The sequence below is a fragment of the Bos indicus x Bos taurus genome, chromosome 18 (genome assembly GCF_003369695.1).
Source record: "Bos indicus x Bos taurus breed Angus x Brahman F1 hybrid chromosome 18, Bos_hybrid_MaternalHap_v2.0, whole genome shotgun sequence".
Classification (NCBI taxonomy): domain Eukaryota; kingdom Metazoa; phylum Chordata; class Mammalia; order Artiodactyla; family Bovidae; genus Bos; species Bos indicus x Bos taurus.
Genome location: NC_040093.1, coordinates 2,443,125 through 2,514,887, shown reverse-complemented (window position 1 = coordinate 2,514,887; position 71,763 = coordinate 2,443,125). Strand labels below are relative to the sequence as shown.

General features: G+C 42.9%; 5 protein-coding genes and 2 pseudogenes across 5 annotated transcripts; all 7 read left to right on the top strand.

Annotated features, from left to right (window-relative positions):
- Nucleotides 1–8,616: 8,616 nt before the first annotated feature.
- On the top strand, nt 8,617–9,525 carry LOC113875734 (vomeronasal type-1 receptor 4-like). The gene has a single exon (XM_027514426.1). It carries the CDS (start codon nt 8,617–8,619, stop codon nt 9,523–9,525), a length of 909 nt encoding a protein of 302 aa, XP_027370227.1.
- A 12,505-nt stretch (nt 9,526–22,030) lies between these two features.
- On the top strand, nt 22,031–22,915 carry LOC113875803 (vomeronasal type-1 receptor 1-like). The gene has a single exon (XM_027514477.1). It carries the CDS (start codon nt 22,052–22,054, stop codon nt 22,913–22,915), a length of 864 nt encoding a protein of 287 aa, XP_027370278.1. The 5' UTR covers nt 22,031–22,051.
- Nucleotides 22,916–30,342: 7,427 nt separating this feature from the next.
- On the top strand, nt 30,343–31,282 carry LOC113876662 (vomeronasal type-1 receptor 4-like). Its single transcript, XM_027516130.1, has one exon. The coding sequence runs from the start codon at nt 30,343–30,345 to the stop codon at nt 31,249–31,251; it is 909 nt and encodes a 302-aa protein (XP_027371931.1). The 3' UTR covers nt 31,252–31,282.
- Nucleotides 31,283–42,051: 10,769 nt separating this feature from the next.
- On the top strand, nt 42,052–42,997 carry LOC113875732 (annotated as a pseudogene).
- A 2,948-nt stretch (nt 42,998–45,945) lies between these two features.
- On the top strand, nt 45,946–46,854 carry LOC113875738 (vomeronasal type-1 receptor 4-like). Its single transcript, XM_027514429.1, has one exon. The coding sequence runs from the start codon at nt 45,946–45,948 to the stop codon at nt 46,852–46,854; it is 909 nt and encodes a 302-aa protein (XP_027370230.1).
- Nucleotides 46,855–58,031: 11,177 nt separating this feature from the next.
- On the top strand, nt 58,032–58,916 carry LOC113875802 (vomeronasal type-1 receptor 1-like). The gene has a single exon (XM_027514475.1). The coding sequence runs from the start codon at nt 58,053–58,055 to the stop codon at nt 58,914–58,916; it is 864 nt and encodes a 287-aa protein (XP_027370276.1). The 5' UTR covers nt 58,032–58,052.
- Nucleotides 58,917–69,501: 10,585 nt separating this feature from the next.
- On the top strand, nt 69,502–70,556 carry LOC113876572 (annotated as a pseudogene).
- The last annotated feature ends 1,207 nt before the right edge of the window (nt 70,557–71,763 follow it).

Sequence of the window (71,763 nt, the reverse complement as noted above, 5' to 3'; positions counted from 1 at the left end):
TGGAATAATAACGGAAATTATTCTGTGATTACTCAGTGCCAAGTGTTTAAATCGGGTTATAACTCGTATGTAATATTACATTAGTTTTAGTTTTACGACACAACGAATGGGTTTTACGACATAACGAGTGGGTTTTACGACATAACGAATGGGTTTTACGACATAACGAACAGGTACTTGAATGTGTTGCAAAATGGTCCCTGCAATCCTCCTTACTATCTGTGTACCCCCACACACATATTGTACAGATTCTTTCTTGTGATGGGAACTTGAAGTTTCAATCCCTCAGCATTTTCTGAAAATGCAACAGTGTAGTCAACAATAGCACTATGTTGGACATCCCATCCCCATGACTTATTTATCTTGTAACTGGCTGTTGATACCGTTTGACATTTGTACTCAACACCATTTTTTAGTAAAACCCCATGAACACAAAAGGTCAGCTTATTGCAGGTGCTGCTTTGGGAGATCTGAAAGTCAATCCATGAAACTACCAGCTCAGAGAAGACACAGCTTCCATCTTGGCATTGTTGCTTGCATATTTAGTTTTCATCACTGCAGAATGGAAATTTGGCATTTGTTTTCTGTTTGTCCTGTTTCTTTCTAATTTTTAAAATTTTGCCTTTACTTTGGACAGTGTGGTGTTTTTATATTCCATTAAAATATTATACTCTAATGGTATAACTATTTTTTATTGGTGGTTGTAGCTGTTATGTCAGATCACATCAGATCAGATCAGTCGCTCAGTCGTGTCCGACTCTTTGCGACCCCATGAATTGCAGCACGCCAGGCCTCCCTGTCCATCACCAACTCCCAGAGTTCACTCAAACTCATGTCCATCGAGTCAGTGATGCCATCCAGCCATCTCATCCTCTGTTGTCCCCTTCTCCTTCTGCCCCCAATCCCTCCCAGCATCAGAGTCTTTTCCAATGAGTCAACTCTTCACATGAGGTGGCCAAAGTACTGGAGTTTCAGCTTTAGCATCATTCCTTCCAAAGAAATCCCAGGGCTGATCTCCTTCACAATGGACTGGTTGGATCTCCTTGCAGTCCAAGGGACTCTCAAGAGTCTTCTCCAACACCACAGTTCAAAAGCATCAATTCTTCGGCGCTCAGCCTTCTTCACAGTCCAACTCTCACATCCATACATGACCACAGGAAAAACCATAGCCTTGACTAGATGGACCTTTGTTGGCAAAGTAATGTCTCTGCTTTTGAATATGCTGGATCCCAAATAGTGTGTCTATATATTTGTTGCTCATAATTAATGCTATGCTCTTTGCTGTCATGGACTACTTTTGTCTATGCAAAATAAAAAACAAAGAGAAAGGGAAGTTTATCCATGTATCAATATGGCTGCCATTTCTATTGTCTTTAGCATCTTTTTTGTATAAATGGTTTCCACTTTGGTAGAATTTTTCCTCTGAAGAAATTCGTTTACCCTTTAAGGAATTAGATTTATAATGAGTGAGTTGTTTCAATGTTTACGTGTCTAAAAATAATTTTATGTGCTTTTTTTCCATATTAAAGTGTATAAAAATGTAATACAATGTGATCATAAGTAACAGATAACCTTGTTTTAAACACTAAGGAATTAAATGCCTTTGTGTTATTTTTAGCTTTTAAATAATTGATTAAAATAATTTCAGGAATAATATATTTTCTTCCTCACTTAAATACTACTCCAATTATTAACACTTTAATACATTTCATTTATCAACTACTGTCTCTATATTTGATCCTTTTATCACTAGATTTTTATCCAGCCACTTCAGAGCACTGTGGGAAAATGGTGAATTCCACCCTTAGCTGACTAGCATGGTTTTCCCTAAACAAAGACACCCTCCTACATGACCAGCACACCGATGTTTGATTCAGAAAACCAACGTGGATACAGCACTACTACCCACAGGTCCTGTTCAGAGTTTCCAACTGATCCCAAATAGCTCCTCTTCTTTCCTGGTTGAGATTCCCAACAAGACTTGGTGTTGCATTTAGTTGTCACACCCTTTCCTTCTCCCCCAGTCTCAGTCTTTCTCCGTCTTTCCTTTTTTAATCCTATCTTTGACCTACTTCCCTCTATAGGATGACCCTGCTCTTGGTGTTTCTTGGTGTCATGACTCCTCATGACAGGATAAGTTTATATTTCCTATTCTAGTTCTATGGAAAATGCCATTGGCGATTTGAAATGGATTGCATTGAATCTGTAGATTGCCTTGTATAGTGTTGATACAGAGCAGGACCCTGTGGTCTTTGCTGAGTCCTCACAATGTCCTCTACCTGCCTTTCATCTGTAGAATGACTTTAGCCAAAGAATAAGTTTAATAGGGGAAGTTAAAACATGCAAAAACGAAGGAAAACAGTTAAACGAGTCCAAACAATAATAATGTAGCTATTAAGCAAAGTCGAGGACTTTTAGTTTCTTTTCAAAGGCTACAGATAATATTCTGAGCCATATCTTGTGAGCTGTCTTGCAGATAATGAAACCTCCCACTAGGTGGAAGACGTTAACTACATCATGACCATACTGTAGCCTCACAAAAGGTGCCGCAACTCCAAGAACTGGCCTTAAAGAAATGGGAACAAACACGGAACTGAACACTCACTGCGCCTAAAACAAGACGACGCTGGTCAGACCACCAATGACCAACTTCAAGATGACTGTCAGAGCTGACTGTGCTGTTTCTGCATGTAGCCCCTCGCCTCTGTCTGTAAAACCTCTTACCCGCTGATTGTCAGTAGAGGGCCTTGGCCATTGGACAGACGTCACCCCTCCCCCCGTATCACCTGCATCTAAAATAAAGCAAATGTTCTCTCCACCAACCTGGCCTGTAACGGCTTTTGAGTGGCGAGCAGCTGGACCCCATTTTCGGTAACAGTATCATCATCTTAACAGCATTGATTCTTCCATCTGAGAGCAGAATATATCTGTCCCTCCTTTGTGTCACTTTAGTTTCTTTCATCAGCATCTCAGACTTTTCGAGTATAGTTCTTTTATCTCCTACAGTAGGTTTATTCAGAGATATTTTATTCTTGATGCAATGGTAAATGAACTGTTTCCTTAATTTCTTTTTCTAACAGCTTGTTGTTCTAATGTAAATGTGAGAGATTTCTGTGTATTAATTTTGTCTCCTGCAGTGTTCCTGAATTCATAAGTGAGCTCTGGTAGTTTTCTGATACATCTTTAGAATTATTTATATATAATATTCAGAGAAGTCAATGGTACCCCAATCCAGTACTCTTGCCTGGAAAATCCCATGGATGGAGGAGTCTGGTAGGCTGTAGTCCATGGGGTCGCTAAGAGTCGGACACGACTGAGCGACTTCACTTTCACTTTTCACTTTCCTGCATTGGAGAAAGAAATGGCAACCCACTCCAGTGTTCTTGCTTAGAGAATCCCAGGGACGGGGGAGCCTGGTGGGCTGCCATCTATGGGATCGCACAGAGTTGGACACAACTGAAGTGACTTAGCAATATATAATATTGCATCATCTGCAAACAGTGACAGTTTTACTATTTCCTTTCAAATGTGGATTCCTTTTATTTCTTTTTCTTCTCTGATTACTATGGCTAGAACTTTCAAAATTAGGTTGAATAAAAGTGGTGAGATCTGGTTGGTTTAACATGTTTCTTGATTTATTTTCTGTCTGGATGATCTGTCCATTGACATAATTGGGGTGGTGAAGACCCCACTACGATGGTGTTACCATGGATTTTTCTTTTTAGATCTGTTAATATTTCTCTTGTATATCGAGGTGCTCCTCTGTTGGGTGCATATGAATTTGCAGTTGTTATATCTTCTTTTTAAATTTAACCTTTGATCATTAGTAGTGTCCTTTTGGACTTCCCTGGTAGCTCAGTCGGTAAAGCGTTTGTCTACAATGCAGGAGACCTGGGTTCGATCCCTGGGTAGGGAAGATTCCCTGGAGAAGGAAACGGCAACCCACTCCAGTACTCTTGCCTAGAAAATCCCACTGACGGAGGAGCATGGTGCAGGCTACTGTCCATGGGGTCGCAAAGAGTCGGGCATGACTGAGCGACTTCACTTCACTTGTCTCTTGAAACGGTCTCCATTTTAAAGACTACTTTGTCTCCTTCCCAGTCCAAATGACCCAGCACTCGGATATGCGCTGGTGGTCCAAGGAGAGACCCAAGGAAAAGGATCCATGGTGATTTAGGGCAAATTATAGTTTCCGTGCAGAGTATGTGGAAGTGAGGGACATCTGACATTTCTAAGGACAGATACTGCCTTCAGAGTTGTGTTTTCAGATAAAATAGACCTGAGGCTATAATGAGGAAAGATAGTGGAACTTAAGCTCAGGGGAAGACCAGCCTCCAGATCACGTGCTGAGGATCAGTGTGAACACAATTTGGAACAGTTTGGAAAAGTGAGACCATGAGGGAAAATGCCCAACGGGACACAGTGAAGGGAGCCCTGGTGCTCTGTGAGTGTCCCTCCCCCAGCTATGACTTTCACTGTAAACTTGGGCTCTCCCACAGGGAACTCAGAAAACTCTCCCTGCCCTCTGCTCAGGTGCTCACGGGGACCTTCTCAGTAATTGCCAGGAGTTGTCAGTAGTCCCCAGGCGTGGGTGAGGGTGACGAGCAATGGGGGTAAGATCTGCCCCCCACTGGAGACGCCCCAGACTCTCCATGCAGACAGTGTCACCTCCGCTCCAGATGACATGATAATGGCTCCTCTGTGGGGACAGCGGGCCCAGGGACCCTGTCCCTATAACTGGGGCCCATCCTGACTGACACTTCCCTGCACAGAGTGTGGCGCCAAGTGCAGGCAGGTGAGTGCTCCCTTGTGTTCAGTCTCAAGGCAGGAAACAGGAGAGCCGGCTCTCAGCAGGAGAGGGGCTCAGAACTGTGTTGTCAGCATCTTGGGCAGGACAGGTGCTCCCCTGCCTTGTCCTGAGCTGCCCCGTCCATGCCCTGGATGGCAGGTGGAAGCGGGGAATGTACTGGGGTGTGTATCTGAGTGGGACCAGAGCTGTGAGTTCACTGAAGACCCGTGTGTCCTGGTGTCCCTGACAATGAGGGCAAGAGGGAGGGGTTCACTGTGGAATCTCTGCCAAGTCCTGTATGACCAGAGCTGAGGGCTTCTCAATATTGCATAAAAGTGTCTACTGACCGAGGACCTAATTGATTAGGGCTGGGTGTGAATATCATGGAATAGGTTGATGTGCAAGAGTTTGGGTTAGAACCTGAAAGTCCTGAAATAAGATCCAGTGACAGACACACACACATACAAACAGAAATACAGAGAAAAAGGATGCCCTGTAACAATACTGACATTCTCCTTCACTGGATGAAGTCTCTGTATTTTCTGCCATGATTTGCCTTTCATGACTCTCTCTGTGTTTTATGTTATGTGTGTCAGTGTGGCTCATGTCTTCTCCTCTCTAACTGAATGTCAAAATCTCCTCAGCCTTATTACCACGAGCAGCAGGGAAAAGAAAAACGAATTTGTATTGAAATGGAATTCAGTTAACTTTCCAACCTGACATAGTAGTGTAAATGTTAGAAAACAAGCATCGTTAGATTTTTGAAAGATTGGAATTAGGAATTGAAGGAGTACCCTCTGTGATAATTCAATGTTTTATATTCAGAAATACAATGAAATGTACCTTGGGCCATGCCAAAAATTGATGTTTGTGTCCCACAAATATTCATATGCTGAAATCCTATATCTTAAAGACAAGGGTGTTAGGAGAAGAGCCTTTGGAGGTGCTTATATTAAGTGGGAGGCCCTTTGTGAATAGGATTCCCACCTTGTCCGAATTAGGCTTCTCTGGTGACTCAGATGGTAAAGAAACTACCCGCAAAGCAGGAGACCCAGATTCCATCCCTGGGTCAAGAAAATCCTCTGGAGAAGGAAATAGCTGCCCTCTCTAGAATTCTTGCCTGGAGAATGCCATGGACAGAGGACCCTGGAGGGCTACAGTTCATGGGGTCGCCAAGAGTCAGACATAACTTTTTATCACTCCCTGTCCAAATTCATGGACACTTTCATGCCCAGGCTGGTCCACCCACACCTATGGGTCCAGAGAGGCCCCTGGGGGTGGCAGGCACTGGAATGTGTGTCCCTGTCTCATCACAAGGGCCCCTTCTGTGGGTTCATTTCTGACTCTAGCTGTGGTGGTGAGCCCCCGTGTGTGACTGTTTGAGGCTGGTGCTCATGGGTCGGGTGGGGGCAGGTGTGCCCTGCAATTCTGGGTGATAAATGTTGGTTTCAGGGAGGCACTTGCCATGTGGGGTGATCTTTGTGTGTGTTCCACACAATGGACAAACAGTAGCTATGACCACATCACTCACCCCAGCAAATACTCAGCCCAAGAGGAAAGAGGTGATGGACCATAATTGATTACTGAAATTGCAGTGGATCTAAAATGTACATCATGATGTAATACATGTACACCTTCTGAAGGAGCCCACAGTTGACTGAACTTATGCATACATCACCTCACATATTAGGTGTCCTCACCTGTGGGCACCAGGTTCTACATTAGCCCTCAGACCTTGTTCACCTTATAGCTGAAAGACTGTATCCCTTTACCATCTTTTCCCATTTCCCCCAACCCCAGTTCCCAGGCAACCACCATTCGACTCTGTTTCTATGAGACTGATTTTTTTTTTTTTATAATTCTACCTATCATTGACAGAAATGGAGAAGGGAATGGCAAATATCTATGTCTGGATATTTCACACACCGAAGTGTCCTCGAGATTTATCCATGCTGTTGCAAAAGGAAGGATTTCCACCTTTGAAAAACTGAGTTATATTCCACTGTATAATGCACCTCAGCTCCCTAACCGACTCATCTGTCAGTGGGTGCTTGGGTTGTTTCCGTGTCTTGGCTCTTGTGGTAACAAGGCAGCAATGAACACAGGGGTCCAGACATTATTCTGAGATCCTGATTTCACCCCCTTGTATACACACTAGAAGCAGGACTGCTGGTCACATGGCACATCTGGTTCTAGTTTCTCAGGAATTTTAACGTTTTCTGCAGAGGCTGTACCTGTTCATGTTCCCACCAACAGTGCATAAGTGTGCCTTTTTCTCAACATCCCTGCCAATTTGCTCCCTCTTGTCTTTTGGGGAAGAGACACGAACAGGTGAGAGACGCTATCACATTGGGATTTTGATCTGATGACTAGAGATCCTGAGCACCTGGCCATGAACCTTTTTAGCCCTCGGTTTGCTGTTTTTGGACAAATGTCTACTGGAGTCCTTTGTACATTTTAAGCTGGGTTTTGGGTTTTCCAGAAATTCCTTTTACATTTTGGATGTTCACTCATTACTGGGTGTGTGGATTGCTAATATTGTCTCCTGTTGCATAGCTGCCTCTTCATGCTTTCCTTTGCTCTGCAGAGGTCTTATGTGATACACTCCCATTCGTTTACCTTTGCTTTTCTTGTTAAATTCAAGCCGTCATGACCAAGACCGATGTCAAGGAGCTCACTTCTTTCCTCTCAGAGTTTCATGGTTTCAGCTCTTACATTCCAGTCTTAGCCCAGTTGAGACCATTTTTGTGTGCGATGTAAGATAGTCTGCAGCTTTTCTTGTAGTTTTTAAAATTGGGACATAACTGACATAACATTATATGAGTTTCATGTGTACAAAATAATGATTCCGTGTTTGTCTATGTTGCCAGGTGGTTACAGTAAGTCTAATCTATTAACACCTATTATACATGCATTACATTTTTCTCGTTCAGTCAGAATTTGGTAGGTTTGTGACTACCAGTGTCAGTCTTTAGATGTGGATGTTCAGTTTTCCAAATAGCACTTGTTGAAGAAACTATCCTTTTTCTATTATATATTCTTAGTGTCTCTGTCAAAACTTAATTGACCACTGGAGCTTGGGTTTGTTTGTGCCTCTTTATTCTGTTCCATTGATCTGTCTGTTTAAATGCCCATATGTGTTTCTGTTACTATAAATCTGACATACAATTTGAAATATAGAAGTTTCATGCTTTGTTGTTCTTCCTCAAGATTCTTTCACCGTGTGGGTATTTTTTGAATGACTACAAATTTGGGTCTTTTTTTTTTTTTTTCTGTTTCTGAGAATAATGACATTGAAAATGGTTGAACTAAGCCAACGATGTTGCTGAAGAAGGCAGACATGTTTCCAAAGTTGATAGACAGACCTTACATGGAGGTAGGCAATCAGGATATAAAGCAAATAGAAAGCTGTTGTATAACACGGGGAGCTCAGCTCGGTGCCCTCTCATGACCTCGAGGGGCACAACTGGGAGATGGGGGAGGCTCAAGAGGCAGGGGAGATATACATATATGTATGTATACTTATATCTGATTCACGTTGTTCTACAGCAGAAACTATCAAAACGTTGTAACGCAATTAGCGCTTTATTTAAAAATTTTAAATAAAAGTAAAATTTAAAATATAAAATAATAATGGTGGATGCTTAACTGGTATCAGGAATATGTTATCCTGTTAAAGTCACTTCTCTGGACTATGACAGTGTCTTCTCTTTTCAGGAGAAATAAAATGTGGGAATCCTTGTCCACTGTTAGTTGCATAAGAAGACTGCTGGTGTCTCTGTCTGCAGGGTCTCCTGTCTGCTCCAGGCCACTCCAAAGTCCTGTCCATGTCTTTTCACAGAGATGCCCTGAGAACCATAAGCCAGGCAGCCCTGAAAACCACGTATCTGACACAGATAGGAGTTGGGTCTCTGGCCAATGTCATCCTTTTGTTCCACAACATCTCTCCAGTCTTGCTGGGCCACAACCAGAGACCTCCACACACCATTCTCAGCCACATGGCCCTGTCCAACCTTTTGTTTCTTCTGTCCTCTGGGGTTCCCTACACAATGGCTGCTTTTGTTTTGAGGAAGCCCCTGTCAGGTCTTGGGTGTAAGTTTGTGTATTACGTACAGAGGGTGGCTCTCAGCACCACCCTGTGTTCCACCTGCGTCCTGAGCACCTATCAGTCCTTCACTCTCACCCCCAGGAGAGCGCAATGGGTTATGCTCAGAGGAAGGGCCCCCAAAGTCATTGGTCCTTCCTGCTTCACCTGCTGGATGTTCAGTCTCTTAATGTACATCTACCTTCCTGTGAAAATCACTGGTCCTCCAGACACACACAACTATACTGATTCCCAAGACAATTGGTTCTGCTCAGTTTCAGGTAATATCATAGGCTTAGGTTACTTGTGGTTCATCTCTAATGCCGTGTTTATTGGCCTCATGGTCTGGTCCAGTGGCTCCATGGTGCTTCTCTTGCACAGACACCACCAGAGGGTGCAGTATATCCTCACCCCCACTGGACACCACAGATGCCCCCCAGAGACCAGAGCCGCCCACACCATCCTGATGCTGATGGTCACCTTCGTTGTCTTCTACCTGCTGAATTACAGTTTTGTTTTCCATATCAGTGCCTCTTCAGATTTTCGCCTGTGGTTGCTCCAGGTCTCGCATGTCTTGGCTTCTTGTTTCCCCACTATTTCCCCACTCCTGCTGCTCCTGAGGGATGCTAGAACTCTAAGGTTCTGCTCTTGAGTTGTTAAAATGAATGGATAAAGTGCTAAATATCTAGTAGACACCTTCAATAATAATTGTAACTATTCTGTAAGTCCTTAGTATCATTCCCTGTTAATCGATGTACAATTATATTAATTTCAGATAGATGACACAATGAATGGATATTTGTATCCAAAATGATCACAGTAAGTCTAGTTGCCATCCCTCCACCTTCACAGATGATATGAATTATTATCTTGTGATCAGAATTTTGCCACATTTATTTAGTTAGTTGCCGGGAGCCAGCGTGAGGAACTCTGCCTGCGGCAAAGGTCATGAGGAAGGAGGCTCAGGATATGCAAGGCGGGATCGACCCTCAGGAGTCCCCCTGGAAGTTCTCCAGCATCTATCCCCAAAACCAGAGCCTGCCTACTTTACTGCTTTGTGCTCTCACTTACACCTCTGACTTTACGGGGGGCTGTCTCCCACCACCTCTCTCAGAGAAGGAGTTAACTTAGAGCTCCACTTAATAAAAATTCCTGGGCGTGACAAGAGTGTTTCAACCTACAAACTCCTCTAAAGGTTCTCTAGCCTGCCTGACAGGCTTGTCCAGCCACATGTGATTGTTCACAGCCTCCCAACCGTGAGAGGCACGAGATGCTCTAAACTTTCTAAAAACAGATTCTTTTGGGAAGTCAGAAAACTATTAGTATAGTATTAGTAGGCTAGTTAGGAATTATTCCTGTGGAGGGTTTCATTGTTGAGCCAATATTTGCTGCTACATCTCCATATCCCTTGCCCCTTATGCACATTAATGAATATAACTAACATATAAGAGAAATAAGTATTAACCTTGATATTAATCACGTTGGACCCTAGGCTAAGTAAATTCTTTTCTTGATTATAGCCCACTGCACCTTTGCCCTGTAGGAATGCAAATTTATCTGGTGCCTTCAGAGGTGGTGCCTGACTTAAGAAAAGTCACCTTTGGCGAAAATGAGTTTTCTGGTTGACTAATCATCATCAGAAAGGGACATAAAATGTTAGCAGGCCTCTTGGCCAGAAGATGATGTAAATCACCTGAGAACTTTGTATATCGGAAGGAATGCAGAAAAAAAGGGTGGTTTCAATAAGGATCAGGACTGCTAACCCCGTGTGACTTTGTATTTTCCATTTATCTCTGTGTATAACTCAATGTATAAAAGCGGACCTGGAAAATAAAAAAACGGATCAGTTCCTGGAAAGACTGGCCTCCTCATGTCGTTCTTTCTCTCACCTTCTGGCTGAATTCCCATCTGGAGCGTGGAGTCTCGTCAAGCCTACTAATTTTGCCTGGGCTTCTAAGATCTGACGGGGAGGCCTTAGTGTATCCTCTCCTTCGGGAGAACGGGAGGATGCCTGCAGCCTACATAGGTGACGCAATTTCCTTGTCATGGAATTTTATTGGCTTTCCACGTTAACCAAGTTATTCAGCCTCTTTTCTCTGCTGAATTTTCCTTCTGAGCTATCCTTATTTAACCACTCTTTATATCTTTCATTAATGCTTAGTTTATCTATTGTTTCCTGGTCACCGACACCGTCCCCACTTCAAGTTCCCTGGATCCACTGGGGCTGGACCCCGGCAGTTAGTTTTTGTTTATTATTTGGCTGTGCAACATGTGGGATCTTTGTTCTCAGACCAGGGATTGAACCTGTACCCGTGCAGCGGAAGCTTGAAGTTTTAACCACTGGACTGCCAGGGAAGTCCCCATCAGAAGAACTTTGAAGGTCAAGTCTCTTAGCATTTTTCAAGTATGCAATGAATATAATTGACCATATTCACCATGAGGTACACTACACTCCCTTGACTTGTTTATTCTATAACTAGAAGTTGATACCTTTTGATGTTTCCACTCAATATCCTGGACAAGGAAATGGCAACCCACTCCAGTATTCTTGCCTGAAAAATCCCATGGACTGTACCTTACCAGGCTCTTCTGCCCATGGGAGTGCAAAGAGTTGGACACGCATGAGCAGCTGAGCACTCAATACCACATAAACTCCATTGAATTGAGAAGGTTCACTGGATGCCAGCAGTGCCTTAGGAGAGCTGAAAATCCATGCATGAAATTATCTGCTCGAAAAACCTACCAACCACTATTGAGGAAACTATTTCCCTTTTGACCAATGCAGCTGTCTGAAAGAATCCTCCTTTCTCAGGATCATTTCAAGAGTTTCCACAAACTTTCTCTCCATGTGTTGTGGCTGATACCTGGCACAGTGGCACACAAGCCAATATAGCTCTCCGTAAATATCAGTCTTGCGTGGGTGGAGATTGGACTTCTGAGATGAAGATAACACACATGAAAATAGAGAATGTGTTCTTCTATATTACCTGTAACTTTATTTCACTGTTGATTCTCCAGTATGCTGTAGTGTTACCCAGAAAATGCATGTTGTTCAATGGCTTGCTTCTCCTTTAAACCTGGATTGTTTACATGGTGGAGCCTCAATAAACTTAATTGATTGGATGAATCATGTAATCTGAAGGACAGACCAGAAGTTGCTTTTTTAAAAAAATCTGTTCCTTGAATATATCGTTTTCTTGATTGCATTTTGCGACCTGAGGTTTGTTTCTATTTGTCCAATCTATTTTTTCTGCCCTTTTTTTTTTTTTTTGCCGTCCTTTTAGAGTGTAATTATTTAAGTCCCATTTTAAAAATTTAAGGTATAGCTATTTTTCAGTGATGTTTCAGCCATCATGTATGGATTCGCAAGTAGTGTATCTATTTCAAACCCACCTGCCAATGCAAGAGATGTAAGATATGCAGGTTCGATCGCTGGGTGGGGAAGATCTCCTGGAGGAGGGCACAACAGCCCATTCCAGTATTCTTGCCTGGAGAATCCCATGGTCGACTGCAGTTCAGTAGGTCACAAAGAGTTGGACACGACTGAAGCAACTTAGCATGCAGGCATACGTAATTATTGACAATTAATGCTATGAGTTTTCTGTCATGAACTGGTTGTATCTTATACCAAAAAAGCAATTAGGAGGTATAGTTTATGATTATATATCTATATGATTATGCTTTCCAATGGTCGTAGTTCTTTTTTTTTTTAAAGTTTTTTCCTCTTTGGTGTAACTTACCTTTTGTGTGAAGAATTTCCTTTAACTTTTATGGAATTTGTTTTAATATGAGTGAATTATTTCAATGTTTATCTAAAAGTACCATTATTTTACTTACCGTTTTTCCTATTAAAGTGTATGAAAAGGTAATAAAATGTGACCAATAATAAAAGTATACTTAGTGATAGATAATCTCCTTTTAAACATGAATGAGTTAAATGCCTCTGACTTATATTTATTTTTAATATAATTCATTGGAAGCAATTTCAAATCTACTTCATTTTTCACACTGCTGTATTCAAGTAGATAACTAATAAGGACCTACTGTATAAATAGTGCAGAGCTGGCGGTAGTACTGTACTGTACTGTACTCCCCACCGAGTACAGTAAGATAGGGATTCCCGAACGTGAGTCAGTTGAACTGAGGTGGATGAACCTAGAGCCTGTTGTACAGAATGAAGTAAGTCAGAAAGAGAGAAGGAAACATCGTGTATTAACACATATTCATGGAATCTTGAAACATGGTACAGATGAGCCTGTTTCAGGGCAGGAATAGAGTGGCAGACGTAGAGAGCAGACTTGTGGGCAAGTAGGGGACGGGGAAGGTGGGCGGACTGAGAGAGCGGCACTGACATCTGTGCACGCCCATGTGTCAGATGGCTAAAGCTGCTGTACAGTGCAGGGAGCTCAGCTTGGTGCTCTTCGATGACCCGGAGCAGCGAGGTTGGGGAGGGGGAGGAGGGAAGGAGGCTCACGAGGGAGGGACACACATACCTATGTCTGACTCACACTGCTGTACAGCAGAAACCAACACAACACTATGAAGCACTTATCCTTCAATGGCCAAGGAAGCAACCTAGATGTCCAGCGGCAGATGAATGGATGAGAAAGCTGTGGTACATATACACAATGGGATATTCAGTTCAGTTCAGTTCACTTCAGTCACTCAGTCGTGTCTGACTCTTTGCAACCCCATGAATTGCAGCACACCAGGCCTCCCTGTCCATCACCAACTCCTGGAGTCCACCCAAACTCACGTCCATCGAGTCGGTGATGCCATCCAGCCATCTCATCCTCTGTTGTCCCCTTCTCCTCCTGCCCCCAATCCCTCCCAGCATCAGGGTCTTTTCCAATACATCAAGTCTTCGCATGAGGTGGCCAAAGTACTGGAGTTTCAGCTTCAGCATCAGTCCTTCCAATAAACACCCAGGACTGACCTCCTTTAGGATGAACTGGCTGGATCTCCTTGCAGTCCAAGGGACTCTCAAGAGTCTTCTCCAACACCACAGTTCAAAAGCATCAATTCTTCGGTGCTCAGCCTTCTTCACAGTCCAACTCTCACATTCATACATGACCACAGGAAAAACCATAGCCTTGACTAGACGGACCTTTGTTGGCAAAGTAATGTCTCTGCTTTTCAATATGCTATCTAGGTTGGTCATAACTTTCCTTTCAAGGAGTAAGCGTCTTTTAATTTCATGGCTGCAGTCACCATCTGCCATGATTTTGGAGCCCCCCAAAATAAAGTCTGATCCTGTTTCCACTGTTTCCCCATCTATTTGCTGTGAATTGATGGGACCAGATGCCATGATCTTAGTTTTCTGAATGTTGAGTTTTAAGCCAACTTTTTCACTCTCCTCTTTCACCAAGAGGTTTTTTAGTTCTCTTCACTTTCTTCCATAAGGGTGGTGTCATCTGCATATTGGAGGTATTGATATTTCTCCCGACAATCTTGATTCCAGCTTGTGCTTCTTCCAGCCCAGCGTTTCTCATGATGTACTCTGCATATAAGTTAAATAAGCAGGGTGACAATATCCAGCCTTGACGTACTCCTTTTCCTATTTGGAACCAGTCTGTTCCATGTCCAGTTCTAACTGTTGCTTCCTGACCTGCATACAGATTTCTCAAGAGGCAAATCAGCTGGTCTGGTATTCCCATCTCTTTCAGAATTTCCCACAGTTTATTGTTGCTGCTGCCACTGCTGCTAAATCACTTCAGTTGTGTCCGACTCTGTGTGACCCAATAGATGGCAGCCCATCATGCTCTCCCATCCCTGGGATTCTCCAGGCAAGAACACTGGAGTGGGTTGCCATTTCCGCTACTAAAAATGCATTTGAATCAGTTCTAATCAGGTGGATGAAACTGGAGCCTGTTATACAGCGTGAAGTCATTCAGAAAGAAAAACACCAATACAGTATATTAAAACATATATACGGAATTTAGAAAGATGTTAATGATGACCCTATATGCAAGACAGCAAAAGAGACACAGATGTAAAGAACAGACTTTTGGACTCTGTGGGAGAAGGCAAGGGTGGGGTGATTTGAGAGAACAGCATTGAAACATGTATATTACTATATGTGAAACAGAACACCAGTCCAGGTTCAATGCATGAGACAGGGTGCTCGGGGCTGGTGCACTGGGATGACCCTGAGGGATGGGATGGGGAGGGAGGTGGGATGAGGATTCAGGATGGGGGACACATGTACACCCATGGCTGATTCATGTTAATGTGTAGCAAAACCAGTACAATATTGTAATTAGCCTCCAATTAAAATAAATACATTAATTAAAGAAAAATAGATGGGGGCTGAAGGGGAAGGTCAGGCTAGGAAGTCTGGTCTACAGGAAGACGTGCACCACTGCCGCCTTCACACACATCAGCTTGGAACACAAGGGTGCTCTGGCTGAGCTGGTGGAAGCTGTCAGGATCAATTACAGTGACACATACTGCATCACTGGGGAGGCCGTGTCCTGGGTCCAAAATCAGTGGCTCCCACTGCCAGGCTGGAGAAGGCGAGGGTCACAAACAGGGCACCAAACTGGGCTGAATGTGCACTATTGAATTTTCCATACATGGGAGTGATAAATACTTCTTTTGCCCCACCCCCAACCAAGAAACTTTTTTTTGGCTGTGTGACATATGGAATCTTAGCTCTCCAACCAGGGATGGAAATTAGGCCCCCTGCACTGGAAGCTCAGAGTCCTAACACTGGATTGCCAGGGAAGTCCCTCAGAACTTTGTAAGTAAAGTCATAGGCACACTACACCTAGGATCCAGCGGTGATGCTCATCATTGTGGAGACATGAAAATGCGTTGCGTGTTATGCGGCAGCCTGGATGGGAGGGGAGTTGAGGGACAATTGATGAATGCAGTAGGTGTGCCTGCATCCCTGTGCTGTCCACCTGAAACTGTCACAGCACTGTTAACTGGCTACACTTCAATACAAAATAAACAGTTTAATAAAACATCTGAAACAAACAAGCAAAAAAATGGATATGGGCTTTCTTTTCACATTGATGAAAATTTCCTATAACTGAGTGCAGCAGAGACCACAACGGGCTTCCCTGGTGGCTCAATGGTAAGATTCTGCCTGCAGTGCAAGAGGTGTGGGTTCGATCTCTGGGTTGGGAAGGACCCCTGGAGGAGGAAATGGCAACCCACTCCAGTATTCTTGCCTGGGAAGTCCCGTGGAGAGGAGCCTGGCGGGCTAGAGTCCATGGAGTCTCAAAGAGTCGAACATGCCTTAGCCACTAAACAGCAACAACAGAGACCACAGCTCTGAATAAACTAAGATCATTGATGGCATACTTTAAATGGATAAGGTATATGGGATGCGAATTAAATCTCAAAGAACTGTTGCCAAAATAAAATTTATTAAAGCCTGACAAAGAACAAATATATATAATGCTTTGAGGAATAACCCCAATTACAAGTACAGTTTAAAAAAGTTATTGATGCACCTTAAAGTGTCCCTATAATACCCAATGACAACTTTGATTCTGAATTCCCTTTTCCCACAAGGAATACAGAAAAGTTTTCTGCCAGATATTTGGCTTCCCATCTGGTCTTTTCACTGATCGCCAAAAGTTGTCCTTAATCACCCAAGAAGAAGGATGATTTACACTGGGGATAACATTTGCTCCTCGCTGGAAATGCTCCAGACTCCCCATGCAGTCAGTCACCCTCACAGCAGGTGACATGATAATGGAATCTCTGTGGAGAGACCAAGGCTACAAACACCGTCCCTATAACCGTGACCTCAGGTGCTCGGCGCTCATCCTGAGTGACACGTCCCTGCACAGAGCTCTGAAGCAAAGGCCAGCCAGGTGAGTGCTTCCTTCTGTTCAATCTCAGGGCAAAGACTGGGAGAGATGTTGCCTCCAGCAGGAGAGGGACTTAAGACTTAACTCAGACTGGGCAGGACAGGGGCAACACGGCCTCACTTGAGCATCCACATCCATGTTCTGCCGGGTGGAGCATGGCTGTGAGCCCAGGAGTGTCTCAGGCTGGGAGCACAGCCGAATGGTTCACTGCAGATCCCTGTGCCCTGGAGTCTCTAAAGATGAGAGGAGGGATGGGGTCTCTGGAATGTGTGCCAAGTCTTGGATGATCTAGTCACTGAGCTCCTCCCTGTTGTTAATAAAGACTCTGGTCATTGTAGCAGACCTCACAGATCTATGCTTGCAGGGGAAGGAGTCCCCCTGCCCCCTTTCTCAGATCATCTCCACCCGGGACCTTAATCAGGCTTCTTTAGTCCCGTTGCCCACAGCTCATGATGATGCCTCTAAGCAGCTCATTCTGGACTCTCCCTCACCCCAGGGCTACACACCAGCTCTGACTTCAGGGCTCACCTGTGATGAGTTACACACTCCTCTGTCAACACAACAGAATTAACTCCTGGTGCTTCCACTGTATTGTAAGCATTTTTCTTCACAGAAGTAAAAAAAGGAAAGAAAACCAAGACAGTACAAGGAAACCAGTGTAGCAAGGAGTGCTCAGGAGCAAAAGAGAGACACAACTGCCTTTAAAATATGTTTTGTGAAAGCAGAGCTCTGTCATCAGAAAAGGGGCTGAAAAATAGGGCTTCAGCGTTCTCTGCTTTTTTTCTAAGAAAGGTTGCTTCCAGCTGGTCCTGTTACATGGAGAGAGTGACCTTCCCAGTCGAGTCCCCACGCACCTGTGGGTGCAGAGGCTCCTGAGGTGATTCTGAGCTAGTGGAGCCAGGAGGCTGAGCCTGGAGTTAATTCACTGGGGCGGTGGGAAGAGGGGCTCCAGGAACACAGGCGACTAGGAGTTGGGAGGTGAGGCCAGAACACTTTTCCTGCTTTGAGGGGAAGGAATGCCGCCACTCTGGTGGGAAAAGGAGTGAGGGCAGCCATGGGGTTAGAAACACCTTAGGTGCCTGAAGTCACTGTTTCCTCCTCACGTTGCTGCTGGTGCTCAGTGACAAGGTGAATGTTCATCTTTCCAAACGCCAGCTCGTGGTTTCCTTGGTCTTTTCTATTGTTTTTCTCTTTAATCTTTTTTAAATAATGTATTTATTTTAATTGAAGGCTAATTGCTTTACAATATTGTGGTGGTTTTTGCCATACATTGACATGAATCAGCCATGGGTGTATTGCTTTTCTGGCCCTTATTTCTTTTATTTCCACTCCGTTCTTTCTTATTTCCTTGTAGTTGCTAACTTTTGCCTTAGTTTGGGTTTTGTCTTGTTTGGTTCCTTGTGGTAAAAAGTTGGCTTGATTATTAGAATCTCCTTTTCCTTAATCTAGGCATTTGTTGTGAACACATCTCTCTTAGAGAAGCTTGTGTTGAATCCCAGAAATTTGTTTGTGTGCTTCCATTCATGGTTGTCCAAAAATGTCTTTGGATTTTTCTTTGACCACAGTTTGCTCTGGAGTGGTTGTTCATCTCCACCTATCTGTGAATGTTCCAGCTCTCCTGCTGTTATTGGCGACTTGTTTCATATCACTGTGTTTGGAAAAGATACTTTATGTGATTTCAGTCTTAAATCTGGTAAAGACTTGTCTGGGGGACTTCCCTGATGGTCCACTAGAGGGTTCAGGATGGGGAACACAGGTATACCTGTGGCAGATTCATTTCGATATTTGGCAAAACTAATACAATATTGTAAAGTTTAAAAAAAAAAAAAAGACTTCACCTTCCAATGCAGGGGATGCAGGTTTGACCCCCAATCGAGGAGTTACGATTCCCCATGCCTCTCAGCCGCCCCCCCCCCAAAAAAAACGTAAAAAAAAGAAGCAATATTATAAGAAATTCAATAAAGGCTTTTTTAAAAAGACCTGTTTGGGTTTGAACACATGCTCTGATCTGGTGAATGTTCTGTGCTCTTGAGAAGAATGTGTATTTTGCTGCTCATAGGTAGATGGGTCAGGTTATAAGTTTCAACTGTTCTAATGTGTAGCTTGGTCCAACATTTTCATGTTTTCATTTTCTGTCTGATGAAAGTGGAGGTATTGCAGTGCCCACGGTGACCGTGTTTCTCACTTTTGGGCTGGTAGTGTTTGCTTTATCATTTAGGTGCTCTGAGGTTGAGTGAGAACTTATATAGGAGGCTTGTCCATGCACCAAGATGGTGACTGCAATCTCAAATATAAGCTTTATGTGCACTGGGAGACCAAAAATGTGTACAATCCACTTTTTCATGACATTGACTTTATTGCTGTGGTCTGGAACCAAATTCACAACGCCTCTCTATTATGCCAATATTTCTGCTGTGAACCTCATATTTTCTTTCCTTTGGGCTGAATTCATGGTTTTTTTATACTTCCTTGAGGCATAAGGCTATTCTGTTTATTTGAGACCTTTCTTCCTTGTTCATATAGACATTCATCACTATCAGTTCAGCTCTTAAACTGCTTTCCGTAAGTTTTGTTATCTTGTATTTGCACTTTGATTTCTCTGAAAACTTTTTCCTTTTTGATTTTTCATTTCATCCATGAAGTGTAATCTCCACATGTTAGTGATTTATCCTATTTCCATCTAACAATTGTTTTGAAGTTTCATATCAGTGTGGTTGGAAAAGATGCCTAACATGAGCTCAGTCTTCTCAAATATGTTACGACTCGCACGGAGAATGGTCCACGTACACTTGAGAAGACTATTTTCTGCTGCTGTTGGATGGTTAAGTACATCTGGTCTCATATGTAGTTTAAATCCAATGATTCTTTATAGACTTTCTATACGATTGTTCTATTGCTGAGAGTTTGGGATTGATGTCCATATCACTGTTGTATGATTGTCTGTTTCCCCTTGATTTCTGTTAACAGGTGCTTAATATATTGAAGTGCTCCCAGTTTGGGCTTACAGACATTTACAGTGTTCTATTTCCTTGATGAATTGATAAGTTTGTGGTTATGGAATGGCTGCCTTTGTCTCTTGTTACATGTTTTGGCTTACAGTCTATTTTATCTGAGACGACTACAGTTACTCCTACATTCTTTTCCATTTCCTTGAACTGTCTTTTCCATCCCTGCTCTTTAGATCTATGTGTGACCAGTGAAAACTGATTTTTTTGTATTACATAGTCCTGTGGGACTCCAGTAGGCTGAGTACCCTTGATTGTTGGGGCGAGGTGATTGGAGGGTCCACCCTTTGGGGGTCAGCCACAAAGGTTGGGGCCTAAGATGTGTGGATAGGCCCTTTCCAGGCAGATGCTGGAGGCTTGATTTTATGTTTGGATCAAGCCAGAGGGAGACTGTGGAAACAGTGTCCACTTGCTCCTTCAGTCCCCCAAGAGCATCCCAGTCAGCCGCTGGATGCAGGGTTAGAGGCCAGAGCTCCAGGCAGCACTGGATAGAGTGTGCCGTCCAGCTCAGATGAGGTGCTGGGTGTCCCAGCCCATTCCTGCTGCACTGAGCCTGGGATGAGGCCATGGCGAGTGCCAGTAGGTCCATTTCACCACTGCTCTTTTATTTTCTTGGTCCTGTGGAGCTCAGCAATGCCCATCCGCATTGGCTACCAGAACTAAGTGATCTGAGGGCCTCTTCCTCTGATGCCAGCCTTAAAGTTAAAGTGCTCAACATCACTCATTATCAGAGAAATGCAAATGAAAACCACAATGAAGTACCATCTCATGCCGGTCAATGGCTGCTATCAAAAAGTCTACAAACAATAAATGCTGGAGAGGGTGTGGAGAAAAGGGAACCCTCTTACACTGTTGGTGGGAATGCAAACTAGTACAGCTACTATGGAGAACAGTGTGGTGATTCATTAAAAAACTGGAAATAGAACTGCCATACAACCCAGAAATGCCACTGCTGGGTATACACACTGAGGAAACCAGAATTGAAAGAGACACGTGTACCCCAGTGTTCATTGCAGCACTGTTTACAATAGGGAGGACATGGAAGCAACCTAGATGTCCATCGGCAGATGAATGGATAAGAAAGCTGTGGTACATACACAGAATGGAATATTACTCAGCTATTAAAAATAATGCATTTGAATCAATAAGGTGGATGAAACTGGAGCCTGTTATACAGAATGAAGTAAGTCAGAAAGAAAAACACCAATACAGTATAGTAACACATATATATGGAATTTAGAAAGATGGTAACAACAACCCTGTATGCAAGAAAGCAAAAGAGACACAGATGTAAAGAACAGACTTTTGGACTCTGGGGGAGAAGGCAAGGGTGGGATGATTTGAGAGAATAGCATTGAAACATGGATATTACCATATGTGAAAGACATGAGCAGTCCAAGTTCGATGCATGAAACAGGGCACTCAAAGCCGGTGCACTGGGACAGCCCTGAGGGGAGGGGTGGTTCAGGATGGGACCACGTGTACACCCCTGGCTGATTCATGTCAGTGCATACAAAAAACCACCACAATATTGTAAAGTAATTAGCCTCCAATGAAAATAAATTAATAAAAAAAAAGTTAGGGTGCTGGTATGAGGTTCAGATCCTTGACAGAGAAGCAAGGCATTGGGGGTTTCATTGTGGTTGGGAGGCTCTGTGCTGGGGGTGGGGTTCATGGTGAGCAGGTGTCCCAGAATTTCCCACCCATTTTGACGTGGGGTGATTTCTAAGTCATCCGATGTGTACAAGTCATTCTGCATTTCTCTCAAAGGAATTGATCCATGCGTAAGTGTTTTTGCTGTGTCCGTGGGAGGAAGGAGCCTCCTGTGTTGCCATGTTGGTGGCATCACCCGATACATTCTTGTAATAAGCAAGATGACCATAGAGGGGTCATCTTGCTAAAGCGGACATCTTTCTAAAGGGGTAGAGTTTGTCTTTATCTCCTGTCACTTATTCATATACTTGCTATATATTTTAAAAGTTATTATGGCTCAACAATGTTGTTGAGCGAGACAGACATGGTCCCTATGTTCACGGACCTTGCTCACACACGTGTGGAGAACAGGAATACATGAGTCAATAGGAGTAATAAAAGTTTGTGATGGTGAAAGATATGACTAATGTCAAATGTATGTTCTCCAGGTGAAACCATTTCTCTGGAATTTGACAGCATATTTTTTTTTTAAGAGAGTTGCCGGTTGAGACCCCCTTTCCTAGTTGGTTCCGTAAGAAGACTGCTGATGTCATCACCGCACAGCCTCTCCTCTGCTCCAGGCCACTCTGACAGCCACTCCATGTCTTTTGAGAAAGATGTCCATGTGACTGCAAGCCAGGCAGCTCTGAAAACCATGTATCTTTTACAGATGGGAGTTGGGTCTCTGGCCAATGTCCTTCTTTTTTTCTACCACATCTCTCCTATCTTGTTTGGACACAAGAAGAGACCCACAGACATGATTCTCACCCACATAGCTGTGGCCAACCTTTTGGTTCTTCTCTCCTCGGGGATCCCCCACATAATGGCAGCTTTCATTTCAAGGAAGCCCCTGTCTCCTCTTGGGTGTAAATGTGTGTACTATTTACAGAAAGTGGCTCACAGCACCGCCCTGTGCTCCACCTGCATCCTGAGCACCTATCAGTCCTTCATTCTCACCCCTGGGAGAGAAGGGAGGTCACTGCTCAGGGGAAAAGCCCCCAGGCTCACAGGTTCTTTCTGCTGCACCTGTTGGATATTCAGTATTTTAATGTACATTTATGTTCCTGTGAAAATCACTGCTTCACCGAACAGACACAATTATACTGATGCTCAGGCCAATTGGTTCTGCTCATCCTCAAGTCCCAGTGCAGGGATTGTCGTCCTGTGGTCCAGCTCAGATGCCGTGTTTATTGGCCTCATGGTCTGGTCCAGTGGCTCCATGGTGCTTCTCCTGCACAGACACCACCAGAGGGTGCAGTATATCCACACCCCCACTGAGCACCACAGACGCCCGCCGGAGACCAGAGCCGCCCACACCACCCTGAGGCTGCTGGTCACCTTTGTTGTCTTCTATGTGGTGACTTCTATTCTTGCTTTTTATATTACTGCCTTTTTTGATTTTCGACAATGGTTGATACAAACCTCTGATGTCTTGGTTTCCTGTTTTCCCACCATTTCTCCCTTCCTGCTGCTCCTCAGGGATCCTAGAACTGCTAGGATCTGCTCTTTGAGTTGTTAGCAGGTATGACTCAAGTTCTCACCTTAAATTTATCATATTTAGGAGACAGCTTAAATTTTAACAGAAATTATCCTGTAGCTAATCAGTACCAAGTTTTTTAATTGAGGCATAATGAATAAGTAATGTTACAGTAGTCATAATAAATAAGTAATATTACACCATATGGATATTTGTATGTGTTGCAAAATGATCACCACAATTCTCCTTTACCATCTGTGCATCACTCCCTACACATGGTACAAATGCTTTCTTCTGATGAGAACTTAAAGTTTGAATCCTTTAGCACTTTCCAACAATGCAATGCAGTATGATCAACTGTAGTCACCATGCTGGACATCCCATTCCCATGACTTATTTATTTTGTAACAAGCTGTAGATGCCTGTTGACATTTGTATGTAAAATCCAATGAACAAAGAAGGTTAATTTAATGCAGGTGCTAACTTGGGGGATCTGAAAGTCAATCCATGAAATTATCTGCTCAGAAAAGACACAGGTCATTATTGAGGAAGCCATTCACCCTTGACCATGGCAGCTTTCTGAAAGAATACTCCTTTCTTGTGGATCATTTCAAGAGTTTCCACAAACTTTATCTCCATTAGTTGTGGGTAATACCTGGCATACATTATCCCATAATTCAGTTATTCGTCTCATTAAATATTAATCCATGATGCATGGAGATGTTATTTCCTAGTGAAGATAAGAAATCTGAAAAGTGAAGAAGGTCTTTTTCTATATTACCTTCTGCTTTAAACCTGGATTTTCTTTACATATTCGACCGTCATTAAATTTTATTGTTTAGGCCGACACAATAATTGGAAGGACAGACTAGAGGCTTTCCTCTCCATGTTTGTCCCTTGAATATTTCATTCTCATCCTTGCAAACAGCAACTTGGGATTTATTTTCGGTTTGCCCTATCATACTATTCTTGTGTTTTATTTTGTCTTTTCTTTGGACATCATGGTATTTGGTCTGTTCATATTTTCTATTTCTTCCTGGTTCAGTCTTGGAAAGTTGTACCTTTCTGAGGATTTGTCCATTTCTTCCATGTTTTCCATTTTATAGGCCCAAGTGGTCTCTTAAGATTTTCTGTACTTATGGGGTGTTGGTTGTACTTTCTAATCTTTCTTTTTGGATTTTATTGATTGAGATCTCCTCCTTTTTTTTCTTAATGAGTCTGGCTAAAGTCTAATCCATTTTGTTTATCGTTCCAAGGAACCAGCATTTACTTTCACTGATGTCCTCTATCACTTATTTTTCTCTCCATTTTATTTATTTCTGCAGTGAGCTTTATGATTTCTTTCTTTTTAACTTTGGGTTTTGCTGTCCTTCTTTCTCAAGTTCTTTTAGGTGTAATATTAGGTTGTTTAGCAGAGTTTTTTTTTTTTTTTTTTTCTACTTTTGGGCTTGTATCTGTATAAACTTTCCTCTTAGAACTGTTTTTGCTGCATCCCACAGGTTTTGAGTCATCATGCTTTCATTTTCATTGTCTCTAGGATTTTTAATTTCCTCCTTGATTTCTTCAGCAAACCACTGGGTTTTCACTAGCATGTTGTTTAGTCTCCACATGTTTGTGTTTTTTTTTTCTTCAGGTTTTTCCTTGTAGTTGATTCTCGTCTCAAAGCATTGCAATTGGAAAAGACTTTTGAGATCATTTCCATTTCCTTAACTTTACTGAGGCTTGCTTTATGACCCAGCCTGTGAACCTCCTGTAGAACAACCTACATGCCATTGAAGACATTGTGTAATCTGCTGCTTTTGTATGGATGCTCAATATCTACCAACTACAGACTCTAAGGTCTAATGTGTTATTTTCAGTGTGTGCTTCCTTCTCCATTTTCTGCCTGGGTGATCTATTTACTGATGTAAGTGGAAAGTTGAAATCCCCTCCTATGATTGTGTTTCTGTTGATTTCTCCTTTTATGTCTATCAATATTTGACTTATACTTTGAGGTGCTCCTGTGAAGAATCGATGCTCGAATTCTGGTGCTGGAGAAGACTCTTGAGAGTCTCTTTGACAGCAGGGAGTGCAAACCAGTCCATCCTAAAGGAAATGAACCCTGAATATTCATCAGAAGGACTGATGCTGAAGCTGAAGGTACAATACTTTGTCCTCCTGATGGGAAGAGCCAACTCAATGGAAAAGACCCTGATGCTGCAAAAGATTGAGGGTAGGAGGAGAAGGGGACAACAGAGGATGAGATGGTTGGATGACATCACCAACTCAATGGACATGAACTTGACCAAACTCTGGGAGATATCAAAGGACAAGGAAGCCTTGATGTGCTGTAGTTCATAGGGTCGCAAAGAGTCAAACACTACTTAGCAACAGAACAACAACAAATGTTGGTGCATATATATTTAAAATTATTTTATCTTTTTCTTCAATAGATCACTTGTCCCTTGTTCATTATGTAGTGTTCTTCTTTGTCTCTTCACAAAGTCTATTTTATCTCCTATCCAATTCAAATGGCTCAGAACCTAGAGACAGGCTGGTGGTCCAGTGAGAATCTCTAGGAGGGGGATCGATGGGTGACTTAGAACAAATTATAATCTGCTTATAGAGTCATGTGGACACGAGGGAGACCTGAGGGCTGTGAGGAGGGGGAACACCAGCTTCAAAGAGATTATTTTCCAGATTAAACAGTCCGAGATCATATATAGAAAGTGTTGTGAGACTTAAACTCAGGAGAAAGGCCAGCCTCCAGATCCCATGCTGATGATCAGTGAGAATACACGTTGGAACAGTTTGGAAAAGTGAGACCATGAGGGAAAATGCCCAACAGGAGACACAGTGAAGGGAGCCCCGGTGCTCTGTGAGTGTCCCGGCCCCAGCTATGACTTTCACTGTAAACTTGGGTTCTCCCACAGGGAACTCAGAAACCTCTCCCTGCCCTCTGCTCAGCTGCTCACAGGGACCTTCTCAGTAATTGCCAGGAATTGTCACTAGTCCCCAGGCATGGGTGAGGGTGATGAGTACTGGGGGTAAGATCTGCCCCTCACTGGAGACGTCCCAGACTCTCCATGCAGACAGTGTCATCTCCGCTCCAGATGACATGATAATGGCTCCTCTGTGGGGAGAGTGGCCCCAGGGACCCTGTCCCTATAACTGGGGCCCATCCTGACTGACACTTCCCTGCACAGAGTGTGGAGCCAAGTGAAGGCAGGTGAGTGCTCCCTTGTGTTCAGTCTCAGGGCAGGAAACAGGAGAGCTGGCTCTCAGCAGGAGAGGAGCTCAGAGCTGTGTGGTCAGCGCCTTGGGCAGGATAGGTGCTCCCCTGCCTTATCCTCAGCTGCCCTGTCCATGCCCTGGCTGGCAAGTGGAAGGTGGGAATGTGCTTTGGTGTGTATCTGAGGGGGACCAGAGCTGTGAGTTCACTGCAAATCCCTGTGTCCTGGGGTCCCTGACAATGAGGGGAAGAGGGAGGGGGTCACTGTGGAATCTGTGCCAAACCCTGTATGAGCAGAGCCCTGGGCTTCTCAATCTTGTATAAAAGGTTCTAGTGACGTCCTCGAACCTAATTGGTTAGTGCTGGATGTGAGTAAGCTGAGATAAATTGATGTGCAGGGTTTGGGTTAGAACCTGAAAGTCCTGAAACAAGATCCAGTGACAGACACATACACACACAAACAGAAACACAGAGAGAAAGGCTGCCCTGTAACAACCTTCACATGTTCCTTCACGGGCTGCAGTTGGCTCAGGCATTTCTGCCATGGTATTCCATTTCGATTCTGCATTTGTGTTATGTATGTCGATGTGGCTCATGTCTTCCCCTCTGCAACTGAGTGGCAAAATGCCCTCAGCCTTTTTAACTTGAGCAGCTGCTATTACTGTGCAGTCGCTCAGTTGTGTCTGACTGTTTGTGACCCCATGGACTGCAGCCCGCCACGTTCCTCCATCCACGGGATTTCCCAGGCAAAAATACTGTAGTGGGTTGCCATTTCCTTCTCCAACCCCTATGTATAAAATGACAATGAGAAGCTACTGTGTAGCACAGGGAACTCGACTCAGTGCTTTGTGGTGACCTAAATGGGAGGGAAATCTAATAAGGAGTGGATAAGTACATATATATACCTGATTCACTTTGCTGTACAGTAGAATGTAATGCAACATTGTAAAGCAACAACACTTCAATAAAAAAATACTCCACTGTATAACGCACCACAGCTTCCTTATCTATTCTCCTATCAGTGGACCCTTGGGGTGTTTCCACGCCTTGGCTGTCGTAACAATGTACCAGTGAACACGGAGTGCAGGTATCTTTTCCTGATCGTGGTTTCTTTTCCTTCGATCTATCCTAGAAGTGTGACTGCTGGCTGGTATGGGAGTTCTGGTTTTAACTTCTGAGGAACTGCCATAACGTTTTTCACGAGGATGTACCAGTTTACATTCCCAACAGTATATAAAGCGTTTTTTTCTCTCAACCTCCTTGCCAGTGTGTTGCCCTTTGGTTTTTGGAGAACAGACAGACTAACAGGTGAGAGATGTTATCTCATTGTAATTTTGATCTGACGACTAGAGATATTAAACTCCTGTCCATGTACCTTTTAACTTTTTGCATGTCTTCTTTGGAAAAATGTCTGTTCAGGTCCTTTGCCCGTTTTTTTTGGGGGGGGAGCTGGTGAATAGAGGAATTTTAATACTTTTGTGTTGACATTTGTACAATAATAATATATTCTATAATTTAAAAATTTATTTTAAAAAACTAACATATATTTCCCACCCTTGCCCCAGCTATATTTCTTATGCCTGCCATCTCAGTGGTTGATGCCACCATCTTCCTAGCATGGAAATCTGGACCCCGACTTTGACTCTGCATCCTCCCATCCAGTCTCCATGTCCTGCCCTTTCCACTTTCTGAAGCCACTCCTAGTCCATTTTTTTATACTGAGGTATACCTGATATATAACATGTCTAAAGTATACAACATAATAATTCAATATTTGTATGCATTATGAAATCATCACTACATAAGCCTAGTTAATATCCATCACCATATACAATTACAAAAAATTTTTTTCTTGTGATGAGGATTTTAAAATCTACCTTCTCCACAACTTTCAAATATGCAAAACAGTATTATTAACTAGTCATCCTGCTGTATATTACATCCCCCAGATTTAGTCCATCCTTTATCCCCATGTCTCTGCCATTGCTCTGGTAAAGACCACAGGTACCTCTTGCCTCATGGTTGCAGCATCTTCCCAGGTATCTCTGCCTCCCCACTCACGATCCACATAGTCCAAAGTTCATGCTTTTCAATGTTCTATCTGATTGTGGCACTCCCCATGCCAGTAGAATTAAATTCCAGTCCTCAGAGCTCTTCATAGGCTGCTCTTGGTGACTTCTTAAAATTCTCACTCTCTTTCAGCCATCAACCAGACCCCTTTACATTTCCTTTATACCCTTCAAAAATATCTCCCAAAAAGAAAAGAAAAAAGATATAAAAATATCTTCCAACACCTGACTTGAAAAAAAGAAAAAAAAGGTAGGTGGAAAGCTCTAAGTTGAATCTGAGATACTGTTAAAAAACAAAAAAGTCCAGTTCTTAAAAGCATGTTTGAAGGCCTTGCTGTTAAAAAAAAAAAAATCCATCCTATTTAGCTGAGGTATATAATTGAGGAAAAACCTAATTTATGGGCTTCATCAAATGGGAAAGTCCACATAAGAGAATGGGTGTCAGTGGTTTGAAGTATAATCCTGGGGACAATAATGGAGCCCTTTGTAATTTTTAAAAATATTTGTTTATTCCTTTATTTATTTTCGGCTTCATGGGTCTTCCTTGCGTGAGGCGGGCTGTCTCTCCTTGAGAGTATAGGCTACTCTCTAACTGTAATGCACAGGCTTCTCACTGCGGTGGCTTCTCTTGTTGTGGAGCTCGGGCTCTAGGGTGTGCGGGCTTCGGTAGTTCAGGCTCCCAGCTCTAGAGAGTGGGCTCAGAGTTGTGGCACTCGGGCTTAGTTGCCCCCAAGTCATGTGGGATCCTCCTGAACCACGGATCAAACTCATGTCCTCTGCCTTGTCAGGCAGATTCTTAACCACTAGACCACCAAGGAAGTTCCACGGAGCACTCTTAAGGCCATGTCACAAATGATCCCATGCGGCTCCTCTGTCCATGGAATTTTTTCCAGGCAAGAGTACTGGAGTGGGTTGCCCTTTTCTCCTCCAGGGGATCTTCCTGCACCAGGGATTGAAACGGCGTCTCCTGCAGCTCCTGCACTGCAGGCGAATTCTTTGCTGGTGAGCCATTAAGTGACTACCGAGTGTAAACTCTGAGCCTTTGACCCTCCTTTGCCCGTTTCAAACTGGATTATTTGGGGATCTGCCCAAATTGATATTCACTCATTACTGGGTGTGTGGTGTGCTAATATTGTCTCCTGTTGCATAGCTGCATTTTCATGATTTCCTTTGCTCTGAGGAGGCTCTTACGTGCTGCACCACTCACTTACCTTTGCTTTTGTTGTCAAATCCAAACCATTATGACCAAGACTAACCTCAGGGAGCTTACTTCTTTCCTCTGGGAATCTCATGGTTTCATATCTCACATCCAAATCTTAATCCAGTTCAGATCATTTATGTGTGTGTTGTAAAATAGCGCCCAGCTTCTTTTTCAGTTTTTGAAATTGAGATATAATTGACATAACATTATGTCAGTTTTATGGGTACAAAATAACGGTTCACTGTTTGCATATATTGCAGTTGATCACAGTGTGCTAATTAAAATCTATGATATACATAGTCACAATTTTTTTCTTCTGGTCAGAATCGTAAGGTCTAGTCTCTAAGTTTTTATCTTTAGATGTGGATTTCCAACTTTCCAAATACCATTTATTAAAGAAACTATCCTTTTACAATTATGTATCCTTAGTGCCTTTGTGACTGATTAGCCAAAGGAGCATACATTTAGTTCTGTGCTCTCTATTCTGTCCCACTGATCTGTTTTATGCCTATACCATACTGTTTCTGTTACCATAGATTTGACATATATTTAGAAATGAGGAAGCTCGATGTTTTGTTCTTCTCTCACAAGATGTTTAGAGTATTTGGGAGTATTTTATGGTTGCATACAATTTGGGGATTTTTTTTTCTATTTCTGTGAATAATGACAAAAATTGGTGAACTAGACCAACAATGCTGTTGAACAAAATAGATATAACCATCACTTTGTAGACCCTGCATGGAGAGCGAACATCAGGATGTAAAGGTAAATACAAAGCAAAACCAAATAAATAATGGTGAATGCTTTAACTGGTGTCTGGATTATGTTATCCTAGAAAGTCATTCTCTAGACTGTAAGACTTTTTTTTTTTTTTCAGGACAAATAAAATGTGGGAATCCTTGTCCAGTGTTGGTTCTCTAAGAAGACAGCTGATGTCACCACCACCACAGCCTTCTTTCTGCTCCAGGACACTCTTGACGACCTCTCCATGTTTTTTCACAAAGATGCCCTGAGAACCACAAGTCAGGCTGCTCTCCAAATCACATATCTTATACAGATGGTGATAGGGTCCCTGGTCAATGTCATCCTTTTCTTCCACAGCATCTCTCCAGTCTTGATTGGCCAAAGCCAGAGACCCACAGACATGATTCATACCCACATGGCTGTGGCCAATCTCTTGGTTCTTCTGTCCCCTGGCGTTCCCCACACAATGGCAGCTTTTATTCCGAGGAATCCTCTGTCCAGTCTTGGGTGTAAGTTTGTGTATTACTTACGGAGAGTGGCTCACAGCACCACCCTGTGCTCCACCGGCATCCTGAGCACCTATCAGTCTTTCACTCTCACCCCCAGGAGAGCAGAGTGGGTGATGCTCAGAGGAAGGGCCCCCAAGGTCATTGGTCCTTCCTGCTGCACCTGCTGGATGCTCAGTTTCTTGATGTACATCCGTGTTCCTCTCAAACTCACTGGTCCACAGAACATGCACAACTATACTGATACCAAAGGCACGTGGTTCTGTTCATCCTCACCTACTGAAATAGGTATGAGTTATTTGTGGTCCATCTCTGATGCCATGTTTATTGGCCTCATGGTCTGGTCCAGTGGCTCCATGGTGCTTCTCCTGCTTAGACACCGCCAGAGGGTACAGTATATTCACACCCCCACTGGGCACCACAGATGCCCCCCGGAGACCAGAGCCGCCCACACCATCCTGATGCTGGTGGTCACTTTCATCACCTTCTACTTCCTAAATTCTGTTCTGTTTTTTTATATTGCAGCCTTCTTTGATATTCGTCTATGGTTGATACAGACCTCTAATGTACTGGGTTCCTGTTTTCCCACCATTTCCCCTTTCCTGCTGCTTCTTAGATATCCTAGAACTCCTAGGTTCTGCTCTTGACTTGTCAGAATGTATGGGTAAAGTGCTAAATATCTAGTAGTCATTTTTTTTAATTATAATGTTTTATTTTGTTCAATGAATATTTATTATTTGAGCACTTATATAAAAGGCAAATGTTTTTGATACTTAGGATACATAGTTTAAAAACAGACTTAGACCCCTCTCCTAATTAACATTCATGAAAAAGAGACAAGCAATCAACATTGTTCATCCAAAAATAAGCAAGTTCCATAATTAATCATTACATATTGCAATTTGGGTGGACCTGTATATGTCACAAGACTTAAAAATAATATGTATATCATAGTTATTTTGTAACTATTAAAGGGTTACATATATAACATTATTATTATGAATTGCCATATCCACAAATCTAGTAGTCACTTTTAAATACCGTAATTATTCTGTAAGCACTCAGTATCCATTTTTTTGAGGTACGATTCACACATAACCTTGCATTAGTTCAGATAGACAACACAAAGAATGGGCATTTATTTATGTTTCAGAATGATCATCATAAGTCTAGTACGATCCCCGCACCTTCACAGATGATACGACTTTCTTTCTTGTGATATGAACTTTACCATGTTTATTGATTTTATTTAGTTAGTTGTTTTATTATTTAGCTGTGGGGCACATGGGATCTTCGTTCCAAAACCAAGGATCAAATCAGCACCCCCTGCAGTGGAAGATCCAAGTCTTAACCACCAGGGAAGTCCCTGTGATGAGAACTTTGAAGGTTGACTCTCTTGTTGTTGTTCTTCACTCATTAAGTTGTATCCAACTCTTTGCAACCCCATGGACTGCAGCACACCAGGCTCCCCTGTCCTTCACCATCTCCGGAGTTTGCTCAAAATTCAAGTCCACTGAGTGTGATGCTATTAAACCGTTGCATCCTCTGTCACTCCCTTCTCCTTTTGCCTTCAGTGTTTCCCAGCATCAAGGTCTTTACCAATGATTCGGCTCCTTGCATCAGGTGCCAAAGTATTGGAGTTTCAGCTTCAGTATCAATCCTCCTAATGAATACTCAGGGTTGATTTCCTTTAGGATTGACTAATTAGATCTCCTTGCAGTTCAAGGGACTCTCAAGTCCCAACACCACAGTTCAAAAGCATCAATTCTTCATTGCTCAGCCTTTTTTTGGTCTAGCTCTCACATCCATACATGACTACTGGAAAAACCATAGCTTTGACGATCTGAACTGTTGTCAGCAAAGTGATGTCTCTGCTTTTTAATATACTGTCAAGGCTTATCATAGCTTTTCATCCAGTCTTTTCATTTCATGGCTTCAGTCACCATACCCAGTGATTCTGGAGCCCAAGAAAATAAAATCTGTCACTGTCCACTTTCCCCCTTCTATTTGCCATGAAGTGATGGGACCAGATGCCATGTTCTTAGCTTTTTTGTAGTGTTTGACTCTCACACAGGCTGGGCTTCCCAGGTGGTGCTACAGGTAAAGAACCCATCTGCCAGGGCAGAAGACGTGGGGTCAGTCCCTGGGTCAGGAAGATCCCCTGGAGGAGGGTACAGAAATCTAGTCCAGTATTCTTGCCTGAGAATTAGAAGGACAGAGGAGCCTGGCAGGCTATGGTCCATAGGGTCACAAAGAAAGAGTCGGACATGACTGAAGCGACATATGCAATGAAATATAATTGATTATATTCACCATGTGGTTCATCACATCCCTTGACTTGCTTATTTTATAACTAGAAGTTGATACCTTTTGATGTCCGTACTCAACACCAAATTTCTACATAATTTCCAATGACCTGAGAAGGTTCATTTAATTCCAGAGATGCCTTAGGAGATCTGAAAGTCAATCCATGAATTATCAGCTTGAGAAGTGTACAAACCATTACTAAGAAACCATTTCACCTTGACCAATGCAGCTGTCTGAAGAAGATCTCCTTTCTTTAGGAACATTTCAAGAGTTTCACCAAATTTTATCCTTGTGTGTTGTGGCTAATGCTGGATACACACTGGCATAATCCAGTATTGATCTCCATGAATATTATTCTTATGTGGGTGGAGATTTAATTTCTGAGATAAAGGTAATACACATGAAAATGGAGAATATGTTTTTCTATACTGTGTTTTTATATTGTGTAACTTTATTTCACTTCTATTTCTCCAAAATGCTGTAGTGTTACATGGAAAATCAGTGCTGTTCAATGGCTTGCTTGTCCTTTAAACCTGGATTGTTTACATGGTATTCTCTCAATAAATGTAGTCGATTAGATGGATGGTGTGAGCTGAAGGAAAGAGTAGTAGCTGCCTTCTCTTTTATTTGTCACTTGCATATATAGTTTTCATCATTACATTTTGTAAATTTGAGATTTGTTTCTATTTGTCTAATTTCTTTTTTTTCTGTTTTTTTGCCTTCCTTTTAGTGTGTTATTTATAAAGTCCTATTTTTAAATTTAAGGTGTTAATGTATAAATATCTTTCAGTGATCTTTTGGTCATCATGTAAGGATCCCCCAGTAGTGTATCTATATACATTATTACTGACAACTAATGCTATGGTTTTAGCTGTCATGAGATAGTTGTACCTTATACAAAATAAGAAATGAAGAGAAAGTAGAGTTTATGCAAGTGTCAATGTGATTGCCTTTTCCAATGCTTGTACTTCTTTTTTGTAAATGTTGTTTTCTTTGCTACAATTGTCTTCTGAGTGAAGAAGTCCCTTTAACTTTTCAGGAGTTAGTTCTACTATGAGTGGATTGTTTCAATATCTATATATCTAAAAATATCATAATTTTACTTCCTGTTTTTCCTATTAAAGTGTATTAAAGCTAATAAAATGTGATCAATAGTAGAAATATATTTAGTGATAGACAACCTCCTCTTAAACAATAAGAAATTAACTGCCTATGAATTATTTTTATCTTTAAAATAATTGAATAGAAGTAATTTCAACCCTACTTCATTTTTCACACTACTAGATATAAACAAGATAACCTACTGTGTGGCCCAGAACTGGCAGCCCTCCTGCTCATCGGGCACAGTAAGAATGGGGCTCTCTAATGTGAGTCAGATGAACTGAGGTGGATGAACCTAGAGCCTGTTATACAGAGTGAAGTAAATCAGAGAGAGAACAACAAATACCATATATTAATGCACACATACAGAATCTAGAAAAATGGCATATGAACCTATTTGCCAGGCAGGCATAGAGACGCAGAGGTAGAGAACAGACTTGTAGACACAGCGGGGGGAAGGCGAGCATGGAATGAATAGAAAGGGTGGCATTGAAATATACACAACACCATGTGTAAATAGATAGCTAGCAGAAAGCTGCTGCAGAACACAGGCAGGTTAACTCAGTGCTGTTTGAGGACATAGAGGGGTGGGATGGGGTGGGCAGGGAGGCTCTGGACAGAGGGGATGTATATATACTTATAGCTGATTCATGTTGTCATATGGCAGAAACCAACACAACATTTTTAAGCAATTATCCTCCAATTAAAAATTTTTTTAAATATTAAAAAAAAAAAAAAAAAGGCGGTCCAAGGAAGGCCAGGCCAGGGCGTCTAGTGCACAAGAAGACCTGTACTACCGTTGCCTTTACACAAGTCAGCTTGGAGGACAAGGCCGCTTCGGCTGAGCTGGTGGAAGCTGTCAGCACCTGTTACAACGACAGATATCATGAGATCCACCATCACTGGGGAGGCCGTGTCCTGGGTCCCAAATCAGTGGCTCTCGGTGCCAAGGTAGAAAAGGTGAGGGTCAAAGAACAGGCCACCAAACTGGGCTAAATGTACACTATTGAGCTTTCTGTTCGAGAGAGTAATAAATACTTCGTAGACCAGAAAAAAATTTTTTTTGGCTGTTTGACATGTAGGAACTTGATTCCCCAACCAGGGATCAAAACTGCACCCTCTGCATTGGAAGTTTGGAGTCCTAACCACTGGACTTCCAAGGAGATCACCCAAAATTTCTTATAGAAAGTCATAGGAATACTAGACTCGGGATCCAGTGATGATGCTCATTATTTTGGAGACATGAAAATGCATTGAGTGTTACATGGGGGGCTGAATGGGAGGGCAGTTCGGAGGAGAATGGATACATGTATATATATAGCTGAGCTCCTTTGCTGTCCACCTGAAACAGTCACAACATGGTTAATTGGCTATACTCCAATATAAAATATATAGTTTAATTGTAAAAATCTGAAAAACAAAACAAAACAAAAAAAGGATCTGGGCTTTTGTCCCAGGTTGATGAACATTTCCTAAAATGAGTGTGGTAAAGACCACAACAAGGCTTCCCTGGTGGCACAGTGGTAAAGAATCCACCGGCTAAACTAGGAGACATGGATTTTACTCCTGGGTGGGGAAGATCCCCTGGAGAAGGAAATGGCAACCCCCTCCAGTATTCTTCTCTGGGAAATCCCATGGACAGAAGGGCCTGGAGGGTTACAGCCAGTTGGGTCGCAAAGAGTCCGACAAGACTTAGAGACCAAACAACAGCCAAGACCGCTCTCTGAATAAAGTAAGACCACTGAGTGGTGTACTTTAGATGGGTGAGTTATATGTTATGTGAATTAAAGCTTCTCAAAGACACTGTTACCAAAACCGAATTGGTAAACACCTGCCTATATATAAAGAAAATACCTGGAGGAATAAGACCAGTTGGAAGTGTGGTAAAAGAAAAAAAACTTTGATGCACCTTCAAGCGATCCTATAGTACCCGATGACAACTGTGATTCTGAACTACCATTTTCCACAGGGAATTCAGAAAAAAGTTTTCTGCCAGCTATTTGACTGCCCATTCAGATCTTTTCATTGATTCCCAAAAGCTGTCCTTAATCTCCCAAGAAGGAAGATGATGATTTACACTGGGGATAACATTTGCTCCTCACTGGAAACGCCCCAGACTCCCCATGCCGTCAGCCCCACCCACACAGCAGGTGGCGTGATAATGGAATCTCTGTGGAGAGACCAAGGCTACAAACACCGTCCCTATAACCATGACCTCAGGTGCTCGGCGCTCATCCTGAATGACACGTCCCTGCACAGAGCTCTGAAGCAAAGACCAGCCATGTGAGTGCTTCCTTCTGTTCAATCTCAGGGCAAAGACTTGGAGAGACGTTGCCTCCAGCAGGAGAGGGACTTAAGACTTAACTCAGACTGGGCAGGACAGGGGCAACATGGCCTCACTTGAGCACTCACATCCATGCTCTGCTGGGTGGAGGGTGGCTGTGAGCCCAGGAGTGTCTTAGGCTGGGAGCAGAGCTGGGTGGTCCACTGTAGATCCCTGTGCCTTGGAGTTTCTAAAGATGGGAGGAGGGATGTGGTCTCTCTGGAATGTGTGCTAAGCCTTGGATGATCCTGTCACCGAGCTCCTCCCTGTTGTTAACAAGGACTCTGCTCACTGTGAGCTTCCCTGGTAGCTCAGCTGGTACAGAATCTGCCTGCAATGCTGGAGACCTGGATTCGATCCCTAGGTTGGGAAGATCCGCTGGCAGAAGGGAAAGGTTACCCACTCCAGTACTCTGGCCTGTAGAATTTCACGGGCTGTATAGTCCATGGGGTCGAAGAGAGCTGGACATGACTGAGCTACTTCCACTTTCACTGCTCACTGTAGCAGACCTCACCCATCTATGCTTGCAGGGGAAGGAGTCCCCCTCCCCCCTTTGTCAGTGTGTCTCAACCTGATCCTACTCAGGCTCCTTGAGTCCCGTTGCCCACAGCTCCTGACGATGCCTCTAAGCAGCTCATTCTCAGCTCTCCCTCAGCACTGGGCTACACACCAGCTCTGATTTCAGGGCTCACCTGTGATGAGTTACCTACTCCTCTGTTAGTGCAACAGAATTAATTCCTGCTGCTTCCACTGTATTGTAAGCATTTTTACTCACAGAAGTTAAAAAAAAAAAAAAAAACCCTAAACTGTATGAGAAAGTTAGGGTAGCAAAAGTGCTCAGGAGCAAAAGAGACAGAACTGCCTTTAATGGTGTTTCCTGAAAGAAGAGCCCTGTCAGCACCTGCTGTGAGTTAGTTTCTGACTCTGGCTGTGGTGGCATCCCCCGTGTGTGACCGTGTGGGGCTGGGGGTCATGGACTGTATGGGGGCAGGTGTGTCCTTCTGATTGTGACTGTTAGTGTCAGGGAGGCACCTCACCTGTGGGGTTGATTTCTGTGTCTCTCAGGATATGTACATCCGGTGGATTTGACCACACCTCTCACCCCAGGAATACCCAGCCTCACAGGAAGGTCGTGGGCCATGTGTGTGGGAGGAGAGGTGCAAGAGGATGAAAGGACAGGCATGAACAGGAGTCTCTGGGAGCTGTGATGTAGGGAGACACGAGGGGGCTTCCTGAGGATCCTATAAAGAGTTACTGTGCATTGACATTCATGTCAGGGCTTCTACTGATACAGTTCCATCGGACTCATGGAGCAGCCGCATTAGGAAGGCCAGGCTCAGGGCACCCCCAGGATGGGCCAGAGCAGCCTGAAATAGGCTGGACAGGACGCAATGTAGGTAGAAGTTGCCGTACAGCCTTGCAGGGCAGGACCCACAGTCCACTCACCTGTCTGGGACCTTTCCTCGGGGGCTGCCGGGAGATCAGGGGTACATGTCCATCTTCGAGCCCCAGGAGCTACAGCGAGATCAGAGGTACCTGAACAGGCCTGTGCCTCAGGAACTGTCACAAGAGCAGGAGCATATGTCCAAGTCCTCTTTCCAGGAGCTGTCGCGAGAGCAGGGGTAAGAGTCTAGGAACTGTCACGAGAGCAGGATAAGTGTTTAGGTCCTCGTCCTAGTAAACTCTAGTAAAACCGGAAGTGGTGCCTGCACACAGCAGCTCCAGCACGAGCCACAGCTGAGGGAGAGGCTGGCCGGGAGCCATGGTGCTTGTCAGGCGACCGCTGCATCTGCCGGGGCAGTATTTCTTGTTTCTGTGAGATCTCAATTTATCAGGGAGAGAGAGCGGAGAGGAGCAAACGAACAAAAAGGTATGAAGCTCATCTTGAGGTGAAGAGAGCGAGTCAGTCATACTGACTGAGGGGGCTCCTGAGGTGACTCTGAGAAGGTGGAGCCAGGAGGCTGAGCCTGAAGGACCAGACCGTTGAAGTGGCGGGAAGAGGGGCGACTAGGAGCTGGGAGGGGAGGCCAGGACGCGCTTCCTGCTTTGAGCGGAAGCAATACCGCAGCTGTGGTGGGAAAAGGAGCGAGGGCGGCCGTGTGGTTAGAAACCGCCTTAGGTGCCCGAAGTCACTGTTTCCTTCTCACGTTGCTGCAGGTGCTCAGTGACAAGGCGAATGTTCATCTTTCCAAACGCCAGCTCATGGTTTCCTTGGTCTTTTCTATTGTTTTTCTGATCTCTATTTCATTTATTTCCATCCGTTCTTTTTTATTTCCTTGTATCCATTAACTTTTCCTTAGTTTGGGGTTTGGTTTTGGGGGACCGAGGAGGGGGTGTTGGTGATATTTTGGTGGTTTTTGGTTGCTTTGATCCTTGTGGTAAAAAGTTACCTTGGTTACTAGAATCTTTTTTCTTTATGTAGGCATCTGTTGTGAAAACGTCCCTCTTAGAACAACTTGTGCTGAATCCCATAACCTTCTGTTTGCTATGTTTCCACTCACTCTTGTCTCAAGGTCTTTTATTTCCTCTTGGATTTTTCTTTGACCACTGTTTGCTCTAGAGGTGGTTGTTCATCTCCACGTATCTGTGAATTTTCCGACTTTCCTGCTGTTGTTGGCATCTAGTTCCATATCAGGGGGTTAGAAAAGACACGTCATGGGATTTCAGTCTCAATATGTTGAGACTTGTTTGGGGGACCTTGCTGGTGATCCAGTTCAGATCATTTTTGTATAAGATAGTGTCCAACTTTTGTTTTTGCAGTTTTTAAAATTGGAATACAACTGATATATTGTTATGTTGGTTTCACGGGTAAAATAATGATTCAGTACTTGTGAGTAATACTATTAATTTGACATGTATACATTATGATGTGTAAAATAGATAACTAATGAGAACCTACTGTATAGCACAGGGAACTCTACTCAATGCTCAGTGGTGACCTAAAGGTGAAGAAAAGAGGGGATAAGTATACATATAAGTGAATCACTTTGCTGTACAGGAGAAACTAAATAGTATTGTAAAGCACACAATGCAACACAGCCATACTCCAATAAAAACATATGTTACAACATTGTAACACAACTATCCTCCAATGAAAAACATCCCATTGTATAATACACCACAGCTTCTTTATCTATTTATTTATCAGTGGGCACTTAGATTATTTCCAGGTCTTAGATGTTTTAATAATTCAACAACAATGTATCTGAGTGGGACCAAGGCACTGAGTTCATTGCAAATCCCTGTGCCCTGGGTTCTCTGACAATGAGGAAAAAAGAGAGGGGGTCACTGTGGAATCTGTCAAGTCTGCATGACCAGAGCCACTGAGCTTCTCAACCATGTGTAAAGACGTCTACTGACTTCTCAGGACCTAACAAGTTAGACTGTAGGTTATAATTTCTGCTAAGACATTCTGTCAGAGTTCTGGAGGTTTTTAAGTTGTGTGTAGAGATGTTACTCATATTTTTGTCTCTCTGATTGAATGGGGAAATGCTCCCCTCCTATTTTATTCTGGAGCAGGAGGAGAAAGAAAAAAGACTTTGTAATGAGATGAAATCTAATGAATTTTCAACTGTGAAAACAGTGCAAATGCTAGAAAATAAGCAATGTATGCCCTTTTTAAAGAATTGGAACTACTAAAATGGAAACCCAACAAATGACCTACTATATAGCACAGGGAACTCTGCTCAATTGGATCTGGCAGCCAGGATGGGAGGGGAGTTTGGTGGAGAATGGATACCTGTACATGTATGGCTGAGGCCCTTCACTGTTCACCTGAAAGTATCATAGCATTGTCAATCAGCTACACCTCAGTACAAAATAAAATTTAAAAAAAATGGTAATAGGATTAGAATAATACTGTTTGTGGTAATTCAATGCTGAATTTAATATTTTCAAATACAGTGGACTGTACCTTGAACCATGGAATTGTCTGAGTATTTCTGTCCCAAAATTTATATATTGATATCATAATCCCAAACATGATGGTGTCAGGATGTGGGCCTTTGGCCAGGTGGAGACCTCATGAACTATGTAAGTGCCCTTATAAAAGAGACCTCGAGAGCTCCATGACTCTTCCCATCACCTGAGGGCACGGCAAGAGGCACCAGTCATGAATCAAGAAGGCAGCTCTCCCCAGACAGGAATCATGCTGCAGCCTTGATCTTGGACTTCTAACCTCCAGAACTGTGAGCAATAAATTTCTGTTTTTATAATCCTCTCGAGTGGGTGATGTTTTGTTGTAGCAGTTCAGACATTCTAAGGCCAGTATTGACAAGGACCCCAGGTGGTTGTCATGGCTAAGGCTGAGCGCCATCAGAGGCAATCTCTGAGAAAAGGCTTAGTGATTCTGCACTGGACGCGGCCTGCTCTGCCCTCCACAGCTCCCCCCGCTGTCCCTCTGCCCAGAGCCGAGTTCCTGACTCCTCTGTCCATGGTCCTGGGCACATGAGGAGCTCTCTCAGCAGGGCTTCTCCCTCTCTTAGGAGGCCCGCACAGACGAGCTCTGACTTCTGTGCTGACCTGGGATGAGGTGAGTTACACACTTCTCTGCTGATTCAGCATCACATTAATTATTATTGCTTCTACTGGCTTGTGTGCATGTTTAGTCACAGCAGATACACAACTCCAAATGATCTGGTGGATTTCTCTGATATTAACTGAGGGAAATATCACCAGACTCACAGAACTGTGGGATGAGTGGTCCTCCTGGAGATTCTATCAGACTCCTCCACACTGAGTCCCCATCAGTCCATTGATTATGACGCAGGATTTCCTATCCAGGACTTGTTCCAGAGGGATTTCTGCTCATGAATCTTTGCTCCAGTATAATCTTGGTTCCTTCTCTTCACCTGCTGTCCCTTCCCTTGTGGAGGCAGGGATGTCCCCTGTCTCTCACCTCTCTTACTGATTCGAGAATTTTCAGTCTATTTGGTATTTTCCTTGTTAGGACAGAGACGTGACTCCCAAGCTCCTTACCTGAGGAACTAGAAAGTGCAGATCCACAAATGAATTTTTAAGTTATGCTGTGTGTGGTAATTCTGATGAAATATGAGTTTCAAGTGTGGATAACTGACTCTATTGAAACTGTATTAAAATCAGCTGGACAATCGTAGAAGTTCAATACTTTCATAATTTGCGATTTTTTTCTTAATGCATTCTTACAATAGGCAGGAATGTCTCTAAGAGGTTTAGTGTATCTGCTTTTCTGTCTCCTGTCACATAGTCATATACTCAGTACATATTTGTAACATCTATTATGCATCGACCATGTTGGTAAACAAGATAAATGTGGTCCTTTTAAAAAAATATGTATTTATTTATTTGGCTGCCTTGGATCTTAGGTGCAGCATGTAGGCTTACTTGCTCCTCGGCACATGGAACCTTGGTTCCCCGATAAGTGTTTGATCCTCTGTCTTTGGGTTGCAAGCCGGTTTCTTAACCCCTGGACCCCAGGGAAGTCCGGATGTAGTTCTTAACTTCATGGAACTTACATGCTGGTGGAGAATAAGGATATGCAAAATAGTAGAAATTAATATACTAATAGTGGAAAGTATAACTGATGTCATGCATGTGTCTTACAGGTTGAACCCCACATGTGGACTATGACAGTCTCTCCCTTCTCAGGAGAGGAAAAGATCCAGAATTCTTTCCCAGTGTTGACCCTGTCATCATCTTCACAGCTTCCTTTCACCTTCAGGACACTGACATCCTCTCCATGTCTATTCACAGAGATGCCCTGAGAAACCCAGGGGAGGCGGCTGTGACAACCATCTTTCTGTTCCAGGTGGTGGTTGGGGCTCTGGGTAATGTCATCCTTTTTATCCACAGCATCTCTCCAATCTTATTTGGCCAGAAAAAGAGAGGCACGGACGTGATTCTCACACACTCAGTGCTGGCCAATCTCCTGATTATTCTCTTCTCTGGGATTCCCCGTATAATGGCAGTTTTTGTTTTGAGAAAGCCCCTGAACAGTCTCTTGTGTAAGTTTGTCTATTACATACAGAGAATGGCTCGGAGCACTGCCCTGTGCTCCACCTATGTCCTGAGCACCTATCAGTCCTTCACTCTCACCCCCAGGAGAGCGAAGTGGGTGATGCTCAGAGGAAGGGCCCCCAAGTTCATTGGTCCTTCCCATTGCACCTGCTGGATGCTCAGTTTAATGAGCTCAGATGTTAATGAATCTGGATGCTCAGATATTAATGAATATCTGCATTCCCTTGATGATTACTAGTCCAGAGAACACAAGAAATGATACTGACAATCAAGAGAAGTGGTTCTGCTCACCCACAGCTCCTTAGGCAGCTTTTATGTACTTTTGGTCCATCTCTGATGCCGTGTTTCTTACCCTCATGGTCTGGTCCAGTGGCTCCATGGTGCTTCTCCTGCTCAGACACCGCCAGAGGGTGCAGCATATTCACTCTGCCACTGGACACCACAGATGCCCCCTGGAGACCAGAGCCGCCCACAACATCCTGATGCTGGTGGTCACCTTCGTCATCTTCTACCTGCTGAATTCTATTTTTTCTTTTCATATCAGTGCCTTTTTAGATTCTTGTCTATGGTTGATACAGACCTCTAGTGTCTTGGCTTCGTGTTTTCCCACAGTTTCCACCTTCCAGTCACTCCTGAGGGATCCTAAAACTCCTAGGTTCTGCTCTTGAAGAAAAATGGTTAAATAGCTAAATATGTAGTACATCCATGTTCAATCTCTCAGTCATGTCTGACTCTTTGCAACCCCAGGCTCCTCTGTCCATGGAATTTTCTAGGCAAGATATTGGAGCAGGTTGCCATTTCCTCCTCCGGGGGATTTCCCTAAACCAGGGCTCAACCTGTGTCTCCTGCATCTCCTGCATTGGCAGGCAGGCTCTACCACTGTGCCCCCTGGGAAGCCCCTTAGATACATAGTAGACAGCTTCAATAATAGCCAATTTCTTTCTTCTGCAATGATTTATATATTTATTTTATACCCTCTTTTACTGAAGCATAAATAACATGACACAGTATCACTTCAGATCTTACAACATTATGATTGAATATTTGCATATGTTGCAGACAATCAGTCAAATAAGTCTAGTTGATATCTATCTACCTCCATATTGTTTTCAGTGTTGTCTTGTCTGATTCTTCATGATCATGTGCACTGCAGCACACCAGGCCTCCCTGTACTTCACCACCTCCCAGAGTTTCCTCAAACATATGTCCATTGAGTCGGTGATGCCATCCAACCATCTCATCCTCTGTTGCCCTCTTGCCCCTCCTGCCCTCAGTCTCTCTCAGTCAGGGTCTTTTCCAGTGAGTCAGATCTTCACATCAGGTGGATGTGAAGTATCTGAGCTTCAGCATCAGTCCTTCCAATGAATATTCAGGGTTGATTTCCTTTAGGATGGACTGGTTTCATCTCCCTGCTGTTGAAAGGACTCTCAAGAGGCTTCTCCAGCACCACAGTTTGAAGGCATCAGTTCTTCAGTGCTCAGCCTTCTTTATGGTCCAACTCTCACATCCATACATGAATACTGGAAAAACATAGCTTTGACTTTATGGACCTTTGTTGACAAAGTGATGTTCTCTGCTTTTTAATACACTGTCTAGATTTGTCATTACTTTTCATCCAAGGAGCAAGCGTATTTTAATTTCCTGGCTGCAGTCACCATCCACAGTGACTTTGGAGCCCCCAAAATATAATCTGTCACCATTTCCACCTCTGTACGTACTACAAAAAGTTTCTTGTGACAAGAAGTTTGAAGATCGACTCTCTTACCACTTTTCATTATTTAATCCAGTATATTCTTGCCTCCTTTGTCAAAGATAAGATGTCCATATGTATGTGGATTTATCTCTGGGCTTTCTATTTTGTTCCATTGATCTATATATGAAGCCACCATCACCCTAATACCAAAACCTGACAAAGATGCCACAAAAAAGGAAAACTAGAGGCCAATATCACTGATGAACATAGATGCAAAAATCCTTAACAAAATTCTAGCAATCAGAATCCAACAACACATTAAAAAGATCATACACCATGACCAAGTGGGCTTTATCCCAGGGATGCAAGGATTCTTCAATATCCACAAATCAATCTATGTAATACACCACATTAACAAATTGGAAAATAAAAACCATATGATTATCTCAATAGATGCAGAGAAAGCCTTTGACAAAATTCAACATCCACTTATGATAAAATCTCTCCAGAAAGCAGGAATAGGAGGAACATACCTCAACATAATAAAAGCTATATACGACAAACCCACAGCAAACATTATCCTCAATGGTGAAAAACTGAAAGCATTTCCTCTAAAGTTAGGAACAAGACAAGGGTGCCCACTTTCACCATTACTATTCAACATAGTTTTGGAAGTTCTGGCCACAGCAATCAGAGCAGAAAAAGAAATAAAAGGAATCCAAATTGGAAAAGAAGAAGTAAAACTCTCACTGTTTGCAGATGACATGATCCTCTACAGAGAAAACCCTAAAGACTCCACCAGAAAACTACTAGAAGTAATAAATGAATATAGTAAAGTTGCAGGATATAAAACCAACACACAGAAATCCCTTGCATTCCTATACACTAATAATGAGAAAACAGAAAGAGACATTAAGGAAACAATTCCATTCACCATTGCAATGAAAAGAATAAAATACTTAGGAATGTATCTACCTAAAAAACTAAAGACCTATATATAGCAAACTATAAAACACTGGTAAAACAAATCAAAGCGGACACTAATAGATGGAGAAATATACTACGTTCATGGATTGCAAGAATCAATACAGTGAAAATGAGTATACTACCCAAAGCAATTTATAGATTCAATGCAATCCCTATCAAGCTACCAATGGTTTTCTTCACAGAACTAAAACAAATAATTTAACAATTTGTATGGAAATACAAAAAACCTCGAATAGCCAAAGCTATCTTGAGAAAGAAGAATGGAACTGGAGAAATCAAGCTGCCTGACTTCAGGCTCTACTACAAAGCCACAGTCATGAAGATAGTATGGTACTGTTTGGGTATTTTTTGATTGACTACAAATTTGGGTGGACTTTTTTTTCTGTTTCTGAGAATAATGACATTGAACATGGTTGAACTAAGCCAACAATGTTGCTAAAGAAGGAAGACATGTTTCCAAAGTTGATAGACAGACCTTACATGGAGATAGGAGATCAGGATATAAAGGCAAATAGAAAGCTGTTGTATAACACGGGGAGCTCAGCTTGGTGCTCTGTCGTGACCTTGAGGGGCACACCTGGGAGATGGGGGAGGCTCAAGAGGGAGGGGAGATATATATATATATGTATACTTATATCTGATTCACATTGTTCTACAGCAGAAACTATGAAAACGTTGTAAAGCAATTAGCCCTCAATTTAAAAAATTTAAATAAAAGTAAATTAAAAAATATAAAATAATAATGGTGGAGGCTTAACTGGTATCAGGAACATGTTATCCCGTTAAAGTCACTTCTCTGGACTATGACAGTGTCTTCTCTTTTCAGGAGAAATAAAATGTGGGAATCCTTGTCCATTGTTAGTTGCGTAAGAAGACTGCTCGTGTCTCTGTCTGCAGAGTCTCCTGTCTGCTCCAGACCACTCCGAAGTCCTCTCCATGTCTTTTCACAGAGATGCCCTGAGAACCATAATCCAGGCAGCCCTGAAAACCACGTATCTGACACAGATAGGAGTTGGGTCTCTGGCCAATGTCATCCTTTTGTTCCACAACATCTCTCCAGTCTTGCTGGGCCACAACCAGAGACCTCCACACACCATTCTCAGCCACATGGCCCTGTCCAACCTTTTGTTTCTTCTGTCCTCTGGGGTTGCCTACACAATGGCTGCTTTTGTTTTGAGGAAGCCCCTGTCAGGTCTCGGGTGTAAGTTTGTGTTTTATGTACAGAGGGTGGCTCTCGGCACCACCCTGTGCTCCACTTGTGTCCTGAGCACCTATCAGTCCTTCACTCTCACCCCCAGGAGAGCGCAGTGGGTGGTGCTCAGAGGAAGGGTCCCCAAGGTCACTGGTCCTTCATGCTGCACCTGCTGGATGTTCAGTCTCTTAATGTACATCTACCTTCCTGTGAAAATCACTGGTCCTCAGGACACACATAACTATACTGATTCCCAAGACAATTGGTTCTGCTCAGTCTCAGGTAATGTCATAGGCTTAGGTTACTTGTGGTCCTTCTCAGATGCCATGTTTATTACCCTCATGGTCTGGTCCAGTGGCTCCATGGTGCTTCTCCTGCACAGACACCACCAGAGGGTGCAGTATATCCACACCCCCACTGGACACCACAGATGCCCCCCAGAGACCAGAGCCACCCACACCATCCTGATGCTGATGGTCACCTTCGTTGTCTTCTACCTGCTGAATTACAGTTTTGTTTTCCATATCAGTGCCTCTTTAGATTTTCGCCTGTGGTTGCTCCAGGTCTCGCATGTCTTGTCTTCTTGTTTCCCCACTATTTCCCCACTCCTGCTGCTTCTGAGGGATGCTAGAACTCCAAGGTTCTGCTCTTGAGTTGTTAGAATGAACGGATAAAGTGTTAAATATCTAGTAGACACCTTCCATAATAATTGTAACTATTCTCTAAGTCCTCAGTGTTATAATCTGTTAATTGATGTACAATTATATTAATTTCATATAGAGGACATAATGAATGATATTTGTATCCAAAATGATCACAGGAAGTCTAGTTACCATCTCTCCACCTTCACAGATGATACAAATTATTTTCTTGTCATCTGAATTTTGCCACATTTATTTAGTTAGTTTTTGGTTATTACTTGGCTGGGCAACATGTGGGATCTTAGTTCCCAGACCAGGGATTGAACCTGTACCCCTGCGTGGAAGCCTGAAGTCTTAACCACTGGACTGCTAGGGAAGTCCCCATCAGAAGAACTTGGAAGGTCAAGTCTCTTAGAATTTTTCAAGTATGCAATGAATATAACTGACTATATTCACCATGAGGTACACTACACTCCCTTGACTTGTTTATTCTATATCTAGAAGTTGATACCTTTTGATGTTTCCACTCAATACCTTGGAGAAGGAAATGGCAATGCACTCCAGTATTCTTGCCTGAAAAATCCCATGGACTGTAGCCTACCAGGCTCCTCTGTCCGTGGGAGTGCAAAGAGTCGGACACGCATGAGCAGCTGAGCACTCAATACCACATTTCTACATAAACTCCATTGAATTGAGAACGTTCACTGGATGCCAGCAATGCCTTAGGAGAGCTGAAAATCCATCCATGAAATTATCTGCTCGAAAAACCTACCAACCATTATTGAGGAAACGATTTCCGTCTTGACCAATGCAGCCATCTGAAAGAAACCTCCTTTCTCAGGATCATTTCAAGAGTTTCCACAAACTTTCTCTCCATGTGTTGTGGCTGATACCTGACACAGTGGCACACAAGCCAATATAGGTCTCCGTAAATATCAGTCTTGCGTGGGTGGAGGTTGGACTTCTCAGATGAAGATAACACACATGAAAATAGAGAATGTGTTCTTCCATATTACCTGTAACTTTATTTCACTGTTGATTCTCCAGTATGCTGTAGTGTTACCCAGAAAATCCATGTTGTTCAATGGCTTGCTTCTCCTTTAAACCTGGATTGTTTACATGATGGAGCCTCAATAAACTTAATTGATTGGATGAATCATGTAATCTGAAGGACAGACCAGAAGTTGCTTTTTTTTAAAAACTCTGTTCCTTGAATATATAGTTTTCTTGATTGCATTTTGCGACCTGAGGTTTGTTTCTATTTGTCCAATCTATTTTTTCTGCCTTTTTTTTTTTTTTTTTTTGCCGTCCTTTTAGAGTGTAATTATTTAAGTCCCATTTTAAAAATTTAAGGTATAGCTATTTTTCAGTGATGTTTCAGCCATCATGTATGGATTCCCAAGTAGTGTATCTATTTCAAAACCACCTGCCAATGCAAGAGATGTAAGAGATGCAGGTTCGATCGCTGGGTGGGGAAGATCTCCTGGAGGAGGGCACAACAGCCCATTCCAGTATTCTTGCCTGGAGAATCCCATGGTGGGCTGCAGTTCAGTAGGTCACAAAGAGTTGGACATGACTGAAGCAACGTAGCATGCAGGCATATGTTGTTATTGACAATTAATGCTATGAGTTTTCTGTCATGAACTGGTTGTGTCTTATACCAAAAAAGCAATGAGGAGGTATAGTTTATGATTATATATCTATATGATTATGCTTTCGAATGCTCCTAGTTCTTTTTTTTTTTTTTTAAGTTTTTTCCTCTTTGGTGTAACTTACCTTTTGTGTGAAGAATTTCCTTTAACTTTTATGGAATTTGTTTTAATATGAGTGAATTATTTCAATGTTTATCTAAAAGTACCATTATTTTACTTACCGTTTTTCCTATTAAAGTGTATGAAAAGGTAATAAAATGTGACCAATAATAAAAGTATACTTAGTGATAGATAATCTCCTTTTAAACATTAATGAGTTAAATGCCTCTGACTTATATTTATTTTTAATATAATTCATTGGAAGCAATTTCAAATCGACTTCATTTTTCACACTGCTGTATTCAAGTAGATAACTAATAAGGACCTACTGTATAAATAGTGCAGAGCTGGCGGTAGCCCTCCCCACCAAGTACAGTAAGATAGGGATTCCCGAACGTGAGTCAGCTGAACTGAGGTGGACGAACCTAGAGCCTGTTGTACAGAGTGAAGTAAGTCAGAAAGAGAGAAGGAAACATCGTGTATTAACACATATACATGGAATCTTGAAACATGGTACAGATGAGCCTGTTTCAGGGCAGGAATAGAGTGGCAGACGTAGAGAGCAGACTTGTGGGCGAGCAGGGGATGGGGAAGGTGGGCGGACTGAGAGAGTGGCACAGACATCTGTGCATGCCCATGTGTCAGATGGCTAAAGCTGCTGTACAGCGCAGGGAGCTCAGCTTGGTGCTCTGCGATGACCCGGAGCAGCGGGGTTGGGGAGGGGGAGGAGGGAAGGAGGCTCACGAGGGAGGGACACACATACCTATGTCTGACTCACACTGCTGTACAGCAGAAACCAACACAACACTATGAAGCACTTATCCTTCAGTGGCCAAGGAAGCAACCTAGATGTCCAGCGGCAGATGAATGGATGAGAAAGCTGTGGTACATATACACAATGGGATATTCAGTTCAGTTCAGTTCACTTCAGTCACTCAGTCGTGTCTGACTCTTTGCAACCCCATGAACTGCAGCACGCCAGGCCTCCCTGTCCATCACCAACTCCTGGAGTCCACCCAAACTCAAGTCCATCGAGTCGGTGATGCCATCCAGCCATCTCATCCTCTGTTGTCCCCTTCTCCTCCTGCCCCCAATCCCTCCCAGCATCAGGGTCTTTTCCAATACATCAACTCTTCGCATGAGTTGGCCAAATTACTTGAGTTTCAGCTTCAGCATCAGTCCTTCCAATAAACACCCAGGACTGACCTCCTTTAGATGAACTGGTTGGATCTCCTTGCAGTCCAAGGGACTCTCAAGAGTCTTCTCCAACACCACAGTTCAAAAGCATCAATTCTTCGGCGCTCAGCCTTCTTCACAGTCCAACTCTCACATTCATACATGACCACAGGAAAAACCATAGCCTTGACTAGACGGACCTTTGTTGGCAAAGTAATGTCTCTGCTTTTCAATATGCTATCTAGGTTGGTCATAACTTTCCTTTCAAGGAGTAAGCGTCTTTTAATTTCATGGCTGCAGTCACCATCTGCCATGATTTTGGAACCCCCCCAAATGAAGTCTGATCCTGTTTCCACTGTTTCCCCATCTATTTGCCGTGAATTGATGGGACCAGATGCCATGATCTTAGTTTTCTGAATGTTGAGTTTTAAGCCAACTTTTTCACTCTCCTCTTTCACCAAGAGGTTTTTTAGTTCTCTTCACTTTCTTCCATAAGGGTGGTGTCATCTGCATATTGGAGGTATTGATATTTCTCCCGGCAATCTTGATTCCAGCTTGTGCTTCTTCCAGCCCAGCGTTTCTCATGATGTACTCTGCATATAAGTTAAATAAGCAGGGTGACAATATCCAGCCTTGACGTACTCCTTTTCCTATTTGGAACCAGTCTGTTCCATGTCCAGTTCTAACTGTTGCTTCCTGACCTGCATACAGATTTCTCAAGAGGCAAATCAGGTGGTCTGGTATTCCCATCTCTTTCAGAATTTTCCACAGTTTATTGTTGCTGCTGCCACTGCTGCTAAATCACTTCAGTCGTGTCCGACTCTGTGTGACCCAATAGATGGCAGCCCATCATGCTCTCCCATCCCTGGGATTCTCCAGGCAAGAACACTGGAGTGGGTTGCCATTTCCGCTACTAAAAATGCATTTGAATCAGTTCTAATCAGGTGGATGAAACTGGAGCCTGTTATACAGCGTGAAGTCATTCAGAAAGAAAAACACCAATACAGTATATTAAAACATATATATGGAATTTAGAAAGATGTTAATGATGACCCTATATGCAAGACAGCAAAAGAGACACAGATGTAAAGAACAGACTTTTGGACTCTGTGGGAGAAGGCAAGGGTGGGGTGATTTGAGAGAACAGCATTGAAACATGTATATTACTATATGTGAAACAGAACACCAGTCCAGGTTCAATGCATGAGACAGGGTGCTCGGGGCTGGTGCACTGGGATGACCCTGAGGGATGGGATGGGGAGGGAGGTGGGATGAGGATTCAGGATGGGGGACACATGTACACCCATGGCTGATTCATGTTAATGTGTAGCAAAACCAGTACCATATTGTAATTAGCCTCCAATTAAAATAAATACATTAATTAAAGAAAAATAGATGGGGGCTGAAGGGGAAGGTCAGGCTAGGAAGTCTGGTCTACAGGAAGACGTGCACCACTGCCGCCTTCACACACATCAGCTTGGAACACAAGGGTGCTCTGGCTGAGCTGGTGGAAGCTGTCAGGATCAATTACAGTGACACATACTGCATCACTGGGGAGGCCGTGTCCTGGGTCCAAAATCAGTGGCTCCCACTGCCAGGCTGGAGAAGGCGAGGGTCAAAAACAGGTTCCCAAACTGGGCTGAATGTGCACTATTGAATTTTCCATACATGGGAGTGATAAATACTTCTTTTGCCCCACCCCCAACCAAGAAACTTTTTTTTGGCTGCGTGACATATGGCATCTTAGCTCTCCAACCGGGGATGGAAATTAGGCCTCCTGCACTGGAAGCTCAGAGTCCTAACACTGGATTGCCAGGGAAGTCCCTCAGAACTTTGTAAGTAAAGTCATAGGCACACTACACCTAGGATCCAGTGGTGATGCTCATCATTGTGGAGACATGAAAATGCATTGCGTGTTATGCGGCAGCCTGGATGGGAGGGGAGTTGAGGGACAATTGATGAATGCAGTAGGTGTGCCTGCATCCCTGTGCTGTCCACCTGAAAGTGTCACAGCACTGTTAACTGGCTACACTTCAATACAAAATAAACAGTTTAATAAAACATCTGAAACAAACAAACAAAAAAATGGATATGGGCTTTCTTTTCACATTGATGAAAATTTCCTAAAACTGAGTGCAGCAGAGACCACAACGGGCTTCCCTGGTGGCTCAATGGTAAGATTCCGCCTGCAGTGCAAGACGTGTGGGTTCGATCTCTGGGTTGGGAAGAACCCCTGGAGGAGGAAATGGCAACCCACTCCAGTATTCTTGCCTGGGAAGTCCCGTGGAGAGGAGCCTGGCTGGCTAGAGTCCATGGGGTCTCAAAGAGTCGAACATGCCTTAGCCACTAAACAGCAACAACAGAGACCACAGCTCTGAATAAACTAAGATCATTGATGGCATACTTTAAATGGATAAGGTATATGGGATGCGAATTAAATCTCAAAGAACTGTTGCCAAAATAAAATTTATTAAAGCCTGACAAAAGAGCAAATATATATAATGCTTTGAGGAATAACCCCAATTACAAGTACAGTTTAAAAAAGTTATTGATGCACCTTAAAGTGTCCCTATAATACCCAATGACAACTTTGATTCTGAATTCCCTTTTCCCACAAGGAATACAGAAAAGTTTTCTGCCAGATATTTGGCTTCCCATCTGGTCTTTTCACTGATCGCCAAAAGTTGTCCTTAATCACCCAAGAAGAAGGATGATTTACACTGGGGATAACATTTGCTCCTCGCTGGAAATGCTCCAGACTCCCCATGCAGTCAGTCACCCTCACAGCAGGTGACATGATAATGGAATCTCTGTGGAGAGACCAAGGCTACAAACACCGTCCCTATAACCGTGACCTCAGGTGCTCCACGCTCATCCTGAGTGACACGTCCCTGCACAGCGCTCTGAAGCAAAGGCCAGCCAGGTGAGTGCTTCCTTCTGTTCAATCTCAGGGCAAAGACTGGGAGAGATGTTGCCTCCAGCAGGAGAGGGACTTAAGACTTAACTCACACTGGGCAGGACAGGGGCAACACGGCCTCACTTGAGCATCCACATCCGTGTTCTGCCGGGTGGAGCATGGCTGTGAGCCCAGGAGTGTCTCAGGCTGGGAACACAGCCGAGTTGTCCACTGCAGATCCCTGTGCCCTGGAGTCTCTAAAGATGAGAGGAGGGATGGGGTCTCTGGAATGTGTGCCAAGTCTTGGATGATCTAGTCACTGAGCTCCTCCCTGTTGTTAATAAAGACTCTGGTCATTGTAGCAGACCTCACAGATCTATGCTTGCAGGGGAAGGAGTCCCCCTGCCCCCTTTCTCAGATCATCTTCACCCGGGACCTTAATCAGGCTTCTTTAGTCCCGTTGCCCACAGCTCATGATGATGCCTCTAAGCAGCTCATTCTCGACTCTCCCTCACCACAGGGCTACACACCAGCTCTGACTTCAGGGCTCACCTGTGATGAGTTACACACTCCTCTGTCAACACAACAGAATTAACTCCTGGTGCTTCCACTGTATTGTAAGCATTTTTATTCACAGAAGTAAAAAAAGGAAAGAAAACCAAGACAGTACAAGGAAACCAGTGTAGCAAGGAGTGCTCAGGAGCAAAAGAGAGACACAACTGCCTTTAAAATATGTTTTGTGAAAGCAGAGCTCTGTCATCAGAAAAGGGGCTGAAAAATAGGGCTTCAGCATTCTCTGCTTTTTTTCTAAGAAAGGTTGCTTCCAGCTGGTCCTGTTACATGGAGAGAGTGACCTTCCCAGTCGAGTCCCCACGCACCTGTGGGTGCAGAGGCTCCTGAGGTGATTCTGAGCTAGTGGAGCCAGGAGGCTGAGCCTGGAGTTAATTCACTGGGGCGGCGGGAAGAGGGGCTCCAGGAAGACAGGCGACTAGGAGTTGGGAGGTGAGGCCAGAACACTTTTCCTGCTTTGAGGGGAAGGAATGCCGCCACTCTGGTGGGAAAAGGAGCGAGGGCAGCCATGGGGTTAGAAACACCTTAGGTGCCTGAAGTCACTGTTTCCTCCTCACGTTGCTGCTGGTGCTCAGTGACAAGGTGAATGTTCATCTTTCCAAACGCCAGCTCGTGGTTTCCTTGGTCTTTTCTATTGTTTTTCTCTTTAATCTTTTTAAATAATGTATTTATTTTAATTGAAGGCTAATTGCTTTACAATATTGTGGTGGTTTTTGCCATACATTGACATGAATCAGCCATGGGTGTATTGCTTTTCTGGCCCTTATTTCTTTTATTTCCACTCCGTTTTTCTTATTTCCTTGTAGTTGCTAACTTTTGCCTTAGTTTGGGTTTTGTCTTGTTTGGTTCCTTGTGGTAAAAAGTTAGCTTGATTATTAGAATCTCCTTTTCCTTAATCTAGGCATTTGTTGTGAACACCTCTCTCTTAGAGAAGCTTGTGCTGAATCCCAGAAATTTGTTTGTGTGCTTCCATTCATGGTTGTCCAAAAATGTCTTTGGATTTTTCTTTGACCACAGTTTGCTCTGGAGTGGTTGTTCATCTCCACCTATCTGTGAATGTTCCAGCTCTCCTGCTGTTATTGGCGACTTGTTTCATATCACTGTGTTTGGAAAAGATACTTTATGTGATTTCAGTCTTAAATCTGTTAAAGACTTGTCTGGGGGACTTCCCTGATGGTCCACTAGAGGGTTCAGGATGGGGAACACAGGTATACCTGTGGCAGATTCATTTCGATATTTGGCAAAACTAATACAATATTGTAAAGTTTAAAAATAAATAAAATTAAAAAAAAAAAGACTTCACCTTCCAATGCAGGGGATGCAGGTTTGACCCCCAATCGAGGAGTTACGATTCCCCATGCCTCTCAGCGCCCCCCCCCCAAAAAAAAGTCATAAAAAAAAGAAGCAATATTATAAGAAATTCAATAAAGGCTTTTTTAAAAAGACCTGTTTGGGTTTGAACACATGCTCTGATCTGGTGAATGTTCTGTGCTCTTGAGAAGAATGTGTATTTTGCTGCTCATAGGTAGATGGGTCAGGTTATAAGTTTCAACTCTTCTAATGTGTAGCTTGGTCCAACATTTTCAGGTTTTCATTTTCTGTCTGATGAAAGTGGAGGTATTGCAGTGCCCACGGTGACCGTGTTTCTCACTTTTGGGCTGGTAGTGTTTGCTTTATCATTTAGGTGCTCTGAGGTTGAGTGAGAACTTATATAGGAGGCTTGTCCATGCACCAAGATGGTGACTGCAATCTCAAATATAAGCTTTATGTGCACTGGGAAGCCAAAAATGTGTACAATCCACTTTTTTGTGACATTGACTTTATTGCTGTGGTCTGGAACCAAATTCACAACGCCTCTCAATTATGCCAATATTTCTGCTGTGAACCTCACATTTTCTTTCCTTTGGGCTGAATTCATGGTTTTTTTATACTTCCTTGAGGCATAAGGCTATTCTGTTTATTTGAGACCTTTCTTCCTTGTTCATATAGACATTCATCACTATCAGTTCAGCTCTTAAACTGCTCTCCACAAGTTTTGTTATCTTGTATTTGCACTTTGATTTCTCTGAAAACTTTTTCCTTTTTGATTTTTCATTTCATCCATGAAGTTTAATCTCCACATGTTAGTGATTTATCCTATTTCCATCTAACAATTGTTTTGAAGTTTCATATCAGTGTGGTTGGAAAAGATGCCTGAAATGAGCTCAGTCTTCTCAAATATGTTACGACTCGCACGGAGAATGGTCCACGTACACTTGAGAAGACTATTTTCTGCTGCTGTTGGATGGTTAAGTACATCTGGTCTCATATGTAGTTTAAATCCAATGATTCTTTATAGACTTTCTATACGATTGTTCTATTGCTGAGAGTATGGGATTGATGTCCATATCACTGTTGTATGATTGTCTGTTTCCCCTTGATTTCTGTTAACAGGTGCTTAATATATTGAAGTGCTCCCAGTTTGGGCTTACAGACATTTACAGTGTTCTATTTCCTTGATGAATTGATAAGTTTGTGGTTATGGAATGGCTTCCTTTGTCTCTTGTTACATGTTTTGGCTTACAGTCTATTTTATCTGAGACGACTACAGTTACTCCTACATTCTTTTCCATTTCCTTGAACTGTCTTTTCCATCCCTGCTCTTTAGGTCTATGTGTGACCTGTGAAAACTGATTTTTTTGTATTACATAGTCCTGTGGGACTCCAGTAGGCTGAGTACCCTTGATTGTTGGGGCGAGGTGATTGGAGGGTCCACCCTTTGGGGGTCAGTCACAAAGGTTGGGGCCTAAGATGTGTGGATAGGCCCTTTCCAGGCAGATGCTGGAGGTTTGGTTTTATGTTTGGATCAAGCCAGAGGGAGACTGTGGAAACAGTGTCCACTTGCTCCTTCAGTCCCCCAAGAGCATCCCAGTCAGCCGCTGGATGCAGGGTTAGAGGCCAGAGCTCCAGGCAGCACTGGATAGAGTGTGCCGTCCAGCTCAGATGAGGTGCTGGGTGTCCCAGCCCATTCCTGCTGCACTGAGCCTGGGATGAGGCCATGGCGAGTGCCAGTAGGTCCATTTCACCACTGCTCTTTTATTTTCTTGGTCCTGTGGAGCTCAGCAATGCCCATCCGCATTGGCTACCAGAACTAAGTGATCTGAGGGCCTCTTCCTCTGATGCCAGCCTTAAAGTTAAAGTGCTCAACATCACTCATTATCAGAGAAATGCAAATGAAAACCACAATGAAGTACCATCTCATGCCGGTCAATGGCTGCTATCAAAAAGTCTACAAACAATAAATGCTGGAGAGGGTGTGGAGAAAAGGGAACCCTCTTACACTGTTGGTGGGAATGCAAACTAGTACAGCTACTATGGAGAACAGTGTGGTGATTCATTAAAAAACTGGAAATAGAACTGCCATACAACCCAGAAATGCCACTGCTGGGTATACACACTGAAGAAACCAGAATTGAAAGAGACACGTGTACCCCAGTGTTCATTGCAGCACTGTTTACAATAGGGAGGACATGGAAGCAACCTAGATGTCCATCGGCAGATGAATGGATAAGAAAGCTGTGGTACATACACAGAATGGAATATTACTCAGCTATTAAAAATAATGCATTTGAATCAATAAGGTGGATGAAACTGGAGCCTGTTATACAGAATGAAGTAAGTCAGAAAGAAAAACACCAATACAGTATAGTAACACATATATATGGAATTTAGAAAGATGGTAACAACAACCCTGTATGCAAGAAAGCAAAAGAGACACAGATGTAAAGAACAGACTTTTGGACTCTGGGGGAGAAGGCGAGGGTGGGATGATTTGAGAGAATAGCATTGAAACATGGATATTACCATATGTGAAAGACATGAGCAGTCCAAGTTCGATGCATGAAACAGGGCACTCAAAGCCGGTGCACTGGGACAGCCCTGAGGGGAGGGGTGGTTCAGGATGGGACCACGTGTACACCCCTGGCTGATTCATGTCAGTGCATACAAAAAACCACCACAATATTGTAAAGTAATTAGCCTCCAATGAAAATAAATTAATAAAAAAAAGTTAGGGTGCTGGTATGAGGTTCAGATCCTTGACAGAGAAGCAAGGCATTGGGGGTTTCATTGTGGTTGGGAGGCTCTGTGCTGGGGGTGGGGTTCATGGTGAGCAGGTGTCCCAGAATTTCCCACCCATTTTGACGTGGGGTGATTTCTAAGTCATCCGATGTGTACAAGTCATTCTGCATTTCTCTCAAAGGAATTGATCCATGTGTAAGTGTTCTTGCTGTGTCCGTGGGAGGAAGGAGCCTCCTGTGTTGCCATGTTGGTGGCATCACCCGATACATTCTTGTAATAAGCAAGATGACCATAGAGGGGTCATCTTGCTAAAGGGGTCATCTTTCTAAAGGGGTAGAGTTTGTCTTTATCTCCTGTCACTTATTCATATACTTGTTATATATTTTAAAAGTTATTATGGCTCAACAATGTTGTTGAGCGAGACAGACATGGTCCCTATGTTCATGGACCTTGCTCACACACGTGTGGAGAACAGGAATACATGAGTCAATAGGAGTAATAAAAGTTTGTGATGGTGAAAGGTATGACTAATGTCAAATGTATGTTCTCCAGGTGAAACCATTTCTCTGGAATTTGACAGCATCTTTTTTTCTCAAGAGAGTTGCCAGTTGAGACCCCCTTTCCTAGTTGGTTCCGTAAGAAGACTGCTGATGTCATCACCGCACAGCCTCTCCTCTGCTCCAGGCCACTCTGACAGCCACTCCATGTCTTTTGAGAAAGATGTCCATGTGACTGCAAGCCAGGCAGCTCTGAAAACCATGTATCTTTTACAGATGGGAGTTGGGTCTCTGGCCAATGTCCTTCTTTTTTTCTACCACATCTCTCCTATCTTGTTTGGACACAAGAAGAGACCCACAGACACGATTCTCACCCACATAGCTGTGGCCAACCTTTTGGTTCTTCTCTCCTCGGGGATCCCCCACATAATGGCAGCTTTCATTTCAAGGAAGCCCCTGTCTCCTCTTGGGTGTAAATGTGTGTACTATTTACAGAAAGTGGCTCACAGCACCGCCCTGTGCTCCACCTGCATCCTGAGCACCTATCAGTCCTTCACTCTCACCCCTGGGAGAGAAGGGAGGTCACTGCTCAGGGGAAAAGCCCCCAGACTCACAGGTTCTTTCTGCTGCACCTGTTGGATATTCAGTATTTTAATGTACATTTATGTTCCTGTGAAAATCACTGCTTCACCGAACAGACACAATTATACTGATGCTCAGGCAGATTGGTTCTGCTCATCCTCAAGTCCCAGTGCAGGGATTGTCGTCCTGTGGTCCAGCTCAGATGCCGTGTTTATTGGCCTCATGGTCTGGTCCAGTGGCTCCATGGTGCTTCTCCTGCACAGACACCGCCAGAGGGTGCAGTATATCCACACCCCCACTGGGCACCACAGACGCCCGCCGGAGACCAGAGCCGCCCACACCACCCTGAGGCTGCTGGTCACCTTTGTTGTCTTCTATGTGGTGACTTCTATTCTTGCTTTTTATATTACTGCCTTTTTTGATTTTCGACAATGGTTGATACAAACCTCTGATGTCTTGGTTTCCTGTTTTCCCACCATTTCTCCCTTCCTGTTGCTCCTCAGGGATCCTAGAACTGCTAGGATCTGCTCTTTGAGTTGTTAGCAGATATGACTCAAGTTCTCACCTTAAATTTATCATATTTAGGAGACAGCTTAAATTTTAACAGAAATTATCCTGTAGCTAATCAGTACCAAGTTTTTTAATTGAGTCATAATGAATAAGTAATGTTACAGTAGTCATAATAAATAAGTAATATTACACCATATGGATATTTGTATATGTTGCAAAATGATCACCACAATTCTCCTTTACCATCTGTGCATCACTCCCTACACATGGTACAAATGCTTTCTTCCGATGAGAACTTAAAGTTTGAATCCTTTAGCACTTTCCAACAATGCAATGCAGTATGATCAACTATAGTCGCCATGCTGGACATCCCATTCCCATGACTTATTTATTTTGTAACAAGCTGTAGATGCCTGTTGACATTTGTATGTAAAATCCAATGAACAAAGAAGGTTAATTTAATGCAGGTGCTAACTTGGGGGATCTGAAAGTCAATCCATGAAATTATCTGCTCAGAAAAGACACAGGTCATTATTGAGGAAGCCATTCACCCTTGACCATGGCAGCTTTCTGAAAGAATACTCCTTTCTTGTGGATCATTTCAAGAGTTTGCACAAACTTTATCTCCATTAGTTGTGGGTAATATCTGGCATACATTATCCCATAATTCAGTTATTCGTCTCATTAAATATTCATTCATGGTGCATGGAGATGTTATTTCCTAGTGAAGATAAGAAATCTGAAAAGTGAAGAAGGTCTTTTTCTATATTACCTTCTCCTGTAAACCTGGATTTTCTTTACATATTCGACCGTCATTAAATTTTATTGTTTAGGCCGACACAATAATTGGAAGGACAGACTAGAGGCTTTCCTCTCCATGTTTGTCCCTTGAATATTTCATTCTCATCCTTGCAAACAGCAACTTGGGATTTATTTTCGGTTTGCCCTATCATACTATTCTTGTGTTTTATTTTGTCTTTTCTTTGGACATCATGGTATTTGGTCTGTTCATATTTTCTATTTCTTCCTGGTTCAGTCTTGGAAGGTTGTACCTTTCTACGGATTTGTCCATTTCTTCCATGTTTTCCATTTTATAGGCCCAAGTGGTCTCTTAAGATTTTCTGTATTTATGGGGTGTTGGTTGTACTTTCTAATCTTTCTTTTTGGATTTTATTGATTGAGATCTCCCCCTTTTTTTTCTTAATGAGTCTGGCTAAAGGCTAATCCATTTTGTTTATCGTTCCAAGGAACCAGCTTTTACTTTCACTGATCTCCTCTATCACTTATTTTTCTCTCCATTTTATTTATTTCTGCAGTGAGCTTTATGATTTCTTTCTTTTTAACTTTGGGTTTTGCTGTCCTTCTTTCTCAAGTTCTTTTAGGTGTAATATTAGGTTGTTTAGCAGAGTTTTTTTTTTTTTTTCTACTTTTGGGCTTGTATCTGTATAAACTTTCCTCTTAGAACTGTTTTTGCTACATCCCACAGGTTTTGAGTCATCATGCTTTCATTTTCATTGTCTCTAGGATTTTTAATTTCCTCCTTGATTTCTTCAGCAAACCACTGGGTTTTCAGTAGCATGTTGTTTAGTCTCCACATGTTTGTGTTTTTTTTTTCTTCAGGTTTTTCCTTGTAGTTGATTCTCGTCTCAAAGCATTGCAATTGGAAAGACTTTTGAGATCATTTCCATTTCCTTAACTTTACTGAGGCTTGCTTTATGACCCAGCCTGTGAACCTCCTGTAGAACAACCTACATGCCATTGAAGACATTGTGTAATCTGCTGCTTTTGTATGGATGCTCAATATCTACCAACTACAGACTCTAAGGTCTAATGTGTTATTTTCAGTCTGTGCTTCCTTCTTCATTTTCTGCCTGGGTGATCTATTTACTGATGTAAGTGGAAAGTTGAAATCCCCTCCTATGATTGTGTTTCTGTTGATTTCTCCTTTTATGTCTATCAATATTTGACTTATACTTTGAGGTGCTCCTGTGAAGAATCAATGCTCGAATTGTGGTGCTGGAGAAGACTCTTGAGAGTCTCTTTGACAGCAGGGAGTGCAAACCAGTCCATCCTAAAGGAAATCAACCCTGAATATTCATCAGAAGGACTGATGCTGAAGCTGAAGGTACAATACTTTGTCCTCCTGATGGGAAGAGCCAACTCAATGGAAAAGACCCTGATGCTGCAAAAGATTGAGAGCAGGAGGAGAAGGGGACAACAGAGGGTGAGATGGTTGGATGACATCACCAACTCAATGGAACTTGAACTTGAGCAAACTCTGGGAGATATCAAAGGACAAGGAAGCCTTGATGTGCTGTAGTTCATAGGGTCGCAGAGAGTCAAACACTACTTAGCAACTGAACAACAACAAATGTTGGTGCATATATATTTAAATTATTTTATCTTTTTCTTCAATAGATCACTTGTCCCTTGTTCATTATGTAGTGTTCTTCTTTGTCTCTTCACAAAGTCTATTTTATCTCCTATCCAATTCAAATGGCTCAGAACCTAGAGACAGGCTGGTGTTCCAGTGAGAATCTCTAGGAGGGGGATCCATGGGTGACTTAGAACAGATTATAATCTGCTTATAGAGTCATGTGGACACGAGGGAGACCTGAGGGCTGTGAGGAGGGGAACACCGGCTTCAAAGAGATTATTTTCCAGATTAAACAGTCCGAGATCATATATAGAAAGTGTTGTGAGACTTAAACTCAGGAGAATGCCCAGCCTCCAGATCCCATATTGATGATCAGTGAGAATACATGTTGGAACAGTTTGGAAAAGTGAGACCATGAGGGAAAATGCCCAACAGGAGACACAGTGAAGGCAGCCCCGGTGCTCTGTGAGTGTCCCTCCCCCAGCTATGACTTTCACTGTAAACTTGGGTTCTCCCACAGGGAACTCAGAAACCTCTCCCTGCCCTCTGCTCAGCTGCTCACGGGGACCTTCTCAGTAATTGCCAGGAATTGTCACTAGTCCCCAGGTGTGGGTGAGGGTGACGAGCACTGGGGGTAAGATCTGCCCCCCACTGGAGACGCCCCAGACTCTCCATGCAGACAGTGTCATCTCTGCTCCAGATGACATGATAATGGCTCCTCTGTGGGGAGATTGGGCCCAGGACCCTGTCCCTATAACTGGGGCCCATCCTGACTGACACCTCCCTGCACAGAGTGTGGCGCCAAGTGAAGGCAGGTGAGTGCTCCCTTGTGTTCAGTCTCAGGGCAGGAAACAGGAGAGCCGGCTCTCAGCAGGAGAGGAGCTCAGAGCTGTGTGGTCAGCGCCTTGGGCAGGACAGGTGCTCCACTGCCTTGTCCTGAGCGGCCCTGTCCATGCCCTGGCTGGCAGGTGAAAGTTGGGAATGTGCTGGGGTGTGTATCTGAGGGGGACCAGAGCTGTGAGTTCACTGAAAATCTCTGTGTCCTGGGGTCCCTGACAATGAGGGGAAGAGGGAGGGGGTCATTGTGTAATCTGTGCCAAGCCCTGTATGAGCAGAGCCCCAGGCTTCTCAATCTTGTATAAAAGGTTCTAGTGACCTCCTCGAACCTAATTGGTTAGTGCTGGATGTGAGTAAGGTGAGATAAATTGATGTGCAGAGTTTCGGTTAGAACCTGAAAGTCCTGAAATAAGATCCAGTGACAGACACATACACACACAAACAGAAACACAGAGAGAAAGGCTGCCCTGTAACAACCTTCACATGTTCCTTCATGCGCTGCAGTTGGCTCAGGCATTTCTGTCATGGTATTCCATTGAGATTCTGCATTTGTGTTATGTATGTCAGTGTGGCTCATGTCTTCCCCTCTCTAACTGAATGGCAAAACGTCCTCAGCCTTTTTAACTTGAGCAGCTGCTGTTACCGTGCAGTCACTCAGTCGTGTCTGACTCTTTGCGACCCCATGGACTGCAGCCCGCCATGTTCCTCCATCCACGGGATTTCCCAGGCAAAAATACTGTAGTGGGTTGCCATTTCCTTCGCCAACCCCTATGTATAAAATGACAATGAGAAGCTACAGTGTAGCACAGAGAACTCTACTCAGTGCTCTGTGGTGACCTAAATGGGAGGGAAATCTAATAAGGAGTGGGTAAGTATATATGTATAGCTGATTCACTTTGCTGTACAGGAGAATGTAATGTAACATTGTAAAGCAACAACACTTGAATGAAAAAATACTCCACTGTATAACGCACCACAGCTTCCTTATCTATTCTTCTATCAGTAGACCCTTGGGGTGTTTCCACGTCTTGGCTGTCGTAACACTGTACCAGTGAACACGGAGTGCAGGTATCTTTTCCTGATCGTGGTTTCTTTTCCTTTGATCTATCCTAGAAGTGTGACTGCTGGCTGGTATGGGAGTTCTGGTTTTAACTTCTGAGGAACTGCCATAACGTTTTCCACGAGGATGTACCAGTTTACATTCCCAACAGTGTGTAAAGTATTTTTTTCTCTCAACCTCCTTGCCAGTGTGTTGCCTTTTGGATTTTGGAGAACAGACAGACTAACAGGTGAGAGATGTTATCTCATTGTAATTTTGATCTGACGACTAGAGATATTGAACTCCTGTCCATGCACCTTTTAACTCTTTGTATGTCTTCTTTGGAAAAATGTCTGTTCAGGTCCTTTGCCCATTTTGGGGGGGAGAGGGAGAATAGAGGAATTTTAATTCTTTTGTGTTGACATTTGTACAATAATAATATATTCTATAATTAAACAATTTATTCAAAAAACTAACATATACTTCTCACCCTTGCCCCAGCTATATTTCTTATGCCTGCCATCTTAGGGTTGATGCCTCCATCCCCCTAGCCTGGAAATCTGGGCCCCCACTTTGACTCTTCATCCTCCCATCCAGTCTCCATGTCCTGTCCTTTCCACTTTCTGAAGCCATTCCTAGTCCATTTTTTTATACGGAGGTATACCTGATATATAACATGTGCTAGTTTCAAGTATACAACATAATCATTCAATATTTGTATGCATTATGAAATGATCACTATATAAGCCTAGTTAATATCCATCACCATATACAATTACAATGTTTTTCTTGTGAGGAGGATTTAAAAATGTACTTTCTTCACAATTTTCAAATATGCAAAACAGTATTATTAACTATAGTCATTCTGCTGTATATTACATCCCCCAGATTTAGTCCATCCTTTATCCCCATGTCTCTGCCATTACTCTGGTAAAGACCACAGCTACCTCTTGCCTCATGGTCGCAGCATCTTCCCAGGTATCTCTGCCTCTCCACTCACTGTCCACATAGTCCCAAGTTCATGCTTTTCAATGTTTATATGATTGTGGCACTCCCCATGCCAGTAGAATTAAATTCCAGTCCTCAGAGCTCTTCAGTCTGTTCTGGTGACTTTTTAAAATTCTCACTCCCTTTCAGCCATCAACCAGACCCCTTTACATTTCCTTTATACCCTTCAAAAATATCTCCTGAAAAGAAAAGAAAAAAAGATATAAAAGTATCTTGCAAGAACTGACTTGAAAAAAAAAAAGGTAAGTGGAAAGCTCTAAGTTCAATCTGAGATACTGTTAAAAAACAGAAAAGTCCAGTTCTTAAAGAGCATGTTTGAGGGCCTTGCTGTTAAAAAGAAATCCATCCTATTTAGCTGAGGTATATAATTGAGGAAAAACCTAATTTATGGGCTTCATCAAATGGAAAAGTGTCCACATAAGAGAATGGGTGTCAGTGGTTTGAAGAATAATCCTGGGGACAATAATGGAGCCCTTTGTAATTTTTAAAAATATTTGTTGATTCCTTTATTTATTTTTTGTCTGCACTGGGTCTTTGTTGCAGCGTGCAGGCTTTCTCTCGTTGCGAGTAGAGGCTACTCTCTAACTGCAATGCACAGGCTTCTCACTGCGTGGCTTCTCTTGTTGTGGAGCTTGGGCTCTAGGGTGTGCGGGCTTTGGTAGTTCAAGCTCCCGGCTCTAGGGTGTGGGCTCAGAGTTGTGGCACTCGGGCTTAGTTGCCCCAAGTCATGTGGGATCCTCCCGAACCAGGGATCAAACTCATGTCCTCTGCCTTGTCAGGCAGATTCTTAACCACTAGACCACCAAGGAAGTTCCAAGGAGCACTCTTAAGGCCATGTCACAAATGATCTCACAGGCTCCTCTGTCCATGGAATTTTTTCCAGGCAAGAGTACTGGAGTGTGTGGCCCTTTCCTCCTCCAGGGGTCTTCCTGCACCAGGGCTTGAAACTGCGTCTCCTCAGCTCCTGCATTGCAGGCGAATTCCTTGCTGGTGAGCCATTAAGTGACTACCGGGTATAAACTCTGAGCCTTTGACCCTCCTCTGCCTGTTTCAAACTGGATTATTTGGGGATCTGCCCAGATTGGATATTCACTCATTACTGGTGTGTGGTTGCTAATATTGTCTCCTATTGTACAGCTGCATTTTCATGATTTCCTTTGCTCTGAGGAGGCTCTTACGTGCTGCACCACTCACTTACCTTTGCTGTTGTTGTCAAATCCAAACCATTATGACCAAGACTAATGTCAGGGAGCTACTTCTTTCCTCTGGGAATTTCATGGCTTCACATTCTTTACATCCAAAATCTTTAATCCCAGTTCAGATCATTTCTGTGTGTGATGTAAAATAGCGCCGTCTTTTTCAGTGTTTGAAAGTGAGATATAATTGACATAACGTTATGTTCAGTTTTCTGGGTACAAAATAATGATTCACTGTTTGCATGTATGCAGTTGATCACAGTGTGTCTAATTAAAATCTATGATATACATAGTCACAATTTTTTTTCTTCTGGTCAGAATTTTTAAAGGTATCTTAGATGTGGATTTCCAATTTTCCAAATACCATTTATTAAAGAACTATCCTTTTACAATTATGTATCCTTAGTGCCTTTGTGACTGATTAGCCAAAGGAGCATACATTTAGTTCTGTGCTCTCTATTCTGTCCCACTGATCTGTTTTTATGCCTATAACCATATACTGTTTCTGTTACCATAGATTTGACATATATTTAGAAATGAGGAAGCTCGATGTTTTGTTCTCTCTCACAAGATGTTTAGAGTATTTGGGAGTATTTTATGGTTGCATACAATTTGGGGATTTTTTTTTCTATTTCTGTGAATAATGACAAAATTGGTGAACTAACCAACAATGCTGTTGAACAAAATAGATAATAACCATCACTTTTAGACCCTGCATGGAGAAGCGAACATGCAGGATGTAAAGGTAAATACAAAGCAAAACCAAATAAATAATGGTGAATGCCTTTAACTGGTGTCTGGATTATGTTATCCTAGAAAGTCATTCTCTAGACTGTAAGACTTTTTTTTTTTTTTTTAGCACAGCGAACTCACTCAGTGCTCTGTGGTGACCTGAAATGGAGTGAAATCTAATAAGGGTGGTACGCTATATGTATCGGCTGATTCACTTTGCTGTACAGGAGAATGTAAGTAAACATTGTAAAGAACACCACTTGAATGAAAAAATACTCCACTGTATAACGCACCACAGCTTCCTTATCTATTCTTCTATCAGTAGACCCTTGGGTGTTTCCACGTCTTGGCTGTCGTAACACTGTACCAGTGAACACGGAGTGCAGGTATCTTTTCCTGATCGTGGTTTCTTTTCCTTTGATCTATCCTAGAAGTGTGACTGCTGGCTGTATGGGAGTTCTGGTTTTAACTTCTGAGGAACTGCCATAACGTTTTCCACGAGGATGTACCAGTTTACATTCCAACAGTGTGTAAAGTATTTTTTTCTCTCAACTCCTTGCCAGTGTGTTGCCTTTTGGATTTTGGAGAACAGACAGGACTAACAGGTGAGAGATGTTATCTCATTGTAATTTTGATCTGACGACTAGAGATATTGAACTCCTGTCCATGCACCTTTTAACTCTTTGTATGTCTTCTTGGAAAAATGTCTGTTCAGGTCCTTTGCCCATTTTGGGGGGGAGAGGGAGAATAGAGGAATTTTAATTCTTTTGTGTTGACATTTGTACAATAATAATATATTCTATAATTAAACAATTTATTCAAAAAACTAACATATACTTCTCACCCTTGCCCCAGCTATATTTCTTATGCCTGCCATCTTAGGGTTGATGCCTCCATCCCCCTAGCCTGGAAATCTGGGCCCCCACTTTGACTCTTCATCCTCCCATCCAGTCTCCATGTCCTGTCCTTCCACTTTCTGAAGCCATTCCTAGTCCATTTTTTATACGGAGGTATACCTGATATATAACATGTGCTAGTTTCAAGTATACAACATAATCATTCAATATTTGTATGCATTATGAAATGATCACTATATAAGCCTAGTTAATATCCATCACCCATATACAATTACAATGTTTTTCTTGTGAGGAGGATTTAAAAATGTACTTTCTTCACAATTTTCAAATATGCAAAACAGTATTATTAACTATAGTCATTCTGCTGTATATTACATCCCCCAGATTTAGTCCATCCTTTATCCCCATGTCTCTGCCATTACTCTGGTAAAGACCACAGCTACCTCTTGCCTCATGGTCGCAGCATCTTCCCAGGTATCTCTGCCTCTCCACTCACTGTCCACATAGTCCCAAGTTCATGCTTTTCAATGTTATATATGATTGTGGCACTCCCCATGCCAGTAGAATTAAATTCCAGTCCTCAGAGCTCTTCAGTCTGTTCTGGTGACTTTTTAAAATTCTCACTCCCTTTCAGCCATCAACCAGACCCCTTTACATTTCCTTTATACCCTTCAAAAATATCTCCTGAAAAGAAAAGAAAAAAAGATATAAAAGTATCTTGCAAGAACTGACTTGAAAAAAAAAAAGGTAAGTGGAAAGCTCTAAGTTCAATCTGAGATACTGTTAAAAAACAGAAAAGTCCAGTTCTTAAGAGCATGTTTGAGGGCCTTGCTGTTAAAAAGAAATCCATCCTATTTAGCTGAGGTATATAATTGAGGAAAAACCTAATTTATGGGCTTCATCAAATGGAAAAGTGTCCACATAAGAGAATGGGTGTCAGTGGTTTGAAGAATAATCCTGGGGACAATAATGGAGCCCTTTGTAATTTTTAAAAATATTTGTTGATTCCTTTATTTATTTTTGTCTGCACTGGGTCTTGTTGCAGCGTGCAGGCTTTCTCTCGTTGCGAGTAGAGGCTTACTCTCTAACTGCAATGCACAGGCTTCTCACTGCGGTGGCTTCTCTTGTTGTGGAGCTTGGGCTCTAGGGTGTGCGGGCTTTGGTAGTTCAAGCTCCCGGCTCTAGGGTGTGGGCTCAGAGTTGTGGCACCTCGGGCTTAGTTGCCCCAAGTCATGTGGGATCCCTCCCGAACCAGGGATCAAACTCATGTCCTCTGCCTTGTCAGGCAGATTCTTAACCACTAGACCACCAAGGAAGTTCCAAGGAGCACTCTTAAGGCCATGTCACAAATGATCTCACAGGGCTCCTCTGTCCATGGAATTTTTTCCAGGCAAGAGTACTGGAGTGTGTGGCCCTTTCCTCCTCCAGGGGGTCTTCCTGCACCAGGGCTTGAAACTGCGTCTCCTCAGCTCCTGCATTGCAGGCGAATTCCTTGCTGGTGAGCCATTAAGTGACTACCGGGTATAAACTCTGAGCCTTTGACCCTCCTCTGCCTGTTTCAAACTGGATTATTTGGGGATCTGCCCAGATTGGATATTCACTCATTACTGGGTGTGTGGTTTGCTAATATTGTCTCCTATTGTACAGCTGCATTTTCATGATTTCCTTTGCTCTGAGGAGGCTCTTACGTGCTGCACCACTCACTTACCTTTGCTGTTGTTGTCAAATCCAAACCATTATGACCAAGACTAATGTCAGGGAGCTTACTTCTTTCCTCTGGGAATTTCATGGCTTCACATCTTACATCCAAATCTTAATCCAGTTCAGATCATTTCTGTGTGTGATGTAAAATAGCGCCGTCTTTTTCAGTGTTTGAAAGTGAGATATAATTGACATAACGTTATGTCAGTTTTCTGGGTACAAAATAATGATTCACTGTTTGCATGTATTGCAGTTGATCACAGTGTGTCTAATTAAAATCTATGATATACATAGTCACAATTTTTTTCTTCTGGTCAGAATTTTAAGGTATCTTTAGATGTGGATTTCCAATTTTCCAAACATCATTTATTAAAGAAACTATCCTTTTACAATTATGTATCCTTAGTGCCTTTGTGACTGATTAGCCAAAGGAGCATACATTTAGTTCTGCACTCTCTATTCTGTCCCACTGATCTGTTTTATGCCTATACCATACTGTTTCTGTTACCATAGATTTGACATATATTTAGAAATGAGGAAGCTCGATGTTTTGTTCTTCTCTCACAAGATGTTTAGAGTATTTGGGAGTATTTTATGGTTGCATACAATTTGGGGTTTTTTTTTTCTATTTCTGTGAATAATGACAAAAATGGGTGAACTAAATCAACAATGCTGTTGAACAAAATAGATATAACCATCACTTTGTAGACCCTGCATGGAGAGTGAACATCAGGATGTAAAAGTAAATACAAAGCAAAACCAAATAAATAATGGTGAATGCTTTAACTGGTGTCTGGATTATTTTATACTGGTAAAGTCATTCTCTAGACTGTGAGACTCTTTTTTTTTTTTTTTCCAGGAAAAATAAAATATGGAAATCCTTGTGCAGTACTAGTTCTCTAAGAAGACAGCTGATGTCACCACCACCACCATAGCCTTCTTTCTGCTCCAGGACACTCTTGACATCCTCTCCATGTTTTTTCACAAAGACGCCCTGAGAACCACAAGTGAGGCTGCTCTCCAAATCACGTATCTTATACAGATGGTGATAGGGTCCCTGGCCAATGTCATCCTTTTCTTCCACAGCATCTCTCCAGTCTTGATTGGCCAAAGCCAGAGACCCACAGACATGATTCATACCCACATGGCGGTTGCCAATCTCTTGGTTCTTCTGTCCCCTGGCATTCCCCACACAATGGCAGCTTTATTCCAAGGAATCCTCTGTCCAGGCTTGGATGTAAGTTTGTGTACTACTTACAGAAAATGGCTCGCAGCACCGCCCTGTGCTCCACCTGCGTCCTGAGCACATATCAGTCCTTCACTCTTACCTCCAGGAGATTGGAGTGGGTGGTACTCAGAGGAAGGGCCCCCAAGGTCATTGGTCCTTCCTGCTGCACCTGCTGGATGCTCAGTTTCTTAATGTACATCCCTGTTCCTCTGAAAATCACTGGTCCACAGAACATGCACAACTATACTGATACCAAAGGCACGTGGTTCTGTTCACCCTTACCTACTGAAATACGTACGAGCTATTTGTGGTCTATCTCTGATGCCATGTTTATTGGCCTCATGGTCTGGTCCAGTGGCTCCATGGTGCTTCTCCTGCTCAGACACTGCCAGAGGGTGCAGTATATTCACACCCCCACTGGGCACCACAGATGCACCCCGGAGACCAGAGCCGCCCACACCATCCTGATGCTGGTGGTCACCTTCGTCACCTTCTACTTCCTAAATTCTATTCTGTCTTTTTATATTGCAGCCTTCTTTGATATTCGTTTATGGTTGATACAGACCTCTAATGTTTTGGGTTCCTGTTTTCCCACCATTTCCCCTTTCCTGCTGCTTCTTAGAGATCCTAGAACTCCTAGGTTCTGCTCTTGACTTGTTAGAATATATGGTTAAAGTGCTAAATATCTAGTAGTCACTTTCAATAATCAAAATTATTCTGTAAGCACTCAGTATCCATTTTTTTGAGGTATGATTCACACATAACCTTGTGTGAATTAGTTTCAGATAGACAACACAAAGAATGGGCATTTATTTATGTTACAGAATGATCATCGTAAGTCTAGTACATCCCTGCACCTTCACAGACAATACGACTTTCTTTCTTGTGATATGAACTTTGCCATGTTTATTGATTCTATTTAGTTTTTTAATTATTTGGCTGTGGGGCACACGCGATCTTCGTTCCAAAACCAAGGATCAAATCAGGACCCCCTGCAGTGGAAGATTCAAGTGTTAACCACCAGGGAAGTCCCTGTGATGAGAACTTTGAAGGTTGACTCTCTTGTTGTTGTTCTTCAGTCATTAAGTTGTATCCAACTCTTTGCTACCCCATGGACTGCAGCACACCAGGCTCCCCTGTCCTTCACCATCTCCCGGAGTTTGCTCAAAATTCAAGTCCACTGAATGTGATGCTATTAAACCATTGCATCCTCTGTCACTCCCTTCTCCTTTTGTCTTCAGTGTTTCCCAGCATCAAGGTCTTTTCCAATGATTCGGCTCCTTGCATCAGGTGCCAAAGTATTGGAGCTTCAGCTTCAGTATCAGTCCTCCCAATGAATACTCAGGGTTGATTTCCTTTAGGATTGAATAATTAGATTCCCTTGCAGTTCAAGGCACTCTCAAGTCCCAACACCACAGTTCAAAAGCATCAATTCTTAATTGCTCAGCCTTCTTTTTGGTCTAGCTCTCACATCCATACATGACTACTGGAAAAACCATAGCTTTGATGATCTGAACCTTTGTCAGCAAAGTGATGTCTCTGCTTTTTAATATATTGTCTTGACCTATCATAGCTTTTCATTCAGTCTTTTCATTTCATGGCTGCAGTCACCATACACAGTGATTCTGGAGCCCAAGAAAATAAAATCTGTCACTGTTTCCATTTTCCCCCTTCTATTTGCCATGAAGTGATGGGACCAGATGCCATGTTCTTGGTTTTTTTGTAGTGTTTGATTCTCATACATGCTGGGCTTCCCAGGTGGTGCTACAGGTAAAGAACCCACCTGCCAATGCAGGAGATGTGGGATCAATCCCTGGGTCAGGAAGATCCCCTGGAGGAGGGTACAGAAATCCAATCCAGTATTGTTGCCTGGAGAATTAGAAGGACAAAGGAGCCTGGCAGGCT

Bases quoted from the DNA above. Each gene is read 5' to 3' on its own strand.
- LOC113875734 (XM_027514426.1), top strand. From the start codon at position 8,617: ATGTCTTTTCACAGAGATGCCCTGAGAACCATAAGCCAGGCAGCCCTG.
- LOC113875803 (XM_027514477.1), top strand. From the start codon at position 22,052: ATGTATCTTTTACAGATGGGAGTTGGGTCTCTGGCCAATGTCCTTCTT.
- LOC113875738 (XM_027514429.1), top strand. From the start codon at position 45,946: ATGTCTTTTCACAGAGATGCCCTGAGAACCATAATCCAGGCAGCCCTG.
- LOC113876662 (XM_027516130.1), top strand. From the start codon at position 30,343: ATGTTTTTTCACAAAGATGCCCTGAGAACCACAAGTCAGGCTGCTCTC.
- LOC113875802 (XM_027514475.1), top strand. From the start codon at position 58,053: ATGTATCTTTTACAGATGGGAGTTGGGTCTCTGGCCAATGTCCTTCTT.